The sequence below is a fragment of the Megalobrama amblycephala genome, linkage group LG24, assembly GCF_018812025.1.
Source record: "Megalobrama amblycephala isolate DHTTF-2021 linkage group LG24, ASM1881202v1, whole genome shotgun sequence".
Lineage (NCBI taxonomy): Eukaryota > Metazoa > Chordata > Actinopteri > Cypriniformes > Xenocyprididae > Megalobrama > Megalobrama amblycephala.
Window position 1 is genome coordinate 4,105,282 of NC_063067.1, and position 72,089 is coordinate 4,177,370.

The 72,089-nt window shown below is 37.2% G+C and overlaps 4 protein-coding genes across 8 annotated transcripts; 2 read left to right on the top strand and 2 right to left on the bottom strand.

Annotated features, from left to right (window-relative positions):
- Positions 1–27,269: 27,269 nt before the first annotated feature.
- LOC125260581 (putative nuclease HARBI1) lies at positions 27,270–28,988 on the bottom strand. Its single transcript, XM_048179018.1, has 4 exons — positions 28,517–28,988; positions 28,332–28,447; positions 28,124–28,235; positions 27,270–28,029 (listed from the first exon to the last, which is right to left on the bottom strand). The coding sequence occupies exons 1-4, from the start codon at positions 28,986–28,988 to the stop codon at positions 27,659–27,661; spliced, it is 1,071 nt and encodes a 356-aa protein (XP_048034975.1). The 3' UTR covers positions 27,270–27,658.
- Positions 28,551–31,627, bottom strand: LOC125260582. Of its 3 annotated transcripts, none has more exons than XR_007183077.1 (9): positions 31,251–31,627; positions 30,241–30,311; positions 29,977–30,153; positions 29,825–29,886; positions 29,656–29,742; positions 29,527–29,568; positions 29,285–29,458; positions 29,091–29,205; positions 28,551–28,686 (listed from the first exon to the last, which is right to left on the bottom strand). XR_007183077.1 is itself a non-coding variant. In XM_048179020.1 (9 exons), the coding sequence occupies exons 1-8, from the start codon at positions 31,406–31,408 to the stop codon at positions 29,170–29,172; spliced, it is 807 nt and encodes a 268-aa protein (XP_048034977.1). In that variant the 5' UTR covers positions 31,409–31,627; the 3' UTR covers positions 28,930–29,071. The 3 variants fall into 3 exon arrangements, 2 of the variants coding, with proteins under 2 accessions (XP_048034977.1, XP_048034976.1); XM_048179020.1 differs by lacking the exon at positions 28,551–28,686 and adding an exon at positions 28,930–29,071 and having other exon boundaries at positions 29,170–29,205; XM_048179019.1 differs by lacking the exon at positions 28,551–28,686 and having other exon boundaries at positions 29,180–29,458.
- A 9,343-nt stretch (positions 31,628–40,970) lies between these two features.
- Positions 40,971–43,797, top strand: LOC125260212. 2 transcript variants are annotated; one of them, XM_048178451.1, is made up of 5 exons: positions 40,971–41,120; positions 41,600–41,923; positions 42,009–42,074; positions 42,194–42,259; positions 42,373–43,797. In XM_048178451.1, the coding sequence occupies exons 1-5, from the start codon at positions 41,084–41,086 to the stop codon at positions 42,507–42,509; spliced, it is 630 nt and encodes a 209-aa protein (XP_048034408.1). In that variant the 5' UTR covers positions 40,971–41,083; the 3' UTR covers positions 42,510–43,797. The 2 variants fall into 2 exon arrangements, with proteins under 2 accessions (XP_048034408.1, XP_048034409.1); XM_048178452.1 differs by lacking the exon at positions 42,009–42,074.
- An 8,139-nt stretch (positions 43,798–51,936) lies between these two features.
- On the top strand, positions 51,937–59,739 carry LOC125260266. Of its 2 annotated transcripts, XR_007182997.1 has the most exons (7): positions 51,937–52,168; positions 53,128–53,448; positions 54,544–54,597; positions 55,556–55,816; positions 55,924–56,052; positions 56,742–56,816; positions 58,931–59,739. XR_007182997.1 is itself a non-coding variant. In XM_048178546.1 (6 exons), the coding sequence occupies exons 2-5, from the start codon at positions 53,166–53,168 to the stop codon at positions 56,007–56,009; spliced, it is 684 nt and encodes a 227-aa protein (XP_048034503.1). In that variant the 5' UTR covers positions 51,937–52,168; positions 53,128–53,165; the 3' UTR covers positions 56,010–56,052; positions 56,742–57,781. The 2 variants fall into 2 exon arrangements, 1 of the variants encoding a protein (XP_048034503.1); XM_048178546.1 differs by lacking the exon at positions 58,931–59,739 and having other exon boundaries at positions 56,742–57,781.
- Positions 59,740–72,089: the final 12,350 nt, after the last annotated feature.

Here is a 72,089-nt window from a genome sequence, read left to right on the forward strand (position 1 = left end):
TGGGACGGGAATTCACCCTCTGTTCGGACCACGCTCCCCTGCAGTGGCTCCACCGCATGAAGGATACCAACGCGCGGATCACTCGTTGGTATCTAGCTTTACAGCCTTTTAAGTTCAAGGTGGTCCACAGGCCGGGTGTTCAGATGGCTGTGGCCGATTTCCTCTCCAGAAATGGGGGGATAGCTCCCTGGCCTGAGTCGGGCGGTGGGGGTATGTGGCAAGGGGGGCGTGGTTTAGCGAACCCTGCAGCGGGGGAGAGCGTCAGGAGAGGCGCGGTGAGTGAGTGGGTTAAGTGCAAATAACAAACACCTGTCTCTTGTTGCAGTAATTGGCATGGAGAGAGTATAAAACGCCAGGAGAAACAGGAGCGAGTGAGAGAGAGAAGGACTGCTGGCTGCCACACTCCAGGATTCCTGTGTTTATTTTAGTTGGAGTGATTTTCTTGATTTATGACCGTTTTGTGCCTGTCTGCACACTTTTGTTTTTGTGTTGAGAATAAAGAGCAGTCAGCAGACGAAAGCCGACCCTGTTGTCTTCCCTCCTACAAACTCGAACATTGTTACACTAACATGATGCGTGATCTCTCGTCTCCCTCTGAACGAACTCCAATCTGATAGTTCTCAGAAAATTAACTGTAACTTAGTGAATACTAATGACAAAAAAATTAGACTTATGTCTAAAAAAAACATTGAAATGTCAGGTTTTAAATCGTGTAAGTCAAATCGAAAACAAACCTTCTGTGTTTATGTAATCTGTATGAAAAGAGAGCCATGTCAGAAGTCCGTGATTCAGCTCATTATCCACTAATGCGGCCACGCCCACGGAGTCAGCGCTATTCAGACGCAAATTCAGTCAATACATGCATTCATCGTCTCAATCGTGTATTTATTGTCTTGAAAAGTGTTTGAATAGCCATAGTTAGCGATCTCTGGCCTCTGTTAGTTCAGTTATTTCCTGGATTGCCTATTCTTCTTTAGTGCTCAGGCATTTGTGGACTAAAGGTGTACAGAGTGCGCTCCGGCTGCGAGTATGAATTCAAAACACAGTATCCAGCACTCATAGTAATGACAATAAATCCTGAATAAATATTACTCCTCTGTATAGAAAATTGACAAATATATGAGAATCCATCAGTATTTCTCCAAATGTGCATGCTTTTAAGCTAAAAGCCTATATGAAATGCCATAGAGGTAACATAATTGTTCAGACACTTTGCATCACAGAAATACATTATATTTTAAAGAATATAATAGAATACCATTATTTTAAATTGTAATAATATTTCACAGTATTGCTATTTTTTCTGTATGTTTGATTTACATTATTATGAGATTTGAGACATGATCAACAGAGGGTTTTTTCACAGCCTACCTGACTGAAAGAGCTCATTATTTATGCAGCTCATTAGAGCTCTTTATGCAATTCTTTTGTCTTCTCAGGTGAGAATCACCCATTATACATGAGGATTCACACCTCCACGCATGCTGTGTTTCTTGACCAAAGATGTTTTAGAAAATTTAAATCTCTCTATTGTTTTATATGAACAAGCAGGCAGCATAATTTTTACCTCATTTTGAAGCAAAAACTCTAGTCTACAACCTCAAATACCCAGAAGTCTTGTGAACAAAGATTTAATATATATTTTTTGGCCTTATTTCAGTGACTTAAGTTTTTTGTTTTTTCAATAACCACACATAAACGTTATTCCTTCAAAAACACAAACATGTACATACATGTTCCTCACATATTATTGTAGCCTAGTTTGTGCTGAATACAGTGTAATGACACTTTTTCCATTAATATGTTTATGAACAACTGAAAAAAGCACAAATGTCAGGGCATGTCAAAACTTCTCCAAGGCCCCAAAAATCCTCAGACCCCTGAGGGTTAAGGTGAAGGATGGCTAACTTTAGCCGTCGCTAAAAGTGAGATGTACTGTTAATTGTGCACGTTCAGCCTCACTGGTGTTTATATTGCCACCAGCAGCTTGTTGGTTTTGTTTGTTTCTTTGTTTGTTTTGATCTGCGCTCTTCCTAGGGACGGCGTAGCAAAATCGGGAATATCTCGTACCTGGAAGATGTATGTGTTTTGTTTTGTTTGATTTGTGCTTGTACTGAAGCCCTTCTAGTTTTGTTTTTGTTCTTTATTAAATTGTTTTTTTTGTGTCTTCCATGTGATTTAATTTGAAGTTGGATTATTTGCTGTTTTTTTTTTTCAATTGTATTGTGTGCTTTATTTTTTTTCCTTTTTGGTTCTGTTTGTTTCTCTTTACCTGCTTACTGCTTCATGGCATGTCCAGGTTCATGAGCCTTTGGTGCTAACCTAGTGAATATTTACAACTCCCTGTCTGACTCCTGTGGCCAGTAAATTGTCCATTGGTCTCCTTCATGGTTTGAACTTATTCCAATGCAAGTTGCGGGATTGAATGTGGGTTGGATTTATTGTGCTGTTATTTACTTTCTTTTTTTGTTATTTCAGGAGCTGAAGGCCCCCAGTGAGGGAAGCTAGCTGTCTTGGCCCTGTGGTGGTGGTGTTTCTCTCACAGAGTGTTTTTGCCATTTGACAACTGCATCTCCCTCACTTAGTGTGTGTGGTGCGAGTGTGAGTGTGAGTGTTTGTGTGGAGCATATTTGGGTGCGTGGTGTGTCTTAGGAAAATCACTGTTCAGCTAGCTGCCCTACTGGTAAGCCTCAGCCAGAAAGTTTGTTTTCTTTTTGTTTTTTACATTTGAATAATTATTGGAAATAAAAACATTTTGTATTTATATCCACGTCTCCTGTGTTGAGTGGTAACGAACCTATGTGTCCTATTTTGGGTATAAATTTCCCCGTTCATAGACACGGGGTGGCGTAGTCTGCTTTATCTTATTCGAGTTGTGCACTAGTGTCAATTCTTGCCATTCACGGCCTTGCCACACATTGATAAAAAGATGTGTTTTGAGTCTGGATTTGAATGTGGCTACTGTTGGAGCACATCTGATCTCTTCTGGAAGCTGGTTCCAGCTGCGGCTGGCGTAACAGCTAAAAGCAGACTCTCCTTGCTTTGAGTGAACCCTTGGTATTTCTAAATAACTTGATCCTGATGATCTGAGTGATCTGTTAGGTTTATATTGTATGAGCATATCTGCAATGTATTGAGGTCCTAGGCCATTGATTTCTAAACAAGTAACAGTACTTTAAAATCAATTCTAAATGCAACTGGAAGCCAGTGCAAGGACCTGAGGACTGGTGTGATGTGTTCATGTTTACTGGTTCTGCTCAGAATCCTGGCAGCAGCGTTCTGTACGAGCTACAGCTGTCTTAGTGAGGAGCCCATTACAATAATCCACCCTGCTGGTGATGAAAGCATGAACAAGTTTCTCTAAGTCTTGACTGGAGACAAAGCATCTAATTCTTGCAATATTTTTGAGATGATAATATGCTGATTTAGTTATTGTCTTTACATGGCTACTGAAACTCAGGTCTGACTCCAAAATCACACCAAGATTCCTGACTTGATTTTTAGTTGTTTGACCCCTAGAGTGAAGGTATGTGTTCACTTTGAGAACTTCATCTTTGTTTCCAAATGCAATGACTTCAGTTTTGTCTTTGTTTAACTGAAGGAAGTTTAGGCACATCCAATTTTTAATTTCATCAATGCATTGGCACAGAGAGTCAATGGGGCTGTAATTGTTAGGTGATAGGGCTAGGTAAATCTGGGTGTCATCTGCATAGCTGTGATATGCAATTTGGTTCTTTCTCATGATTTGGCTCAGAGGCAGCATATATAGGTTGAACACGACGGGTGCAAGTATTGAACCTTGAGGGACTCCGCATGTCATGGATGTCCACTCAGACTTATGGTCACCGATACTCACATAATAACCTCTCCCTTCTAAGTATGACATGAACGTTTTCAATGATCTTGCCTATGATTCCTATCCAGATTGCTCTTTTTCAGGAGGGGCTTAACAACTGCAGTTTTCAGGGATTTTGGAAAAGTCCCAGAGAGAAGTGAGGCATTTACCACTTCTAGGAGATCTGCTTCTAAACAGTTAAACACACTTTTGAAAAAAGATGTGGGAAGTGTGTCAAGGGCGCAGGTTGATGTTTTAAGGTGCTGCACTGTTTCTTCCAAAATTTTACCATCAATTGCTTCGAAAACAGACATAATAGCTGCTTTCTGAGGTTGCGATCTGATCTGTTTTACCCCATTGCAGCTCAAGGATGTGCTGATCGCCTTTCTGATATTATTCATTTTCTCAGAGAAGAAAGAAGCAAACTCACAGCATTTGCTGTCTGAGAGCATTTCACTGGGAATCTGACTTGGGGGTTAGTTAGTCTCTCTACAGTAGCAAAAAGAGTGCGGGTGTTGTTTAGGTTTCTGTTTATAATATTTGAGAAGAAGGTCTGTCTAGCTTTGCCTAGTTCCACATTGAAAGCATGAAGGATATCTTTATAGATTTTATAATAGATTTCAAGTTTTGTCTTTCGCCACATGCGCTCAGCTTTTCTGCATTGTCTTTTCATATTTTGCACTGCTGATGAGTTTCTCAACGGTGCTTTTTGTCTGCCACTTTTCTTCCTGACTTTCACAGGAGCAATGTTATCAATAACATTCTGTACTTTTGAGTTAAAAGAATCAAGGAGAAAATCAACAGAGTCTGCAGATATGCTTGGTGTTAAAGATATAGCCTTCATAAACAGTGCACTAGTATTCTCATTTAAGCATCGCTTTTTGACCGAGACAGATCTAGCTTCAATAGTCGGAGAGATCAATATATCAAAGAAAATACAGAAATGATCAGATAGCGCTACATCCTTAATGACAATGGATGAAATGATTCATAACGAAGCGTTATGAGTACACTGATTCATAACGCATCAAAGCTTCAGGAAGCAGTGTTTTGAAATCGGCCCATCACTATATAAGTCGTTATTTCGTTGTTTTTTTTTGCGCACAAAAACTATTCTCATCGCTTCATAAAATGATTGTAGAACCACTGTAGTGAGATGGACTTTGTAACGACGTCTTTAGTACCTTTTATGGGTCTTGAGAGAGGAAATTACATTGCTGGTTATGAAGGCCTTTCTGAGCCATCGGATTTCAACAGAAATATCTTAATTTGTGTTCCGAAGATGAACAAAGGTCTTACTGGTGTCAAACGACATGAGGGTAAGTAATTAATGACAGAATTTTCATTTTTGGGTGAACTAACCATTTAAATGATTTAAAAGCATTTGCATGAATAAAAGCGTGATAATATATTGTAATGCTAGCGAAAGGATGACATAAAAAACGGATGCTGCGTTTGCGTTTTTTGACACGTTAAACTGGAAAACGTTGACAGCACTGATTTACACAATTTTCTGTTTAATGAACACAAAACCAATTCAAAGTCAACTGTTAACATGTCCAAAATGTTTTTTTTTTTTTTTTTACTTAATTATTCTTGGTGTAGCCCCTTCCATGTTCAGTAACAACTGCATGCTCTGTCCATGAGAGAGAGCTCACGATAGCTCTCTCTGCTTGCCTGCTGCGTCACGTAGTTAGGTTGAGTTGCATTCAAAAACATATTTATTAAACAAAAGACAAGTTATTTAAGTCCGAGTCACTCTCAAGTCATGAATGTCAAGTCAAAGTCAAGTCAAGTCTTTTATTAAAATTTGTCAAGCAAGTCTCAAGTCTTACAATGTGCGACTTAAGTCTGACTTGAGTCAAGTCATGTGACTCGAGTCCCCCACCTCTGATACATGATGTTAGCTAACTGTATGATTTGTATTATCTTGAACTGTACATTTCATAAATTTGGACATTACTTGGACAGAGACAGCTCTAATAACAGATTGTGATGTAGAAACATGCATTTTCTGTAAAGCTGCTTTGAAAGGATATGTATTGTGAAAAGCGTTATACAAATGAATGTGAATTGCATTAAATTGTTTTGCAGTGTCCTTTTATTTTATATCTTTAACCCTATTATTTGGGTAGAATATGGACAGTCAGATCTACAGGATAAAGTTCTTCAGGAGCATCTCACAGGCAGTTGCAACAGTCAAACACTTCTTTTATAACAAGCAGTAAAAATGACAATGCAAAAACTGTCATGGAAAGCAGAGGACCCAGAAGCGAATGGGCAGTTCTGATGCAGTTTATTAATAGCAACAGAAACAAAACTCAGGCAGACTGCCGAGCGAATGGGTGCCTCCTTCGCCGGGTCCGTGGTGGCCAGATTATTATTCTGTTGTGGAAAGCAGAGGACCCAGAAGTGAATGGGCAGTTTAGATGCAGTTTTTATAAATGGCAACAGAAACAAAACTCAGGCAGACTGCCGAGCACCAGTCTCTTGGGTGCTTGCAGCTGGAATACAGTTCAAAACAAAAGTGTTCCTGCACTTGGCGGAGGGCTCGCAGAAACACTAATGCTCTGTCCCGGAATTGGAGTGACTGTACCATAGGTGGCAGGTGATCCACTTGATCTCTGGGACTTGGACAGAGACTAAGACTAAGACGAACAAACAAAGAACATTCAAAGGCGCACTTCTCAGCTTTTACAAATAGACGATTCTCCAAGAGATACTGTAATACACAACGGATGTGTTGGACATGCACCTGGAGAGACGGAGAAAAAAATCAGGATATCGTCCAGGTAAATGAAAACGAAAATATTAAGCATGTCTCTCAAAACATAGTTAACAAGGGCTTAAAAAAACAGCCGGTGCGTTCACCAGCCGGAACAGTAAAACCCAATATTCAAAGTGCCCTAAGGCAGTGAATCTCAACCTTTTTTGAGTAATGGACCCCTGTCGTATTTAGAACTGTCCTCAAGGACCCCAGAATAATATTGGCTCATCAGTATCATAATGTCTTTTGTGACTACCAATTGTATAATTTTATACTACATTAGTTGACTTGTTCCCATAAAAGAAAATCATTTAATATAACTGACAATATGACTGAATATTGGACATGTCAAATGTCAAAATATACAAATATTCATATTCACATATTTTTTAAGGACCAGCTGGCATTACGTCAAGGTCCACTAGGGGTCCACGGACCCCTGGTTGAGAAACACTGCCCTAAGTGAGTATTGAACGCGGTCTTCCATTCATCGCCCTCCTTAATGCACACTAAATGATAAGCATTAGCTAGGTCTAAGTTTGTTATGCTCTTTCAGCCCACAATAATCTATGCAGGAACGCAAGGAACCGTCCTTCTTTTTCACAAAGAAGAACCCGCACCGACGGGCGAGGATGACAGAACAATGGTACCAGCGGCAAGACACTCTGCTAGATACTTCTCTAGGGCTTCGCGTTCGGGAGCAGATAAAGAATACAAACGCCCCCAAGGAGGGGTGGTACTGGGATGAAGCTCTATGCTACAGTAATACGGTCGATGGGGAGGGAAAGAAGCAGCCCGGGAATGACTGAACACAGCTTGCAAATAGTGGTACTCCTCCGGTACTCCAGACAAATCACCGGGTTCCTCTTGAAACACAGACACAGAACTAGCCAGTCTTCTAAAACTATAGACATGACAGAGGAATGAAGGGTCCTTTAGGTCATACAAGGGAATGTCTCTCTCTAGTGCCAATGCCTCATCAATTAAATTTCCCTCCACTCTCGAAGCAAGAGCAAAGCAGGAGACAGAAGAGCTGGGCCAGCGGAGAACGACAGGGGACGTGGTATGAGACTTTCCAGAAGGGGAGAGCGACGTTGCGCTCACCAGTACTCCCCATCCTACTGGCGAGCATTCCCTTTTAACGGACAAACAGCGACGAGATGGCCTGGGTGGCCGCAGTACATGCAAAGCCTGTGAAGGACACAATGCTGGCGTTCGGCAGGTGAAATCCGAATCCCTCCCACCTGCATGGGCTTAGGAAATTGTGCAACTGTGTCAAACAAGACAACAGGTGCAGTCGGGGGAGCGGGTGGCTCAGTTGCCATGCCCTGTGCACGGCGGCGTAACTCAAATCATTTGTCCAGATGGATTGCCAGCTCCACCAGTTGATCCAGGCCAGAGGGAAAATCACAAGCATAAATCTCATCTTTGAGATCGGAGTTCAAATCCTCCAAAAATGTGCCATCAAGACAGGTTCATTCCACTCATAATTCAATGACGTAGTCAGGCACAGAGCGCCTGATGCAGCACAGCCAGCAGACGTGAAGCCTCGCGTCCGTAGACTGATCGATCGAATACCCTGGTCTGAACGAGATGAACCTCTCACAGCATGCTGCGTCTGACTCCCAGATGGCCATAGCCCAGTCACGCACTTGCCCAGACAACAGAAAGATGACAAAACCGACCTTGGCACGGTCCTCAGCATAAGTGGAGGGCTATAGGGAGAACATAACCTCACACTGGGTTAGAAACGCTCTGCATTCAGTGGGCTCACCCGAATAACGCAGGGGATTGTTTACTCTCGGCTCGGAGGCACAGCTGGAAGTCAGAGTGTTTGGTTGATCCCGGTGAAGTCCGTTACCTGATCAGCGAGATTCTCTATGGCGTGTATGGCCGCAGAGAGCTACTCCTTGTGTCTGCCCAACATAGCTCCCTGCAGCTTGACAGCCGAGCGAATGGGTGCCTCCTTCGCCGGGTCCATTGTGGACAGATTATTATTCTGTTGTGGAAAGCAGAGGACCCAGAAGTGAATGGGCAGTTTAGATGGAGTTTTTATAAATGGCAACAGAAACAAAACTCAGGCAGACTGCCGAGCACCAGCCTCTTGGGTGCTCGCAGCTGGAATACAGTTCAAAACAAAAGTGTTCCTGGGCTTGGTGGAGGGCTCGCAGCAACACTGAGGCTCTGTCCCAGACTTGGAGTGACTGTATCGCAGGTGGCAGGTGATCCACTCGATCTCTGGCTGCAGGGAAACTGGGCAGAGAACAGGTATATCGAACACGGCGGTGCCAAAAAAAAGTCAGGGACTTGGACAGAGACTAAGACTAAGACAAACAAACAAAGAACATTCAAAGGGGATCCAGTTAGTATGAAGAGCTGAGTAACACATAGGAAAACACGTATACTAATCTGGCAAAGAGGTGCAAAGGAAATCAGAGCCGAGAAGGAACAGGTGTGGAAATGATCAGCGCTGATTGTAATGACATACAGCAGAGTCTAAGTAGCAATAATGATAGGGAAAAAAAGAAACAGGAAGAATATCAAACCCGACTCATGACAAAAACAAAATCAATTAAACAAAAAGCTAAATAAACTAGCTAAAACCAGCAGCAATGAATATATACAATTTTCAGCTTTGCATGCTTTTGGTCATGTTAATATAATGAAATGCATTTTCTCATAGCTGCATGTCTTTAAATAAATTACATTTAGAGCAGTCTCCATTGCACATCTCCATTCTCCATTCATCCGGAATCTTTCCACTCCCCTGAAAGGTTTTTTCATAGTGCTTCTGCACACAAACCACTTCCAGTAAGGCAGCTCAGAGAGATCCGGGGTGATACTCCATGAAGCAAATTTAGGACCTCCTTTTCTGTATTCCTTCCAGAGTACTGTATCACCTGAGCTATTTGGATAGAAAGATCGATCACTGGCTACTGCTGATGTACAGATGCTGGTAGATGGGTTTAATTACAGAGGAACAACAAACCTTTTTACTCCAGTAACATGATGGAAAGGAACACTGTGATCTCCAGTATGGCCTTCAATTGTGTTTGTGCAGATGGCTGCACAGAAAGGACACTGAACCCAACAGCAATCACAGAAGTGATCAATCAGAAGCTCATCTGGTCTGTCTGTGTGTTTTAGCTTTACTGGGAAAGTTTTTGTACTGAATGTACTGTGTATGTCAGACACTATAGAAGGAAGTTTTTTCTTTATCACATCTTCTAGGAAGCTAGCTTCAACATCATCTTGATTCACTCCGGTGAGGTCATTTAGGGAAAATACAAGCACATCTGAGAGCTGTTGTGTGAAATGAAGCAACCATGAATTATGTTTGGTGGATTCATGTGCTGCATTTGTGATCTTCTGCTCCAGCAGTTTAATGCTGTTTTCCATCTTGTGTACAACATTGTCTTTGAATCTTTCAGTGATGTACTGATTGACTTCATCTCTGATGAATTCTTGAAGTGTTCTCTGGGATAATGAATGTAGGTCAAGTGCATTTTGAAATCCTGTTTTTCTGCCAGTCTCCTCAGGATGTGTTTCTCCAGTTTTGATCGGTTCCCATTTAGTGATTCACAGTTTGTCATAATTTCATCTGCTAAATTTCTGGCAGTTTTTTTGTAGACATTCTGCTGAATGGACTCTTTAATTTTATTACAAACAAATTCACCAAGAACAGCAGTTGATGTTGCTCCTTGACAGTGTTTCTGGAAAATGCTGTAGTACTCTTTACTCTTTCTCTCAAAATAAAGAACAGGATCATTGGCTTCTATTGGTCAGTGAATGTCTTTTTTGCTCTGTGACATATGCAAAGTACCAGATCCATGAAGAATTCACTCTTGAACACATATTTCACTTTTGGTTCTTCCTGATGCTCTTTTAATTTTGCTTTTATGTAATCTATGAGTTGTTGAAAGTAGCTGATGTTGTAGCCCATCTTTGCAATGTTATATGACTGAATCATTTTATCTGTGTGTTCAGCAATGTCTGTGATTAATGATCTTATTTGGACTTCATCCTCTTTAGATAAAACAAGACCAATCATCTCTTTACCTCGTTTGTACATATTTTTCAGAGCTCCTGTAATTCCACTGGATTTCTTTAACAGCACATATTCTGAATAGCTTGGCAAACAGATCATATCTTTGTGCTCACTGCTCTCTTTCATACGGTCTAAAGGGAGACTCGCATAGGTCTGAATGAGGATGTTTTTCATCTTTTTTTCTTCAGGTGACGCTGCTGAAGAACCTCATTTAATTTCCTCTTAGTTTCTGTCACAATGTTTTCTTGAAGTTGTTGGATCTTTATCTCAAAGAAACCTTTCCACTGATTCAGTACAGCTGCATCTCTATCTTTCTTAAAGAAAGCAGACATTGTCTTTTTCACTTCTTCACTTTTTGCATTCATTTCTCTTTCAAGATAAATTCTTCAATGTCATGAATTGCTTCATTTTCTATTTTGTTGTGGAGCTTGTTTTCAATTTCCAGCATGGTGCTCCGAAGGCTCCAGGCCCACTTGCTGTATTCAGTCTGTAGTTTCTTGTATGTTGCGATTTCCAGGGAATTCTTGAAGCTGAACACAAATTGTTCATTAAGCAAAGCCTCCCAGAGATCTTGAATACGGTCTCTCAGGTGTGTCAGCATTATGCCATCTGATTTTGAAGCATGTGTTCGGATAGTTTGCTTCAGTTCTTGAATGTTCTCGCAGTAGTTTGGGTTTGGTGGTGCCATGGGTGGGCTGCCCTCCCAGAGCTGAGCAAAATACTTCACATCTTTCTGTACATCAAACCCAATGACATCACTGAATCCTTCTGCACCACAGACTTCCTCTTTAGCAGCGAGTTTTGTCATTTCATCCAGTTTCTCCTGCAGTCGTCTCCTTCCCTCCATGTTTTTCTCTCCAGCTGTGATATCTGAGACATTCTGATGCACAAACATGCAGCTAGGGTTCAATTTGACTTTTTTTTCTGAACAACAATCTGAAGAATGTCCTGCATCTCAGATGGGTTTTCTCCAAAGATGTTGATCAGGGTCATATTTCCAAGACCAACAACAAATGTGGCCATTACAATGTCATGATGTGTTGTTGACCTTCCTGCCAGTTCTGGTGCTCGAAGTCCTTCAGTATCAACAACCAGAATGTAGTCAACCTTCAGCTCTGTTTTCATCTCTTCTGACACTTTGACCAGCTGCATGAAAGCTCCTCTGGTGCATCTGCCAGCACTGACGGCAAACTGCAGTCCAAACATGGCATTCAACATGGTGGATTTCCCAGGGCTCTGAATCCCTAAAACTGACAGTACAAAGACTTTCTGGTCTCCCAGTTTCTCAACAAGTTCATCTAGAACAGCAGTGACCCAGGTCAGAAGAACATGAGCAGCATCTCCATCCATCAGCTCCAGTGGAAATCCAGAGATCATCATCTCTGCTGCAAGACTTGAGAGAGAACAGAAGTCAAACTGCAGAATGTCTTTCTTCTTCATCACATATGACCATGATTCATAGATCTGACCAAACTCTCTCAGGATGTGCTCCAAGCCAAAGGTTGTCCTATTGATTTGCTTTGATATGTTTTCCAGGTTTGTCTGTTCAATCTGTAGTTGATCAACACTATCAGGCATCTTTTTCAGTGATAAAACTTCATGCCATTTTACATCATAATCTTTAAGTCCACAGAGCTTCTCAGAAGTGAAGTCATCTAAAAGGTTCATCATCCATCTGAGGAAAAAGTTTTTTTCATTGCCTCTCTGTGATTTCATTGCTTCAATAAATGTCCTCATAAACTCACTCAATCCTTGTTCCATCTGCTTTTCTCTTATTTCTCTCATGTTCTTTAGTTTGGTACTTGCATTGCATTGCTCTAAATTTTCTCCTTCTAGATGACGCAGCTCTTTGTTGATTTTACACCAGTCATGCCACAGTTTCCCCTGACAGGGCAGGTTTGTTTCCTTCACTGTTGATGGATCTTTTCCTCTCAGTAATCCCATGATCTGAACCGCTGCCTCTTTCCCTCTCCGGCACTCTGGATCCTCCTCATCTACTCTGAGTCCTGTGTTTTTGGCCACATCTTCAAGTTTGAAGGTCATTTTCTGCTCAGTCAAACTCACTCTGATCATCTCCCTTATTTGATTAGAAACATCAGATTGTTTTTTGTCCAAAAGATGAATTTTTCATTCCCCAGTTCAGTTTTATCACAGTCACTGTCAGTGAGCAGACATATGAGAGGTTGAGGAGATCTGAAGAGTTGTCTCACCAAACCCTTGTATTGGTTCTTCTGTCCAAAGTCAGGTAAGAGAAGGACGTTTACTGAAGACATACTGGTCAAAATCTCATATTGTTTCTCACTGGCTCCCAGAGGTGTGGACTCGAGTCATGTGACTTGGATTCGAGTCAGACTCGAGTCATGAATTTGATGACTTCAGACTCGACTCGACAAAATGTACAAAGACTTGCAACTCGACTTGGACTTTAACATCAATGACTCGTGACTTCACTTGGACTTGCACCTTTTGACTCGAGAAGACTTGCTACTTCCCATGAAAACCTGTGGAAAAAAAAATGTTCACACGGCCGCGCCGCTCTCAGTGTATCTGCATCTGTGAAAAAAATGTGCACCACCTGTATGCATGCAGAGAGCACACGCGCTGCCTGCACCACATCCAATCACTGTAGTCCCACGTTAGTTTGATTCGACAGCATCTAAGCAGGCACACTGAGCAGTCCCCGGAAATGTCCCCGTTTTATAGCTCGTTCAAAATAATCCGCAAATACATTGCAAAAAAGCCCGACCAACACACAGCAGCCTGTTGGTTATCGGAGCAATCGTGTAGTAATTATATTCACCAACAGAGGGGGCTGTGCAGCTACACTGTCACTGCTACACTTGGTCGCGCGCGCGCCGCTACTTCATGAAGAACGTAACCTGGACCAGAGCAGAGCGCCATTATCATCAATTATCAAAAGAAACATCGTTATTGGTTTCAACTTTTAAGGTAGTAACATACTAACTATTCATGTTAAATTAAAGTAATACGGTTTTGTGTTTTATAACAGGGCTTCAACAGGGTGCTGGATTGTTTTGGACAATTTAAACGTCCTCAGTCACAAAGCAGCAATTTCCACACACGTCTTAACTGTATCACGAGGTGAAGGTACACTCAGATATGAATAAATAAAACAATTATAATAAAATAATAATACACTTGCAACTTACTTAGTGTTTAAAATGAGTCTAAAATGCAAAATAATAGTTAAACATTTAAAAAGTTGTAATTTCTGTACAGCTCATGAAAATGAAAATATTACATTCAATAATAAATGTTAAAAATATTTGTTAAATGCCATTTTATTTATCTTATCTCATATTTATGTTGTTTTAATTTTGTAATGTGATTTTTCAAAATAGTGTAATACTTTTTTTAGTTAGGCCTGGTTAGTAGTGTAATAGTTTTTTGGTGAATTGTATTAAAACCAGACCAAAAATCCTAATAATAAAATTAATTCATAATTATTATTAATGTAATGATATAGGGAACCCATATTTACCTTTCAAGTTATCTGTACTTAACTATTTAAGTTAATTCAGTGAAAAGACCACATTACCCCATTACTCAATTGAACTGAGGGAATCACTTTCCTCAAATCATTTGAGTAGTCTCAACTTATTAGGGTTTACAGTGAACAATTAAAAAACAAAAACCTTCCAAAATGTATTGTCCCCGTTTTTTATTAATAGTTAATAACAAATGAGATTTTGGTGATATTTTGACCACTCAAATAGGAAATGTCCCCGGTTTCCATTTCAGAAATCTGGTCACCTTATTTTATTGATGACATGTTTAAGTTAGCCCTAAGTGTAGGCTAAAAGGACCCATGTCTATTTGAAAGTTAAACTGTTTTTCAATATGAGGTCAATACAATACAGGACTGAAGCTGCTGTGCATTGTTCTAGTGCAATATGCTGTTGAAATACAAGCATTTTTTGTGAAAATTAAAATTTTCTGTTTTTTACTGTATTTGATTAATGTCATTGTATAAAAAGAGGTTTAAATAAATACAAATCTTACAGACATACATGATTTGTATAAATTTTATTTCTGTGGTAAGAGGACTTGAAATGACTCAAAACTAAAATGGTAGGACTTTGGACTCGACTTGAGACTTGTTGGCTTTGACTTTTGACTCGACTCGGGACTTGCCTCATCTTTGACTCGACTTGACTCGGGACTCGAGGGCAAAGACTTGAGACTTACTTGTGACTTGCATAACAATGACTTTGTCCCACCTCTGGTGTGTGTGTGTGTTCACAGTGTGTGTGTGTGTTCACAATGTGTGTGTGTGTTCACAGTGTGTGTGTGTGTTCACAGTGTGTGTGTTCGTGTATATGTGCACTTGTATTGGTGAAATGCAGAGCACAAATTATATGATACTTGGCTACATATTTCATTTTCACTGTTTAAAAGAAGATCCATTTCCTCATTGGTATTTTAAATGTCCTCTTCCCACAGTACCCTTCAAAACTGGCCCTAAATTTACATGAATCTGAATTTGAACTGAATGGCTAGTTTAAGGTCAACATGTTACAGTTCCACAAAATCACTGGCCAAACAAATCATTTAATCAGAGGGAAAATGGTTATTACCACAGTTCTGCACATAAACAGTTAATATGTGTAAATGTTTTATGACAAACATCTCGAGATTAAAAATGTGTCTTGAGATGGTAACTGTGGTACGAACTGTGGTCTTTGTTTTCAATAAATCAGCAGTCATGAAACATGAAACTACAATTAAAGTCCAGTTTAACGAAGTATGTGATGTGCAATATATAATTTATATACAATGACAATCAATCACATTTTTAATCACAAATTAAACACTGAAAGAGGTATAAAAAAAAAAGAAAAAAAAAAAAGGATGCTTGTGTATTTTCACAAAATACACAAGCATCCATTCCCATGAACATTGTTGGGAAGGGGAGGAGCAACTAAAAATCGCAATGTGTCAAAAAAACGGATTTAATTTGCATATGTTAATACTTACATTGTTACGCTGTTGACGACTGAAAAAGCCACAAACGGCTTTCCTGAAGCACTCCACCTGCAAGGACAAACATGTTGTTAAATGATTACTAAAGATCTGATTTATTTGTTCATCTCTTGGATAGTCACAAATGTTCTCAAGTGTCTCAATACACTTGCAGTTCTTCTCTTTTCAGTGCTTTGGACAAGAAACATTTAGTGACTTTTAATTATTATTATGTATAGATTACCCAAAAATGAAATTTCTGTCATTTACTTGGACTCGTCATTCCAAACATATGGAATCGAACACAAAAGAAGATGTTAGGAAGAATGCTAAATCCAGGCTGCTCTTTCCCAAATAATGCCACTGTCGTGACCAATCCACCATGCTTGAATGTGCCTACATGTAAATGAAATTTGGGAGCTACAGCAATGGGGAAATTTTTCATGGAATATCAAATCAAAATTTCATCTATTTCTTCATGTGAAGAAGATTTATGATTTCTGGAGACTTGGAATGAAGCATGTGGTTGTCTGGATATTTTTTAAGGTGTATTAATTGTACTTTTGTTGTTATTTTTAAGCCTGGAAGTTGGGCTCCTGATCCACATTAGTTGTATGGAAAAAGCAACCTAGACATTCATGATTGTTTGTTTTGTTGTTCACAGAAAAAAGTCATACAGGTTTGGAACGACATGAGAGTGAGTAAGAGATGACAATAGGCCTATTAATTTTTGAGCAAACTATTGCTTTATTAAAGATTAAAAGGAACACCAACACAGATTTGATTTGCTTCTGAATGTACTTGCCTGCTTGTAAAGGATGAAAAAGATCACACAGATGATCAGCAAACAGATGATCGGCACACTGACCCCAGCTGCAATAGGCCCTGAATGTGACTCATTATAGCCAGTACTGTATGAAGTGCTGGGAGCTTCTTTAAAGAACAACAGGAACAAAAAAAGTGTTCAAAAATGAATGCATGAAAATCAGTCAGCTTGGTCTGGTAGTTTATTAGTTCTGCTGGTATTTAAAATATAATGGCAACATATGGACATGCCAGACGGCAGACCTGATCAAGAGAACACCACAGATAAGCAGGAAGTAATCAAATGTGTACCTTATAATACTAATTATAATATAGTACTAATATAATACTAAATAATACTAATATTAATAATACTACCCTGTAGAATCAATCATCTTTCATTTTTGCTGAACATTAAAGTATTATTTTACTTTCAAATGAAAATTAGCCCAAACTTTACTCACTCTCAAGCTATCCTAGGTGTATATGACTTTGTTCTTTATTAATAAATATTAATATTAATAAATATCCTGATGCATGCAAGCTTTATAATGGCAGTGAATGGGAAACAAGTATGAGCTGAAGAAAGTGCTTCCATCCATCATAAACATACTCCACACAGCTCCGGGGGTTAATAAAGGCCTTATGAAGCAAAGCGATGCCGTTTGGGTAAAAAAAATAAAATAAATAAATAAATCCATATTTAAAAAGTTATAAAATAAACTAGATTAAAAAAAGTTTGTCAAGACAAACTTTAAGTTGGCTTGAAAAAGCCAGTCCAGAAAGTTTGAAGAAGTTTTGATAGATAAAAACTACTAAACTAAAAATGAAAACTATCTATCCATCTAACTATCTATCTCTCTCTAAGGTATTCTGGGTCGTTGTTAAGGTGTTGCTATGCCTTGTGTAATGCCTTTCATAAAGTTGGGAACATGGCCTGGCATATGCAAATATTGGGGCGTACACCCCGGCTGTTACGTAACAGTCGGTGTTATGTTGAGATTCGCCTGTTCTTCGGAGGTCTTTTAAACAAATGAGATTTATATGAGTTTCCATGTACTGAACTCTTGTTATTTGACTATGCCAATATAAATACAATTTTTCATTCGAGGGCACCTTTTAAAAAGTTAAAAATAATTCAAAATTGTTGTAAATAAAACTTTCAGGAAAATATATAAAGTTTTGTAGACTAATGTGTATGTTTCAGATGTGTTAATTATGAGTAATACAGGTGCTGGTCATATAATTAGAATATCATCAAAAAGTTGATTTATTTCACCAGTTCCATTCAAAAAGTGAAACTTGTATATTACATTCATTCATTACACACAGACTGATATATTTCAAATGTGTATTTCTTTTAATTTTTATGATTATAACTGACAACTAAGGAAAATCCCAAATTCAGTATCTCAGAAAATTAGAATATTACTTAAGACCAATACAAAGAAAGGATTTTTAGAAATCTTGGCCAACTGAAAAGTATGAACATGAAAAGTTTGAGCATGTACAGCACTCAATACTTAGTTGGGGCTCCTTTTGCCTGAATTACTGCAGCAATGCGGCGTGGCATGGAGTGGATCAGTCTGTGGCACTGCTCAGGTGTCATGAGAGCCCAGGTTGCTCTGATAGTGGCCTTCAGCTCTTCTGCATTGTTGGGTCTGGCATATGGCATCTTCCTCTTCACAATACCCCATAGATTTTCGATGGGGTTAAGGTCAGGCGAGTTTGCTGGCCAATTAAGAACAGGGATACCATGGTCCTTAAACCAGGTACTGGTAGCTTTGGCACTGTGTGCAGGTGCCAAGTCCTGTTGGAAAATTAAATCTGCATCTCCATAAAGTTGGTCAGCAGCAGGAAGCATGAAGTGCTCTAAAACTTCCTGGTATATGGCTGCGTTGACCTTTGACCTCAGAAAACACAGTGGACCGACACCAGCAGATGACACCCCAAACCATCACTGACTGTGGAAACTTTATACTGGACCTCAAGCAACGTGGATTGTGTGCCTCTCCTCTCTTCCTCCAGACTCTGGGACCCTGATTTCTAAAGGAAATGCAAAATTTACTTTCATCAGAGAACATAACTTCGGACCACTCAGCAGCAGTCCAGTCCTTTTTGTCTTTAGCCCAGGCGAGACACTTCTGACGCTGTCTGTTGTTCAAGAGAGGCTTGACACAAGGAATGCGACAGCTGAAACCCATGTCTTGCATACGTCTGTGCGTAGTGGTTCTTGAAGCACTGACTCCAGCTGCAGTCCACTCTTTGTGAATCTCCCCCACATTTTTGAATGGGTTTTGTTTCACAATCCTCTCCAGGGTGCGGTTATCCCTATTGCTTGTACACTTTTTTCTACCACATCTTTTCCTTCCCTTCACCTCTTTATTAATGTGCCTGGACACAGAGCACTGTGAACAGCCAGCCTCTTTTACAATGACCTTTTGTGTCTTGCCCTCCTTGTGCAAGGTGTTAATGGTCATCTTTTGGACAACTGTCAAGTCACCAGTCTTCCCCATGATTGTGTAGCCTACAAAACTAGACTGAGAGACCATTTAAAGGCCTTTGCAGGTGTTTTGAGTTAATTAGCTGATTAGAGTGTGGCACCAGGTATCTTCAATATTGAACATTTTCACAATATTCTAATTTTCTGAGATACTGAATTTGGGATTTTCCTTAGTTGTCAGTTATAATCATCAAAATTAAAAGAAATACACATTTGAAATATATCAGTCTGTGTGTAATGAATGAATATAATATACAAGTTTCACTTTTTGAATGGAATTAGTGAAATAAATCAACTTTTTGATGATATTCTAATTATATGACCAGCACCTGTACACTTGTTGTAGGTTTGAAATTCTACATATGGCACATTTATGTTTGCCAACAACAACAGCAAATATTTTAGCAAAATGTATATTTTAGTCAGAATTATTGCACCCCTATAATATTTGACGCGAATGCGTGTGACGGCGCTCTTTCACGGAAGTTTGTGCTTGCAGAAGGCTCGTCCAATCCTGACGGCAAAATGGAAATATTTTCTGGAATTTCTAACATTTACAGATGGAGAATATGCCTGTGAAATGTAAATTATGCACTGAGGAAATTATTGGATGTCATGATGACGAGGGCATGTTAGTGCTAACCCTCCCGGAAACCATAGAGATTGATTCAAATTCTTTGAATGGAAGTCTATGAGAGCACTCTGGGCGATTCTCAGCCAGAGTGAAATAGCCCAAAAAGAGGCAGAACTCCACAGAACGTGACTTGACGCTGATTGGACTATAGCTTATTTGGTTGTTAAGTCTGACGTCACGTGGCAGCGCTTCCGGGTCCTAACGCTCTATCTCATACCACAAGAAAACAACAAATGGTGCTAATATACACACACAATGTGGTGTAATACTACAAAAAAAAATATAATCATAACCTTTATCTCCATACCAAAATTCCAGATGGCCAAACAATGATTCATCTTTTATAAATCGTTAAAATATTAATGTCTGTGACGCTGTGAGCACGGAGACTGTTGTGTAGACTGTAAGTATTTAAAATGTTTAACTTTTTAAAACGATTGATGTTTAATATGAATATGAATAAATAGCGCTCATAAACGGCCGATGGCGGCATTCTCAAGTGAAACGAGTTGAGGCTTGGACCCGAAAACGACGTTCATCATGACTTAACAAGCGGATATCAAGGCAGAACAAACAGTCTAGAGCAGTGACCGCTAGCGTAACTCTGTGGTTGAATGTGACTGAAAAAAATCCATCCCTTTCGCACTTTGGTGGTGCATCGCCTTATCGCCCTAATGAAAAAACTGCCCCTGAACCAATTATAAATCAGTAATGCTGAAACACTTGATGTGGTATGGTGTGATGAGCCACAGACAGTAATATTTCTATTCCTGCGCTACTTCTGATAACAGAAAAAAAAAAATTTTTAACATTAATTTTGTCTAGTGTACACAGCCTCAATCTGCTGCAGTTAATGTGGACATGGGGTAAAAAATGTGAAATTATCAGGATCTGAAATATCAGTGATAAAAGACCAGCTGCTGTGTTTAAGCATAAAGTACCTGTTGGTTTGATGCTTGGGATGGGTGTTTCATCTGGCACAGCAGTTGTTGTTGAGGTTGAGGGAACATCTGAACCAAGAACACAGGCAAGTTAGACAGATTGATTCATTAAAACATTATTTACATTGCTAAGGATGTCAAAAGTACCAGTACTTCAAGTCAGTACTAAAAACAAACAAACAGGTAATTTCTGCACTTCTTCCCCATTTCTGAATTTAGTAGTTTACAACTACTGAATATTTTTAGCATTGTTTATTTCAATTAGACTGTTTATTTGAATTACTTAAGAAACCTGAAGCTGTTGTTTCAATTTGTTCATTATCTATTAATATGCATCTTTTTAAATGAGTGTTTTGATAGCATATTACTGTTTGCTAGTTTCAATGGTAGTAGTACTGACAGGTACTGTCTGTGACTCTTATAATCTATCTAACATAAGCTTTTGGTTGCAATCAAATCAGTCAGATTTTCAAAATGCTCACCTTCATCGAGAGTGAAATTCGGGAGAAAAGGCGTTTTTTCACGGTTTAGGAATGCATCAAACCGATCCGAGTGACTGATGTTGTGCATGATCAGAACCAAATATCCTGACTGAATTTTAAAGCATTCATCACAATAACTAAATGTGCAGCTGCTTTTATGACAGAAGTATTGTGCAACCATCTCAATTTTATCTGTTCCTTGTCTTTGCACCATCACTTGATCATTCTCTCCCAGTCGATCCATTTTGAGGAGTTTCTTGCTGTAGGTTTTGCCCTCACTGACCATCTCAGCACCAGTCAAGCAGAGCCACAGCAGCAGCAGCAGCCCTGTAAACAAACAGATTGTTTAGCGGGGTCCCAGGGCACGTTTCAACAGGTAAAAAGGACTGGATGAGCTCTAGTTTTCAAATATAACAACCATAATTGAAATCAAGTCATTTTGAGGCAGAAACAGCATGTTACAAAATATTTCACCTGGTAAAAAGGACTGGATTGTTTGGCACAAAGCAAGTCTTGCACTGTAGCATAATAAAATGATTCTGACAGTCCAGTTTTACTTCTGTGAATTGAATTAATCTTGAACTTGTTCATAGTTTATGTATTATGCCTGAATTTATTTTATTATGCCTGAATTTATTCAGTTGAATTGTGCCTGCTACAACAAATGAGCTTATGTCTATGTCCAAACTTGATGTCTCATATTACTGCCTTTTTATTTTTTACCATTATTATTATTGCAAAAATAGAGAGATGACATGTTTATGATATACAAATTCAGTATACAAAATGTATTAACAATGTTCACTGTTTCCAAAGTACACATGATAAAATTTGAGTTCCTCAAATTGTCACAAGGGAAACAGATATTATGTTATATTTTGCATATGAAATAAAAATTAAGAAATAAATAAATATGGATAAAACTATATGTTGTCATTATTGCCTTCTTTAATATTTTTCACATGCAAGATGCAAGGGTGCAATATAACATTCAAAATTAACATATAATTTCAAAGGGCACTAATGAAATCAATCAATTACCTCGCCCACTTCAGAGGGACGCTATTTCATGTGGCGTGTTCGCTTTGAAGGTGTGATATAGCATTATATAAAAATATAAAATGTTCATTAAAATGGTACAATACTTTAAAGTTAATTTGTCTTATTATTACTTCAGTTTGCAGAACACATTCTGCAAAATTCTACAATTAACTTCTCCAGTGAGCCACAAGACGTAACTTGGTTCAGAATGGAGATTGCTTTAATGCTGCAATGCCAATCTGGCATGGCTTTAAACTCATGAATGCCATTGATGTGCTTTTTGGTGTGCATCACCTTCATTAGTGGTGTACCTTAACCTCATAGATGACCTAAGTGAACCGTGCCACTTTTGTGGATAGACAGAAACATTTGAAGACTCTGAAGAAGAGGCAGAAACATTAAAAGACACTGGATGAGAGGCAGAAACATTAGACTTTTTGGTTTGTAGCATACATCAAGTAATAATGAATGCACCATTGCTTTAAAACTGTTTATTGTTACTCTTATTTTTACAGATTGCCTGTGATTACTGCGGGCGATGGTTCCACTCAAAATGTGTGGGAAATCCATCCACAGAGAATGAATACAAATGTGTTTCATGCAATAAATGACTCAATTATGAAGCCTTTGTTTTTGGAGTTTGAGTTTTATTTTCCCCTTAATTTTCACTTCGGGTAAACTGTTATACCTACTCAAATCAGTCTCTGAAAATCATTTTTCTTATAAAATGTGGCATTAAATCACCCCTGACCTCACTGTGGTTCAAATAGGCCTGCAATAGAGGCTTATCTGTACTAACCAAAGCCTTAATAAACATGACATTGAAATAGGTAATACGTTTTAAATTGGAAAAGGAATAAAGATTGAATTGACAGATGGGAAAATCTTGCTTCTAAAAAAAAAGGAAGGAAAAAAAAAAAAAAAACACCACCTTCAAGTTGAGGAAAAAAGACATAATTTTTGAACCTTTTGGGTTCCCGTACATCCAGTTGTGCTTGTGTAAAGGGGAACACAGATTCCGAAGGGAACAAAATCAAATTATGCAATAGCCTAATAATAATGCTAAAAAATAAAAAGGCAGTAATATGAGGCGAGTTTAAGACATCGACTTGACATTAGGGTTGTGCCGATGGACGATATCATCGTACATCGTGATGGCTTACCGACATCACGATGGAGAGACCATAGACTGTAAAAAAAAAAAAAAAAAAAACATCGTGATGCCACGCCCCCGCCCCACTCAAAGCCCGGATGAGTCATTAGTTGGGAAATAAAATAACCCTTTCGCACGTAAATTTAAAATATTCTGGCTGACCCCCTCAGCGTGAGTTTTTCAAGGCGACCGTTATTTAGAACGTATCACTTTATTGTTTCCATGGTGACGCGTCATTGCTTGTCATGTCACACACCGCAGCGCTGTAGCCTATGACTGATGATCTGCTTTTATTTCAGTTTTCCTTTTTTATTCAAAATATTCACTTATTTGTTAACTATAACATGAAATATCTGATATTCCGATTGTCAAATATGTGAAAGTGGATGTGTTTTGCTGTTTAAACAACTTTATAATGATTGCATTAGTTGAGCTATACACGTTATGGGCGTCGCCATGTTAGTTTGTGCCGCAGGTTCTGTTGGATTCAAAACATCTTATATGTATTTAAACATCCGAAACCTAAAATAAACATTATGTGGTTGCAAACACTGCATATTTGTGATATATGAAAAGTGCTGGCGTGTCCATCTCTGGTTTAGCGCCAGCCAAAGCGCACACGCACATTTGAATTTGGCAATTGATCACGTGATGCACTGCACTGAACGTTCTAATCACACCGGTGTGATCGTACGTGTCAAAGGGATAAATAAAGTAATAAAGTAAAATAATGAATAATAATGATATAATAACGAAAAATTAAAATACACAGCCCCACCCCCGACGATATCATCGTCCATCGCGATGTTTTACTGTAAACATCATCAACTGCCAATTTAGGGGACATCGCCCAACCCTACTTGACATTATCAAGTTTAGACATCAGCATGAACATAAGTTAATTTGTGTAGCAGGCACAATTCAACTGAATAAATTCAGGCATAATAAACTAAATTCAGGCATAATACATAAACTATAAACAAGTTCAAGATTAATTAAATTCACAGAAGTAAAACTGGACTGTGAGAATCATTTTATTATGCTACTGTGCAAGACATTTAAATGTAGCGGCAATATTTTTGGCCTTCTTCCCTTTCCGTTCATCCAGCGGTGTTTCATGCGCAGTCGGCTGCTACAACAGCAATCAGTTGTCGTGCCGAATGGACTATATGCACGGGTTACTTCCTGGTTGTCGTTAAGCCAGCTCGGGCACTTCCGGTGAACTGTTAGCTGTTCATTCTGTAGTCGTTGTACATCGACACAGAACCATCTATGGTTGACTTTTTAATGTTGTATTTATATTTTAATGCAGTTATTACATTTACCTAATTTGCCAATAAACCAGTTTTATTGATTGCAATAAAGACAAAGCTATTGGGACTGTTTAAAAATGCCGTGTCTGTAATTAGACACACACACACACATTTTTCCCCAGCACTTCAAATGTTATTTTTAATGCGATGACCACAAACATAATTTGTTCATCCTTCTGAGATTGTCCCCATTGTAAAACCGAACGTTTAAAAATGTAGGAAATTTAACATTTGATTAAAAACACTTATTTAAAAATAAAAAAGACAGTAATTAGCACTTTAACCAGCAGGTGGCGGCAAAGTAGCCTTTATTTGCGCACATATCAGCCATTTCCTCTAAACGTTTTTACGGAGCCCCTAAAGGGACATGGTGGTAGAAAAAAAAATGGGAAGGAAGGAAATTTTACATGGTGGTGGAAAAAAAATTTGGGATGGGAGGAATTTTTTTTTTTTTAAATCTTTTGCGTTCCCTCGCAAAGATTGCGTTCCCTCGCAAAGATGTTTTGCGTTCCCTCGCAAAGATTGCGTTCCCTCGCAAAGATGTTTTGCGTTCCCTCGCTCTCCTGCTGGTTATAGGTACTACAACACTTAGTTTGGCAAGTAGCACTTAAAGGCCTTCTTTACACAAATGATGTTGGTACACAGCTTACATACAACAGCTTTTGCATGATAATGGCTTACTGGATTTGATGGCATTACAATTTATTTAATATTTTTACTAATAACAGTTAAGTTATTATTATATTATTTTATTTAATAATTAATAATCATAAACGTTATGCATTTTTTTTTTTTTTATCAAACTAAGTGTTGGGTTTTGCACTTTTCAGACGGTCCCTTCAGGCGTGTATCTCCGCCGCCTGCTCATAGAGATCAATTTATTATAAAACACATTTGAGGAAAATTGGGTTGTTGTAGCTTGTTGTCTAGGTTACTATGATTGGAAGTAGCTTTTTAACAACGTTTAGCTCACGAGTTACTAATCCGGGAAGCTCGAATCTGTGAATATATTGCTGAACTGCTTGACATAAGCACTGACTGCATTTCTTCATTTTTGAGTCCAACAAGTTCAAACTCTATAAGCCGCGCATTATTTGTGTGCATTATTAACGTATGTTACTAACTGAAACACTACTGTCAGCCAGCGGGACATTAAAGAGGAAGTGTTTGTCCGAGTTCACAGCAAGGGAACGATTATAACTTTGCGAGGGAACACAAACATCTTTGCGTGGGAACGCAAAACATCTTTGCGAGGGAACGCAATCTTTGCGAGGGAACGCAAAACATCTTTGCGAGGGAACGCAAAAGATTTGAAAAAAAAAATTCCTCCCATCCCAAATTTTTTTCCACCACCACGTAAAATTTCCTTCCTTCCCTTTTTTTTTTCTACCACCATGTCCCTTTAGGGGCTCCGTACGTTTTTCACTTCGTTTTTGACTAAATATTAAACATTATAAAATAACTAGGTTTGAAAAAACATTCTGTCAATGTGAAGTATGAAATACTCACAACATCTTATGAAAAACAATAACTTTTATTGTGAATTAATTACACAGAAAGCGAGCACCGCGCTCTCCCTTTGCAATCACAGCAGATGTCAGTCAGTGCAGCGCAAGATCAATGATTTCAGCACACTTGTGAAAACACACATTTTATTAAATTAATCTAACTAAAGTGCACAATAAATATTTAATTTTTTAAGCTTTTTTTCACATAAAAGTGTGAAAACTAATGGTCGAATTGAATTTAGTCGAGGAGGAACATTGAGGTACGTCTTTATTTATTTATTTTCTAAGCTGTCTTACGTTTGAATAACTAAATTAATCCTATGCCTGAATATTAAGTGACTATATTCTGATATAAACTAAGTATTACAACTGATGCTCAACACCAGCAATGACATCTCACAGGAAGTTATCGAGTGGCTTATATAGACCTTTTCACACTTCCGGGTTTTGGCTTCCGGAATGGCCCCGCCGTGTAAAGTTTTTCGGTTGTTGATAGTAGCCTTGTTCAGAACCTGGGGCCTGTTGCACAAAAGTAGGATAAGGGATTAAGCCAGGATATCTTGGTGATCCTGGCTCAATTGATCCCTAATCCGGTTGCACTAAAGTTGGATAGGGGGCAGGAGGATATGTTATGGTATAAATTACCATGGAGATTTATTCTGTGGAGCTAGCCTGCTCCAGACCAGGCTAAATTCCAGGATCTATTTAATCTCATCCCTAATGTCAGTCAGCAGTCGCCACAAATGGAAACCAATAGTTATTTCACTGCTCACTATACATTGTTATCACATATAACTAGACCCACTGTCATTATTTAAACGTTTGTGATCATTAATTTCAATCATTTTGGATAAATAATGATTTTTAGATGATGTTGCTATCATTAGATAATTTACAGTTTCCAATAGACTATAAGGCTATATATAAAATGATAGAATATTAGGGCCACAGAGGGAAAAAAAAAAGACAAGTCATAATATTGTAACCAGTTGTTTTAAAGGAGGACAGTTGTTAAAATGACAGATGTGGGGCATTTCGTGAAATTGTACTTCAGTATGGTTTCATAAACAAAGACATGCTGATGTGCCAGAATATGAAGTATCACATTGTCATAACTATCAAAACTGTAAAAAGAATATGTTGCTTTTCTGCAGAAAGAACCAGCCTCATAAATTTATGACTTTATCCTTTTTCCTCAGTGGGGCCCTAGTACTCTGTCATATAAACAAATACACATTCCATATGAATATAAAAAACACAATGTGTAACATTATGTTCCTTTATTGAATAAGGACAAAACAAAGCAGGTAAACTATCAGCTCCTTTCGAAACTGAAGTCACAGTGACTCTACAAGATGGAAAGCACAGAATCAAAGCATATTATACAAAATGATACATACACATTCAAAGGTCTGTATATAACACACCCTGCATGTCTGCACACTAAAATAAATGCAGGACAAATCCATACACATCAACTGAACAGACAAATGAATGGATGCAGTAGCCTCCCTGCAGCCTTGTATTACACACAGTATACCGCACAAACATCATAAGAGGCCAAATTCGTAAAAAAACCAACCCAAAAAAACCCTATTTCCTCTGCCACAGCAGGACATTTTTTACCTAAATTGAAAGCACACATACTAACTAAAATAATTCAACACATATTGGTCCCTCAGCAGCCGACCACTGTCGTCATCAGGGAAGATTGCCGGATTGTCCCAGTCCATGGCTGGTGGCACTCTGGGGGCCCTCTCCTTCCTCAGGCAGGCCACATTGTGGAGGACAGCACAAGCCACAGTAATATCACATGCCCTAACAGGGTTGACCCTTAATTTGTGAAGGCAGTGAAAGCGTGCCTTCAGGAGGCCAAAGGTCATTTCAACTCTGGCCCTGGTCCTGGCATGGGCATGGTTGTAGGCCTGCTGTGCTTCCTGGGGGTCTGTGAAAGGTGTCAGGAGAAAAGGCTGGCAGCCATACCCCCTGTCTCCCAGCAACACACCAGAGAATTCACCTGTCAACACAAAATCTCATCATTACTACCTCATAAACACAGTGATATTCTTGACACAGCCATGATGGTTATAAATAGGGGTTGTGTGGCTTACCTTGTGATAGGCACTGATAGATTTCAGAGGCCCGAAAGATTCTGGAGTCATGGACTGAGCCAGGCCATTTTGCCACAACATTGCTGATCACACAGTCAGCATTGCAGACCATCTGAAATCATAAGATGAGGAATATTACACCAATCAATGCACATCATTGGCAATGCAGAGTGTTCGTCAATGGACAATATCAAAAAGTTATGTTCACCTGAACATTAATGCTGTGAAAGGATTTCCTATTCACAAAATCGGCCTCATGGGCACCTGAGGGGGCTTTTATCCTTATGTGTGTGCAGTCCACTGCACCAATGACATTGGGGAAACCTGTCACACAAAGTAATGAGTATCCTACTATGTGTTAACAGTTGTCCTGTAATTTGTAGATCCTCTTACCTGCAATCCTATAGAACTCCTCTTTCATGTCACAGAGTCTTCTGTGGCCAGGGAAGGAGATGAAGACATCTGCTAATGCTTTGATAGCCAGACACACACTCCTTATTGTGCGGCAAATTGTGGCCTTGTTCAGCTGTTCTGCATCCCCCACTGAGTACAGGAAGGCTCCACTAGCAAAAAAGCGCAAGGCCACACAAACCATTTGCTCCACACTCAGTGCATGGCTCCGTGCAGTGCGGTGCTTAATCCTGGGACCCAGTAGTCTGCATAGATACCTGATGCCATCTGCAGAAAACCTGTATCTTTCATATAGATGGTCATCAGGGAAGGCCAGTGGGTCCAACCGGTCCCTGAAGACCCTTTCTCGCCTGAAGGCTCTCCTCAGCACAAGTGCTTCTTCATCCACCACATCTCGCAAGAATGGGCATGCCATTGTCAGAGCAGAAAGGAACACACAATTTTGGGCCTTCATATAGGCTAGTGGCCACACCTGGTGCTGGGGGGGTGGGCAAAAGAGGCCGGTGCCTTATAACGATGACTTGGTTGTACTGATTGCTGTGAAAATAAAAAATACCTTAGAAAGATGCCACCGTCCTGTGTGCTCACAATAAGAGCTCATATGTCATGGCTCACTTGACTTTACGAGAATATACCTAATTTTTATTTTGAGCTGTGTCATCTTCTTGGAGCTGGGGGAGGAAAGAAAAATAATGATTAATACATTTGTGTTACAGTTAGCATACAGTGTACATTGAAGGCATATCTCACCTCCCTCTCAAGTTTTTTTATTTCAAGGTCCAGTTTCCTAATTGTCCTCTTTTTTATTTCGGACTCCAGTGCAAGATTTTCTATCTTTTTCTTCTTGTACTGAATGTCTATGTCTGCCAGTTCTATTTGGCGCCGGAGGTGGTTGCCATACAACTTTCTGATAGCTTGTGAGCTCTGTGAACACAATACAATTAGCGCAGCTGGAATTTGGCAGGATGTGGTGTCCTTTTATTAATACGCACTATGTTGCCAGGCTGGTTTTCCCACTGTATAGCATCTGGGTCCTGTAAAAGAAATTAGATTTTTTGATTTTGATGAGGACTCCTCACCATTGTAGAGTAAATAGTACTTTCACAGTCTTAACATGATACCTCATGCCTTCTGGAATCCACAGAGATGGTCTCCTCCTCATCATCGTCTCCATCATGTGCTGTTGCTGCTGCACTGGGGCTTTCACCCTATCACATTTAATCGGATTCATATTGAAGCTAGTAGACAAGACATGCCAGGCCTACAGTATGCCTTTGATGGAGTACTCACTGGATCAGCATCGTCTGGTGCTTGTGCTGGTGGCTCTAACAGGAACACAGTGCTGCCAGACACTGCAAGGCAATAGGTAAACCAAAGTCAGACAGTCCAAATTGATTCAATATGAATGTGGTTGTATTCCATGTAGAGATGGAAGGACATACCTTGAATGAAGCGGGTGGCATCTTGGGAGGAACCTATGCTCGTCTCTTTCCCCCCAGGGATCCCCTCTAAGACGGGCCTGCCTTTATTTAGCTCCAAGGCCATGTCCTCTGCTGGGGTAAGGTCAGCCTTTGGTGACCCACCACCCGTGCCTTGTCTGTGGGTATTCTTTTTCACTGCTAAAACAGTACAGACAATGTGTGAGCAGGCACCTTCTGGGTACAATATATGCTTGTGCTTTGTTAAATATTAGTCAGGGACCATACCATTCTGCAGAATGTTCTTGTATTTGATTTTGACCTGCTGCCATGTCCGTTTTGGCCCGTTCATGTTTAATCTACATCACACGCACACACACACACACACACACACACACACACACACACACATTCTTTATCACAAGAACATTTAATGGAGTCACACTGACAAAAATGACTTGGTATTTTTGTATTGTTTTCAGTAAAAAAAAAAACAAAAAAAAAAAAAAACACTAAAGATGTATTTTCTTGATTTTCTAAATGACCTAGCAAAATAAGTATAGGTTTAGACCAAAAATATAAACTTCAAGTAAATGTGTGCTTAAAACAAGCAAAAAATTTAAATATCTGTCAATATAATAAGAAAAATTCTCTTGAAATAAGTTTACTTTTTCCATAAACACTTACTTTTAGAAAAGTTCTCTTGTTTCACTGGCAGAGTTTTTTGCTTATTTTCCTAGGTTATTTTGCTCTAGAAAATATTTAAGATTTTTTTTAGATATTTTTTTTTGACTGAAAACAAGACAAAAATACTAAGTAAGAAAGACATTTTTGCAGTGCAGTGAGCAACCAACCTTGGGTCCTTTGAAAGGCGCTATATAAATTAAAGTGATTATTATTATAGCTCATCTATGTATTCAAGAAAATTTTATTTATATAGCACTTTTCACAATTGTTTCATTCTGTCAAAGCTGCTTTACATTAATAAAAGCAGGGGAAACACAAAAAAAACCGGTGGACAACATAATAAGCAGAGTACAACGGCTAAGATTAAACCGTACTGAGCGTAGTAACGTAAAATAATAATGTAAGGCTTTAATAATAATATATCATAGCTTTATACAGTGTGATGGAGTTACGTTACACAATTTCACTCATATATGCAGTGCATTTCAATAAAAAATTTAACCGTTTCATAATTACAGTACAACTGCGTTTTTGGAGATGTGAATTAAATATTTGATTTGTAATTGTGATGTTTCAGCGGAGCGGTGAGTGTGTAATTGTGCACTACTTACGCATTCAGGCGGTCTGCAATACTTTGCCACGCTTTTTCTCTTTGCTTTATCACTGTGGCGGTGTTGCCTTTCTTCTTAATTATATCTTTTACCTCCTCGTATGCCTCCATGAGGATTTGTGCTTCCGACGGGGAAAAGTACGCGGCTCTAGTTGCCATGGTAAATCAGTTAATCTGTGATCTGTGGCGGGGTCTATTTGAGTGAGCCGTGAGCGCGCACCTATCCAGGATTGGTTTCACCTGGCTTAATGAATCCGTGTCTGCTCATCCTGGCTTGGTCTTTGTGCAACCAATTAAGCCTGGACGCACATGTTTTGGCTTTATTGAGCTCAGCTGAGTCATTTATCCCGGATGTCTTAATTCTACTTTTGTGCAACAGGCCCCAGCTCAGGAATCAAAGTCGTTTTACGAATTAAATGCCATGAAAATGTTTGAACGTTCTTGGTGAATTATTGGTGAGACTACAGAGCTCTCATTAAAAGAGACATTTAATAAATAATTAAAAGTGATGGCGGTTAAACTGGTTAAATTATTCGTGTCTGTTTGGCGCGGCTGTGCATTATCGCGCTCCATGTGCTGTAAAGACAGTGCCTGCTTCTCAACGTGCATACTATCCATCCTTAATAGTAGTCTATGTGACATTAGTAATATTCAGTACTGTTTAGGTTGGATATGCACATTGGGATGTAGGCTATATAGATTGTTTTTAGCGACGTCCGTGCTGGGGAAATGATCAGCTGGCAGCTCCCTTATCACACAAGCCTGATCCTCTGATTCATGAAACAGGACCGCTCGCACCCTGATATTTCTGGATATAAACACTTCAGTCTCTCACTCGTATTTTCCTGTCGTCATCATCATAACGTGTGTATTATGCACAGTATTGTGTTGTTGCAACATTAATGCAAAGACTGATAGTTGTGTACAGTGTGGTGTTGGAAATTAATTATGTCTTAGTTTAATCATTTTAATCGATCAGAGGGCTGTTTCATAAAAGATGCTAAGAAAAGCGAGGATTAAACTCCAAAACCTGACTTGAATTAACCTAACAAATGAGTCTGGGCTAAAACGGTTTCATAAAACATAATTGAAGTTCACGCAGTCCCGCTAATTCGATCCAGGTTTACCTAGTCAAGATAATTTAGCGTGCACGCTTTTCTTAAGCAGCCCTAGAGGTCGATCATGGATCAAATCGATCCACCATAGGAAACAGCATACATTTTGTGCTATTTTATACGTTTGAGACATGGTGTTTTCCTTAGTGCATAACTTACTTTTCACAAGTTTATTCTCCATCTGTAAATGTTAGAAAGTAATGCAAATATTTCCATTTTGAGGCTAAACTTCACATTGAACGAGCGCTGCTGCGCGCATGCGCGCTAAACAGACGGGACGCAAAAGAAGCGCAATAATTCTAAAATATACATTTCGCTAAAATATTTGATGTTGGACATTAAATGTGCCTTATGTACACTTTCAAACCTACAAGTAAGTGTATTTTTATGATAGTAACTGTAAATGGACTATTGTAATGGGGTAAATCAATATACTTTGGGACAATTACTGAGTTTAGATTCATCTGACCAATTAAAATTTAGTCTGTGCATATTAATTTAAATTTTTAATTTTGTGATTTTAATTTCTGCTCTTCTACTAACCATAAAGAGTACTACTGCCAAACAAAACCAGAGAGAAATGTATTCATATATTTAAAAAAAAAATCTAATTAAATATTGGGCACAAAACATTTAGCCAGTAAGAAAGGAAAATATATATATATATATATATATATATATATATATATATATATATATATATATATATATATATATATATATATATATATATATATATATATATATATATATATATACAAAACATTATATAATATATATAACATTATATATATATATATATAAAATTCAGGTTGATTAGGACACTTTTTCCCAGTCATTTCAATAGCAAAAAGTGTCCTAATCAACCTGAATTCCATATATATATATATATATATATATATATATATATATATGAGACCAGAGTATAGATTAAATATGGGCCTTGGAAAAGGCTAGCTGACTTTATTGTGCTTTGACTACAGTGGGTAGTTTCAGTGTGGACAACAACCATGCCACTTCAGCAGGCTGCATCTTACTCTGTCACTCTTTTCATAGCTTTTGCTGGCTCTGAAACACTCACTTGGTATTTCTCCTGCTCTTTGTCTAGCAAAAAATCACTCATCACTTAATGAAAGCTTACAAATGAAGGCCTGATTGTTTCAGGGGCCTTGTCACAGGTTTATTGATTTTGAATTTCTGTGTTACTTTTGCTATATTTTCACACTTAAAACAATGATTTGGTAATCCTCTTGTATTCTTCTGTGCTAAGAAATAAGTCTCCTGACAGTTCTCTCCCAAGTGCTTCCATTGTTGTCAGCATTAAGTCTGAGAATGATTCAGTGGGCTATATAACACTTAATTTTTAAGAAATTACTTCTCTTTAAATGTTTTGTTTCTCATCATAATACTTACCTTTTAATAAAATATTAAAATAATAAAAATGTCTTAAACTTACACCAATATATATTTTTATTTAGCACAATTTAGTAAATGTATATATATATATATATATATATATATATATATATATATATATATATATATAATATACACACATAATAATATACACATAATATACACACACTATATATATATATATATATATATATATATATATATATATATATATAGGCCTATGTATATGTTAATAAAGTCAAATAATTGTATGTGAGAGAGTCAGTTGTAATATCATTGCGTTCCTATTGGTCAGTGTTAGAGGAGCTCAGCTTAGCCTGACAGTTAGCCTGCTCCGGAGCAGGCTAGCTGCAAAGTGTAAATCTCCATAGTAACTTAATGTAGATTAATTTAGCCTCCTTCATGCAACCGAGTCAGGGCTAAATTCAGCCAGGATAACTGGAAAATCCCAGCTTAATCCCTTATCTTGCTTTTGTGCAATACCCCCCAGGATTAATTATAACATATGCTTGAATGTGGGATGTGATGCCATATGAGATTACATGCTATATATTTTTAAAACGTATTAAACGACAATATTATGTATCTCACGACATTATATCCCCCACTGAAGTATAGCCTATTGGGAATTTTTTATTATTTTTTTTAATTAATAAATTATATAAATAATGTTCGTCGTACGTGATACGATCGGGGAAATTGCTGAATGACCAGAACTGGGCCCTGGCAGTAAACCTCAAGAAAACCAACGTTATGGTCTTCCAGAAAAAGCCCAGATGTCAGGAACACAGATACCAGTTCAGTCTAGGCAGCACCGCCCTAGAACACACGATGCAGTACACTTACCTCGGTCTGATCATCACTGCATCGGGGAGTTTCAGTATGGCAGTGAATGCTCTCAAAGATAAAGCTCGAAGAGCTCTATACGCCATCAAGAAAAGATTCCAAAACATTGATTTACCAATTCCAATCTGGTGTAAAATCTTCGATAGTGTGATTCAGCCCATTGCGCTGTATGGAAGTGAGGTTTGGGGTCCACTCAGTGATCAGAGCTACACTAGATGGGACAGACATCCAACAGAAGCCCTACACACAGAATTCTGCAAAATTATCCTAAAATTACAAAGAAGAACACCCAATAATGCATGTAGGGCAGAATTAGGCCGATTCCCATTGATTATTAATATACAAAAAAGATCCCTCAAATTCTGGATGCATCTAAAATCAAGTCCCACAGAATCGCTACATTTTAAAGCATTACAAACCCAAGAACTGAACCCCGAAAAGAGTCCCCTCAGTCAGCTGGTCCTGAGACTTACTAACCTGACTAACTCTACTAACACTAACCAGTCTCAGACCAGCACTGCTTCTCCAAACATCAAAATAAACCAAATTTTCAAACAATCTAAAAATACATATCTGGAACATTGGGATGAGGAAACTAAAACACAAAGTAAATTACAATTCTATCGAACTCTGAAATCAAATTATGAATTAGAAGAATATCTCCAAAGTGTCAAAGACACAAAGCAGAGACGGATCCTGACCAAGTACAGGCTCAGTGAGCACAGTCTCGCCATCGAGACCGCAGACACAGAAAGAGCTGGTTACCCAGAGAGCAAAGGGTGTGTGTTCACTGCAGGACAGGAGAGATCGAGACAGAGATGCACTTCCTCCTTCACTGCCACAAATACATATCAATTAGAGATCTCTACTTCACTAAATTTAGTAATGTAATAAAGAACTTTACAACCATGAGTGAAGTAGAACAAATGAAGGTAATATTAGGAGAGGGACCGACAGCAGCACTGGCTGCGAGATACGTGTGGACCTGCCACAGCCTGAGAGACAGCAGGTGAATGTGTGTGTGTGTGTGTCTGACCTCAGTGTGTTTCCCTACCGTCCACCACAGTGACCCTCAGTATGTGTGTGTGTGTATATATTTGTTTAAACACTGTGGTACCAAATGTTCAGACATGTTCTATTGTGTTACACTGTTAATTTAAGTTTAAGTTATGTTGTAATATTTGATAGCATTATAATATTTGATATTATTTTCTTCTATTATACAGATGTTTTTATTATTATTTTATGTATGCTTTGGCAATATTGTATTATTTACAGTCATGCCAATAAAGCAATTTTGAATTTGAATTTGAATTTGAGAGAGAGAGAGAGAGAGAGAGAGAGAGGCGACTTCTTCTTCTGTAGTTTTTATTGGCAGTTTGCAAACAGCGTGCATTACCGCCATCTTCTGGACTGAGGTGTGAACTGATTTGGATAACAATTATATTACGCTACCATATGTGAGAAAAAAAACAAACAAAAAAAAAAACCTTTTTATATACACTAAGTGGGGTTATGATTTCTACCTATACTATATCCTATTTGCAAGTTGAGTTTCTTTCAGATATATGATTACAGCTTTAATTAAAGATTGTTCACCTGACATACCCAATATTTTTTTTAAACACATTATTTTTTCATTATTTGTTATTCTTTCTAGTTCTTTCCTTTTTTCAGAGTATTTTCTACATCTCAGGAGAATATGTTCAACATTCTCTACCTCTCCACAGTGTGTACATAGTCCAGTTTGGTGTTTGCCTATTATTCTTAAACAGCCATTTAAACTTGTGTGTCCTATTCTCAATCTTGTGATCATATTTTCTTCCTGCCTACTCAGCCCACTATATTTTTTACCTATTACTTCTTTTTGAATGCTGTACAAATGTCTTCCTTTCTTCTCCTGATCCCATGTATCCTGCCACCTTCTATTTATACTATCTTTAATAATAACTTTAATTTCTGACTTGCTTAATGGTACTTTTATTTCTATTTGATCTGCCTTCAGAGCATCTTTTGCTAATTTATCTACTTTTTCATTTCCTTTAATACCTACATGTGCTGGAATCCAAGTAAACTCTCTATAAATGTTTTGCTGACCTAATCTAAAAATTAATTGATTTATTTCATCTAGAAGATCTTGTCTACATATAGACTTCCCACTTTGAATACTTGACAAGGAGGACATGGAATCGAAACTGTCCTATGTGGTTATACTTCCTCCACCCATTGCAGTGCTATGATAATGGCCATTATTTCTGCTGAGAAGACAGAGAGGTGATCTATAATTCTTTTTTGAATCATAATATTATATTTATAATACTGCTGCACCTGTTTTCCCAGTAACTGGGTCTTTAGACGCATCATCTGTACTGCATCATTATACCAGGTTTCTATATATTGTTGGATATTTTGATATCCGCCTTCATTTTGTATAATATTTTTCACTTCCATGTTTACTATAGGGTAACAAAATAGCCATGGAGGGATGGCAGTAATACTCATTGTTTTACAACTTTCAATAGTGTCTATCCCCATTTCTTTTGCCTCTTTTCCCCCACTCCATACAAAACTACTGACATTAGTCCGACCATACTCCCAGCACTCTTCAAGTAGCCTACCTTTTTTGAAGGATGTGATTTTCCATGTCCCTGCAGACTTATCCAATAAGACATTTTAAGTTTCAGTCGTCTAATATTCAATGGCATCTCTCCTACTTCTACTTGTATTGATGCTACTGGCGATGTTTTAAAAGCTCCACAACACAAGCGGAGGGCCTTAGATTGCATCTTATCCAAGACTGTCAATAAGGATTTAGCTGCAGAATTATACACTATGCAGTGCTTTAAGTGGGCCGGTACGCACCGGTACTCAGTACCGCCACTTCCAAATATAGCTCTTGAGCGTACCGCCACCTCTCCGTGCACCCAGAACGTGCTTTTAGCGTACCGGTACGCTCATTTGGACATCTGTTTTAATAGAGGTTTTAATCCTTTGCCTGTGCTGCCACTTTTCAGAGCGCCCTTCACAATGCACGCTTCCTAATTCGTCCCACCGAGAGCAGAGACACCCTTGAGTTTTACAAGTGAAAAGCGCATGCGTCGCTTTTGCCTCTGTCAATGTCAACAACTTAACGTGGCCGGAGAGGGTGTGTGAAACGCGCACACTCGGCTCGGTAAAAATACAAATACAGTGAACAACACTTAAAGGTGCTAAAGAGGATCTTTTCGTCGACTGAGAAACCAAAGTCTGTTACTGAGTTTTTGAAATGAGCGCATGCGTAAGAACAACCTCCCTCCTTCGAAGGAACGCCTCCCAAAACTCGTAAACACGAGTATTGGAACACGAGTGTTTACCACCGGCATTCGCTGTGTCGTGTTAGTGGATTCATTATGTCGGACTCGCCTCAGGTAACTCATAATCTGCAGTTGTTACTCCTGTCTCCGGACAAAAACATTGCATGCGGCGCCTGTGGAGTGTGGAAAGTTACTGGAGCGCGCAGCCGGGCTCTCTCACAAGGAACGTCACAGCAGTGATTGACAAGCCAGAGGGCCAATCATTGACGCGATGATCGCGTAAACGATTGGCTGATGTTTTTAAGGCCCTACCTCGTGCACAGATGATGTATATTAATATTATTCCTTTCAGTGCACCTAATAAATAGTCTTTTATCAGTTAGTAAAGACAGTTTCAAGTAATATTGCAAAAATGTATAAAACAAAACATCTTCTTTAGCACCTTTAATATGCTCTCCTGGCTTCAAACTCTGAGTACTAAAAGAACACGGTCAGAATCAGATGACTCGCTGGCTGACACCCCACCAAGCCAGAATGATATGGAGCCCAAAACGTGCTGGAGCCTTTTCTAGGTAAAATTATTTGTACAGTTCTTCTTATTTTTCATTTGATATACTGTGATTGTATTTTGCTGAATCTGCTTTTGTTTATTTTTCAGGGGTAAAGAAATGAACCATCTTCAAGACTTCAAGACAATGTTTATGTTCTACTGTTCTATGGTTATGTTATGTTTTATAATTTATTTTATGTACATTTTGTTAAAAAAATTTCAATACCCTTTTGCACATTTTATTTATGTTCAGTATCCCTTTCTAGCTCAAGCAAATCCACAAACTAATAAAAGGATTTATTATTTTTTATAAGCTTGTCTGTTGACTGCTGTATATAAAACCCCTTCAATATAGTTGTTGTAACCTCAGGGGATGAGGGGAGTCATTGGAGAAAAAAAAAAAAAAATATATATATATATATATATATATATATATATATATATATATATATATATATAATAATAGAGTACCAGCACCTCTTTTGGGCCACTTAAAGCACTGAATGAGACCCATTGACTTTTGCACTGATTTAGTGCAATGGATTTATACATTTCTAATGTCAAGCATTTAGTCTGTCCTTTCCTACATGTTCTTGTAGTCTCCGCTATGGTTTGCAGTGCTGCATGAGGATGATCCAGTCGCTCAGAGAAAGCAGTATGAATGCATGTTTTACTGACACAGAAAGGAGAAAATATGTTCTTGTCAGCAGGTGCAATTTAAATAGAACTAAAATGTGTGGTAAATTGTGTGTTAATCATATATAGGTATATCTGCCCTTTTTCACAAAAACCAACACTGTTTATTAAAGGTTTATTAAAAATAAGGAGCAAGGAAAAGCTTGCAAAATCCAAGGAGCAGAGACTGGCGGTGAGGGTAAAGCATCATTGCATGGATATTATTTCAGTAAAACATAATCATGTTTTGTTTTAGAATTGAATATATTGTGTATGAATTTATATAGTAATAAGTGCATAAGAATTGTAAACATTCAGTTTCATTAAATTTCACATTTCACTTTGCAGTGAGGTTTTTTAAGGCAATCACCTGTCACCTGCAGGTCTCCTGTCCCTGTGAAACCATAGTGAACATGACGCAATTGCCCTTAACTAACATACACTCTGGGCATATCAGAGACTTATTTTACACCTTGTAAAATGGGGCATAATAGGTCCCCTTTAAAATAAAGAAAATGTGTTAACCTGAAATGATGACAAAGACTTTAAACTTTATAATCATTTTATTGACCACAGATACTAGCCTAAACCTGATGGCAAAAAAAAAAAAAAAAAAAAAAAAAAATCAAGTGACCAACAGATTCATCAAATATAATAGCGAATGTTGGCTAATAATAGTTATTATCGCTAGAAGTGAGTGGAAGTAGATTGCTTGGAGCTTTTTACAGCAAGCTAGCTAGCAAAAAAACGTTAAACAACTTAAACAATACACTTACATTCATATACAAGACATATCTCATTGTTTTTCCGGAAATCTCCCACTCGATTTGAGCAAATCAGGTAAAAGGTTGAAAAACACCTATTCCAGTGTGACAACACCCCAAAATTGGTAACCGCCCCTTTTTGTTTTGCAGAGACCTCCTTCTCGCCTAGCCTACCTGTTTGCCGAAAGTGATTTTATAACTAGCATTTTCTCTTTTTTTCCCCCTGAATGATTGATACGAAACCAACTCGTCTATTGACTCTGGGCTGGCTTCAGTGCTCAGCATTGTCTCAGTAGTGATCAACAGCATAAACAGAAATGTTTTCCTCATATCTTCAAATTATAGCCCTAAGAAATTGTCATTTTGGAGTTTGGCCACTTTATATTTTATAGAGCTTCACACAGCATCATTTACTCATCCCTCTGTTAATACAACAATCCATTCATATTAAATCTCAAGAATTCACTCATATCAGAATGCATTTTGTTAAATGTGTTTGGTCATATTTAATGAGAGACACTGTAAACATACAGTGACTAGAGAAGAAAATGGGATCACACTGTATTCTTTTGACAAATATCAGCACATCTGTTGAGTTTTACCTGCAAAATAATCATTTGAAGAAAAACAGATCAAGTTTGTAACCAAAATATATCAGTTTATGATGAGCATGAGTTTCCTAATTAATTTCTCTTGATATCATGAACTCAGTCTACAGGTGTTTAAAATTGAATCCTCATGTTTAGTCTCTTCCAAAACCAAAATGAAGCAAAACTGTACTTGGAGCAATAAAACTAAAACCCTACAGCAAAAAAGGGTTGCTTTCCACAGCAAAGTCACACCAAAACAAAATCTCCACACTTTGAGTCCGATCTAACGACGGATGGACTGGTGGGTTTGATCTCTGTGAGGTTTGGGAACCTTGTTGGCTGGTATGAGAACTACTGAAATACAAAAGTGGGCGAAATACCTCTCCAGCAAGAGAAAAGCTGTGATTGATTGTTGAGAGGTTTTGGTGCCATCTAATGGATTCAGTAGATTCATTGCCACTGTGTCATTTCCTGGTGACAGAGAGTTTATAGATGTTCATCAGATGAGCTCGAGCTCCAGAGGCATCATCAAGATTAACAACATCACTTATTAATATCTGATACCTGTTCAAAATTTTCATCAATATGTGGGTTTTCATCGTGTTTTTCACCAGTGTGGAAGGTAAGGCGTTTCAGTTTTTTATTATTATTCTTCTTTTGGGTTGTGGTCTCTGTGTAACTTGCTGAAACACTCGACAGGACAAACTGTCACAGGTTTGTGACACAACTAAGGATTTTCACTGCATTACATTTGTCTAACATGAAATAGTTTACAAAATCTCAGAAGTTTCTTGTAAACTCAACTGCTGTGCTCCAAAAACAAACACAAACTTATTTTTATCAGTTACACAAACACTTGAAATTGCATACCATAAACTTTTTTAGTAAATTTTAGATGGATGGATGGATGGATGGATGGATAGAATGATAGAAACAACAAGATTAGATAGATAAATAGAGCGAGCCACATCCTGCCTCAGGTATTTCCATTGTGGTTTCTGCATAATGTACTGCTCTTAAAACAAATCTATTGTTATGGTTTGGATGACATTAAAATTTTTATATGTAACTCAAATCAAACCTGTTGTCATGTTGTTTCAGTGTGTGGACAGGCTGATGTTATCACAACAGTTCGAGTGAAGGAGGGAGGTGTCCTAAATCTACATCCAGGAGTTGATCTGAAGGGAGACTTTCAAATACTGTGGTCTTATGAAGGTGGCAATCAAAGCAATCGGGTCGCACAGATATATCAAGGGAGAATTTACACCCATTATGATGAGAGATTCGCCGGCAGAGTGCAGATAGACCAAACGACTGGAGTTCTGACCATCTCAAACATCAGGAGCAACGAAACTGGACTTTTTGAAGCATTCATTGTTATTAACAGACTGATCTCAACGCGGCAGTTCAACATTGATGTATATGGTAAGTTTTAGTTTTAATAAATAAACAACGCTAATGTAAGAAGTGTCATACTGGCATATTAAATGTGTTTCCTCTTGTCCTAAAGCACCAGTCTCGTCAGTTACTGTGCAACAATCTACACTAATATACTCGGCTAATGGTTCAGAGCAGGGTGAGACCTACTTCATGTATTTTGTATAGTCTGAGACCAATAGACAGTTTTGAGCACATAAGTTGAGTCTATAAATTCAAGACTAAATAAAGGCTGTTTTGCCTGTGAACTGTCAACAGGTGCACCTCAGACGAGCAACACCAGCAGCACCAACCAGACCAGAGAGCTTTACCCTCCAATACAAGGTTTAAAAAAATACCAAGAAGCTTCCTGCCACAATAACCTCTGTGCAGCTTCAGTCTCTACAAACAAAGACATGAGATGACAGATGTTTCTAAATAAGTCTCTTCTGTTTCAGACTGTGCAGAGCGTTGTGGCGTCACTGAGGCTCTGATTCGACTGGTTTTGTCTGGTCTGGTGGGAATCGCCACGGTTTTCTTTCTGGTCGAGAGTCTGATGATCTGTTCATCTCAGAGAATAGATTCCTCTGTGTGATCAGGATACGTTCATTAAATGTCACACAGTACATTTGTTTTAACATTTCCATGAGGATATTGCCAATTGATATAAGCACCCTGCATCTTGAAAAAAAAAAATGCTGATTTGGGAAAAAAAGGCCTAATATTACTTAATTTGATGAGTTTTGAGTTCAAAAATATCAATCCACCACACATACATTTTAATTTTAATGATAAAAAGATGTATTCAAAATGCATGATTTACCTTACAATCTGCAAAGAATTGGAAAAATATGTTTAACTACTTAAAGTAGTTTATAAACTATATTTATAAAAAATAAGCTTTTTCACAATATGTGTATTTTTTGCTGTTATCAGAAAACAACAGGATCATGTTTACATTTCCTTCTGTCACTTCCCATACTTCTAACTTTAAAATCATATAATTTCATGCATGTGAAAGTCAACTGAGAATTGAACAGACAGTTTTAACCTGGCTCAGAGGAAGAGAGAATCGTGTTTTTTTTTTTTTTTTTTTGCTGATTAAGGGATAATACAAGACTTCTTTACATTACAAATGGTTGTCAAAAGCAAAAATTATATGAAATGCACAACATATTTTGTGAGAAAGTGATGTGTTGGAGCAAATTTTAGATTCAGCACACCAAAATAAGTAAAAAACAAGTATTGGATTTGATTCAGCAAATATGACGCAGGGCAGTGTAATATATTATTGAAAGCACAGAGCCACAATAGAGTAACAATTAATATGAAATCACACTTTATATAAGATGTTGTTTCAGTGAAAGGTGTAGGCCTATTTTTGTTTTTTTTTTTGCAGTATACACACTCTCAGAAAAAGGTTGTCACTGGGGCAGTACTCTTTCAACAGGTACACCTTTGTTCCTAAAGAGTGCATATTAGTACCTCAAAAGGTACATATTTTTACCAAAAGTGTTTATTAGAACATTTTTAATGGGTAGCATCCCAGTGACAGCTTTTGTTCTTTTTTTCCCCTATAGTGTACTTCAGTTAAAATTATCTGAATTTTATTGTCACAAAAAAACACTGATTCTGATCTTCTCTCCCTTTCTCTCAGGAAACCTCAGATTGTAGCCTGCTATTCTAAGTAGTAAACACAGTAAAACAGTAAAAAATGAAACAAAATAAAGGTAAAAAGGCACAGGTTTATTGAATAATCTTAGTCGTATATTTTTCCCAGTCATCTCTCTGACCAGCACATATTAAACAGCAATACCAAAGCAATAGCAATGAAAATTCTGCTTCACAACACAAAACGATTTCCAGGTCCCAAGACAAACTTAGGAAGATGATACAACACACAACATAAGATTAAACAAGAAAAAAAAGGGGGGGGAAAGTAATGTGTCCAATTTTGATTCACCTTCCCTGCATGTACACTTAAAAAAAAAAGAATTTGAAATAAATTAAAATATGTAGGATTATTCAATTCGATTGAATTTTACTATTAAAGGCGCTCTAAGCAATCCTGAGCGGAGTAACTTCCTGTTGACGTTCGAAGTGTTGTCAAACAAAACAGAGGCTAGCTAGACCCTCCCTCCCCTCCGTGCTTCCTGAAACAGTCATGAACGCGCATTTAAAATGTAAGTAGCTTGCGTATTGACGCTGCTTGTCGGTTATTGGCTGAGGCACTGTTTATTGTTTTGTGGTCCAGGCTGCACCAGTTTGTTTTTGTGTCCGTTTTGAGCGCTTGTGGCGACTACAGAGACCACGTTTTTTTACAGTGTGTTCAGGGGACAGGCAGCTAGCGGATAGTGAGGAGATGTTTGCTGTATGTGACAAAAAAATGTTTTTGGCCTAAAAACGCATGAGATCGCTTAGAGCACCTTTAATCGAAATGTGTAAAACTTAAACTTGGATTGTGGGGAAAACCGGAGAACCCGGAGGAAACCCACGCAGACACGGGGAGAACATGCAAACTCCATTGAACCACTGTGCTGCTCAAATGAATTTAGAGATAAGAAACTAACAAGAGATAAAGTAGGAACATAAATGAGGTAAATTTGCTCTGATACAATGACTTTCACATTTTCCAAACATCTTTAAAATAATCCATGTAACTACAGTGGTTTAACCTTAATACAAAAACAAAACAAAATAATGACTTTATCAAAAATGTATTTGTTCTTCTGCGTCAGTCTCCTATATTCAGTTGATTGCAATTCAGCATTTCCATATTTACATCAGAACAGCAACTCATTACTGGCCGGCTCCTGCGTCAGCATCATACACATGCATCATGCTGCTCAGCTGAACGGTGTCGGTCTGAGACAGTGTTCTGATGTAAACACGGAAGCGCTGCACTGTATTTTCAACAAACTGTGTAAGGGACTGACTCAAAGAGAAGATATTGTTGAATGAAGTCATTTTTGTTTTGTTTTTGTGCACAAAAAGTATTCTTGTTGCTTCATAAAATGAGTCATATTCCTCTTGGATTTCATCAAAAACATGTTAGTGTTCTGAACATGAACACTAATTAAGGTTAATAAGGGTTCGTTTTTGGGTGAACTAACCTTTTAAAGTGACAGTTTCAAAATGTAACCATTAAAATGTGCAAATATTAAGTTTACAAAAATGATTATACTATTTATTCTTAAAAATCTGATATTTACAACACACACAAGAGTATCAAACTGTAATGAACTGTCAAGTAAATAACCCTGATGGCACAATATCCACAGATCTGCATGTAAACTGTATCACTGTATAAAATTGACAATAATAATAAAGAACTGGCTACTGCTGCAACACTTGAAAGTTTAAAAAAATAAATAGAATAGAATTCAAGTTCAAATCATTTATGTTTCTAACATAAATGCACTAGAAACTTCATCTTAGAAACACTTATTTTGTCTGTACACTCTGGCCCCAATTTACTAAAAGTTTGTGGTTATAAAAACTTGTGCAATCTAGCACCCACAAAATAGTTTGAGCTGATTTAAGATGGTCTATTGAGGATTTCATGTGTGCAAAATAGCTCTTGACATTTTTTTTTTTGCAGGTTTCCATTAATGAATATGTAATTTTGATGTTCCTCTGTTCACACACATAGAAAAAACAGGGTGTGTCAATGCAAAAACAGTAATTTACTCTTGAAAATTGATTAAGAAGCCTGATTAGTACAATTTAGTAGCCTAAATTACAATTTAGTACAATGTACACTTTAGTAGATCTTAGCATATCAGGGCCTAAGAGTGATAAAACAGACTGTACTGTAACTTGCATCCTTCATTAGAAAAATTAACATGATAAATGAAATAAATATTTTATAAACAAGTTTGAATAATATAATCCTCACGCATTAGCTATGTGAGCTGTAAACTTAATTGCACATGATTGTAGGACCAAACGCCAGTGTTATTCTTCATTTCATGGTGTGGTCCTCGATAAATGCATTACACTTGGTCTAAAATGGAAAAAAAAAAATGGCAAAGACTGTCAAACAATTAAAATGTTAACAGTCATGCTGTTAGTGCAGTCAGCTATTTTTATGTAAGTAAACAAAAATGTGTAGTTGTGTTCAGCAATGAGTGTCAAGTGTAGAGTTGTAAACCCATTATACTACAGTGTTTCCCCAAATAACACTTCTTTGACAAGAAAATGTCACAATACATTAAAACCTCTGATAAAATTGTAATACACAACTGCTTAAATGTGCATACCTGACAGGAAAGTGTCCAACTCCACACCCTGTCCCTGCTGCTTCTTGGGCACTGGTTTATAAATCTTTTGCCAAAAAAAAATAACAACAACAAAAAAAAGCTTTAAATGGATATTAAGTTGTATTTAATATTGTGCACAAATCTAAATGATTGAAAAAATAAAATAATATTCATGCTGCACCATAGTTAGCTAGCATAACTTCAAACTGAAGTGTGTACTTCTTTCTCCTATCCTGACCGACAACACAGAGAAAACTTTAATTCTTGGGTTGACTGAATTAGCCCCATCCAGATGGTAATTGTTTCTCTGGAGGACGTAAGGTATTTTCAACATTTACAGGAGCTAGTTGGTGATCCGAATCCATAATGTTTTTCTCCCACCACCCACGTAAAAATCCCTGGCCGAATTACCTACTGTTTTTCTGACAAACACAAAGGTTGTGTGGTAATTTAATTAACCCACATCTCTGAATTTTCAAGAAGAGATCAATTAAAATTCACTGTTTAAATCATTTTTGACCACTACTGAGCACCGTACGATAACTGTTGTGCTTTGCTGTAATTTGCATGCATTTTAAATATGCTTAAACTTATTTCAGAAATGCTGGAAAGTATTTACAATAACAATATTTCATCAACGCTCAACCTCAGCGAGTGGGAGCTGTTAAGAACAAAAGGAGAAAGAGCAGAAAAATGGGTTTCCATTCTAGAGAGCATTTGATTGGACAAAAATTCTGTGCATGTTGAGTCATCAATATTTTTGGTCCATTTTCCTAAACTAGACCTTCATTTTACATTTGTATATCTGCTTAGATTAAATTTTTGTGCAGTTAGGATTAAAATGGCCTCGAATCGCAGCCACAAAACACGGCAAGCCAGTTCAAATGAGAAATTACATTAATGAACAGCACTCAAACTATTTTCCTGTGCTAATACTTACCCGGAATATAAAGATGATGATGATGATGGCAGCAGCAGCAGTTATTGCAAGTATTATTCCATTTATTTTAACTATGTTGACTATTTCAGGTATTCCAGTGAATACAGCGAAGAATACATCGACTATTACAGCTATTTCAGAGAGGATCTCAAGTAATGTTCTAACGTGGGGTGGCTCTGTAAGACACAACGGGAACAAAAACTATTAGTGGAACTCAAACTGTAATTAATATAGCCCCTCAAAAACCTTTCTGAATAGTTACTGTATGATTTTTTTTTTAGTTTCTGAACATTTATTACTAATAGACCTGAATATTTTAGCACTGTTTACTTCATTTAGACTGTTTGCTTGAATAATTACTTGAGAAACTTTTTGCTATGATATCAAAATTATCAAGAATAGTAAAATTTCACTGGTAATTTATTGACAGGCATTGTGACAAACTTTATCTGTAACATACATTTTTGGTTGCAATAAAATCGATCAGATTTTCACAATTCTTACCTTCATCAAGAGTGAAGTTTTCTAGGATAGTTTTTTTCCCACTTTTGCCAAATTTGAAAGCATCAAACCTATCAGACTTACTGATGCTGTGCATGTACAGAACCAAATCTTCTGACTGAACTTCAAACCATCCCACTGTTGATGTGTCACTTCCACAGCTCACATTACAAAAGTATTGTGCCACCACTTCATTTTGTCTTTGCACAACCACCTGATCCTCCTTTTCCAGTTCAGACATTTTGATGATTTTCCTGGTGAATGTTTTGACCTCACTGCTGATCTCAGCAGCAGTCAAGTTGAATAGGAGCCCTGAAACACACAGATTGAAAGATTTTTGTTAGTTTTTCTAGTACAGTTTTCATTACGCACGCACAAAATTGCTCTCTGTTCTGCTATCATTGTTTGAGCATGAGGTGAAGCTTTGAATTCAAGTGAAGCTGCACTTCAGTGGACTGCATGTCAGCACCATCATGAAAGGCCTGTTTCTATTAGTCACTTTCGCATGGTGCAATATTTTGGCCAAGCCCACTATGCGAATTCCCAACAGACTGACAGTAAGTATTTCTGTATAGTATTTTTCTAGATGTTATCCATGTTATGTCTCAATGACATGTAAGAAAACAACCAAATAAATGATTTCAAGCACAAAACCAAAAAAAAAAAAGGTATTCTCTTCCTTCCTGTCACATGAGGCGGTCAACTTCCTACCCCTACTTCCATGAAGCATGGCAAAGGCAAACCCTCCCAGAGATAATTTGATAATCTCCATTCAGTTCACACAATATTAGTTGTTTTCATGCCTTTTGCACAACATTGCACCATTCCATGCTTTTCATCTTCAGAAAGTTCAGAAAGATCTTTCTTCCTCCCAGATTGCATGAGAACTGTGACTTGCTTAATAATGTGGAACAACCTCTAAGTAGGGTTTCCATAGACCTGGCAAATTATTTTGTCTGAGATTGATACCAGTCATCTAAAAAGACATGGATAAATAAACAAAAACATTTTCTTAGAAAAACTAAAATCTGAATGTTTATTCTACTGAAATCTTACTGATTTGTCACTTGCATAATAATTTGGGACACGGTGTATAGTTTCCGGTGGGCAAATGACTTGCAAGAACATAAATCATGGGGAAATGGGGTATACTGTGTTAATAGCTTAATAAATCAAGGTTATTGGTCTTGTTTAGTGCTTTTTGCTTTCATTATATGTAATATTGTTATTTGTTTATTTATTTTATTTTTTGTTATGTGACCCTGGACCACAACATTTTTTGAAATTGAGATTTATACACCATCTAAAAGCTGAATAAATAAGCTTTCCATCGATATATGTTTTTTTGTTTTGTTTTTTGTTTTTAAGATGGGACAACATTTGGCTGAGATACAACTATTTGAAAATCTGGAATCTGAGGGTGCAAAAAAATCTAAATATTGAGAAAATAACCTTTAAAGTCCTTAATGTATATCTACTCACAAAAAGAGATTTTTTATATGCCTACGGTAGAAAATTTACAAAATATCTTCATTGATCTTTACTTAATATCCTAATGATTTTTGGCATAAAAGAAAAAATAATAATAATTTTGACCCATACAATGTATTGTTGGCTATTGCTACAAATATACCCGTGCGACTTATGACTGGTTTTGTGGTCCAAGGTCACAAATAGATGTAATTTAACTTTTTGATTCACAATGTTCAATGTCCTATTCAAATTCGACACTGAAAGGAAGCATACAACATATTTGCCCACCGGCAAGGCAACTATAGTTCACATTCAAATACGATTTTTAAGAAAAGGAACAAAAACCTGGAGAAAATAAAAGCAGAACATGTTCACATAAGACACAATTAACAGGACTATATGCATGAAACCATTCAGAAAAATTTGTGAACAAATGGGTTAAGAGCAACACGTGAGTCCGTACATAAGCAGACAGAAACGTTTGTACAGATGAAATATTAAGCTAATAAATATACGATCACAAAAATATATTGTATTATGATTTGCGTTTTTATGAGATTTAGGGTATTTGTATGATAATAAAAGGCTATTTAAGCTATATGAGAAATGCTAAAGTTAAAGGTAAATTATGCGCTGGGGAGGCCCACAGTTAACTCTTCTTAAAACTCTCTTAAGCTTTGAACATTAGACAGATCATGAGCATTTCCCCTCTGCGGTCATTATTAAAATGTTTTTTTTTTTTCTTTTAAATTCTTACCTGTAGCGAAAAGAGGCAGAAAATAAAAAACTCCCATTCTGATGTTGGTATCACCTCGTGCTTCGTTCGCGCGAAAAAAAGCAAAATACCAGGAACAGGAAGAATATGACACAGGTGTACGACTGTCGCGATACTTTGATGCGAAACGGGACACCTGACCGGCAGGTGACGGCTAAAGCATATTTTTGGGTAAAATAAATAAATAAATAAAAATTACTAAAACATTTATTTGATTTGTGCTTTACGAAACACGATTACGTTTTTATACAACAATCTGTTGTATAAAGCATATTGTTATCATTACATTATCATTTGAGTCATTGACGAGAATAACAACACCTGTTCTCAAAAAGTGACAGCTCACATAATTTTAAAAAGCAAATCAACACTATAACTTGAGCCTTATTGTCCTACTGTGTTTGTTGTTTTGTCTTAGTGGTGATGAACAGCATAAACATTTGTTTCACTCATCTGTGAATTAAAAATAAGAAATGGTAATTCTGGACAGAGTTTGGCCAATTAATATTTCATAGATGCTTCACACAGCATCATTTACACATCCCTCTGTTAATACAGCAATCCATTCATATTAAATCTCAATAATTCACTCATATCAGAATGCATTTTGTTGTTGAATGTGTTCGGTCATATTTAATGAGAGACACTGTAAACATACTGTCACGATCACCTGTGAGAGTGCCCTTCAGCCACTAGAGGGCACTCCTTCCCAGACTCTCTGTTTCACCCATTTCATGGACTACATTTCCCATACACACTCCCCGGACTAATCACTATTCATCATTGCACCCAGCTGTTGTTTATTTTGTCATTAGTGTCTGTGTATTTAGTCTGAGTTGTTTCTGTCTGTTCTTGTGGTTCATTGTTTGATGTAACCCTCGTGTCTGGTCCCTGGTTTTCATGGTCTCCTGTTTTGGTTTGTAGTTTTATGTTTGGACTGCTGTTTATGGATTCTGACCTTTGCCTGTACCCTGGATTACGCCTTTTGGATTTGCCCTTAATAAACACCTTCTGCTGCAATTGGATCTTTACATCTTGTTCTTGTGCGCCCGTGACAGAATGAACCACCAACACAGATCCAGCAGCATGAGGATTCTTCAACCAGCCACTTGCGGGGAGCGTGTGACATTGCTTTGGGCAGTGATGGCTCTACGCCAGGGAGAAGTACGGTGCTTCTCTCAGAGGTTTTGGACGGTGGCAGTGGCACTAGAATATAATGGGGGGGCAAGTTTTTTTGGTTGTTGCTTTTTTTTTTTTTTTTTATGGATGAGAGAAATTGGTCTTTTTATTGAAAGGAATTGAATGAAATGATTTTAAGGGTTAGTTCAGCCAAAAATGAAAATTCAGTCATTACTTTTTTGTAGTTCCACACCCATAGAACATTCGTTCATATTTGGAGCACAAATTAAGATATTTTTGATGAAGTCAGAGGTTTCTGTCTCTCCATAGAGATCCAACCAACCTGGGGTGAGTTTCCCGAAAGCATAGTTGGTGAACCATGGTCGCAAGTCCCATTGAACTCTATTGGTAACAACGGAACTTGCGACCATAGTTCGCTTTGGGAAACGCACCCCTGGTCTCATAGGAAATACGTACCTCTGAGCACTTTTTTGCAGCGCCACAAATATGTACCACCAGGTACGTATTGCTATAGTTCTGAAACAAAAACGTCCACTGGGGTCGCTAAAGAGGACATGTTACATTTCAATTAACAGTCAGAGGTATGTACACTACAGCATATCCAATTATCCTAAAACTGAAACATGTTTAATCTGATGGTAAATGTGGTAAATGATCCAACGCAACAACTCCAAGGTCCAGAAAGGATAGGAAAAACATCATTAAAATACTCAATGTGACTCCAGTGGCTTATGGCTAATTATGGCTAATCATTTGAAACTTAGCAAAATTGCTGCTCCAGTAGGACTAGTAATTAAAATATGTAGGCCTATCTTAAACTCTGTTATGGAAACTAGCATGTATAAACCTCAATTAAACAATTTAATAATCAATTAAAAAGTAATTTTAAGGTATAAATACCTTAATGTAGCCGCATTAGCGGTTTGGAAAATGAACGGATGATGGATGGATTTATCCGCGGGCGCCATCTTCTGGTCAGAACCGGGAGTTCATTCAGCACGACCATCACAGTGCATTATGAACTTCTTGAGTGTACATCAGTTGTTGCAGTACCTTATGATTGAATAAGTGCGACACCACTACAAATTGCTGTCCTCAAAAATCACCATAGAGCGATTTCAGACACAGCTCTTACCTGGCATATACTAGAAACTTCCAGGCAGGTGGGTTTTTTGTTTTTGTTTTGTTTTTTTGCAAGTAAAAGGCCTTTTAGTATAAGTGTATAAACTACCTTCAACTCATGGTTCACTTGTCTTTTTGCTGTGAAATCTTTACTGACTAAGTAAACATAATAGTAACTTTTAAATTATTAGTAGGCCTAATATCTCAAACTCTACTGGGCTGTGTTTCCCAAAAGCATCGTAAGCTTAAGTTGATCGTAGCTCCATTGAAACTAATGGAGCTACGATCATCTTAGGCTTACGATGCTTTTGGGAAACGCTACCCTGGGGTGCGTTTCCCGAAGCGAACTATGGTCGCAAGTTCGGTCGTTACCAATAGAGTTCAATGGGACTTACGACCATGGTTCACCAACGATGCTTTCGGGAAACTCACCCCTGGACTGCAGCAATACTGTGGGTTTTCTTGATTATTCACACACACACACACACACACACACACACACACACACACACACACACACACACAGGTAAGATTTTTAATGTATTTAAAAGAAGTTTTGTCTGCTCACCAAGGCATTTATTTAATGAAAAATACAGTAAAAACAAGAATATTGTGAACTATTATTACAATTTAAAATAACTCTTTTCTGTTTGAAAATATTTGAAGATGTAATTTATTCAAAAACCTTTTAGTTTAGGTTAGTTTGTGTTTTTCTTCACTCTGTGAATATCATTTTTAGTGGGGTTCAGTGTTCTGTTTTATCTTTTTTTTTAGCATATTTTGTTTAGTTTTAGAATTCTAAGTTACATTACAAGTTCATGGATATTATTTAATAGTAGTAACAGGTAACAAGTAACAGCCATTCCACATTTTTTGGGTAGTTGAGGTTTGTAGGCCTATATTTTTAACATATTTTATAGCACTAAACCATATGTCCGGTATCTAACTAGTTTTTGATTTTCTATTACAATAATTCTCAAAATCTCAGTAATTCTTTCAGATTTAGTGACTGGCGAGTGGGATGAGTTGAAGGCTGTGATGGAGGGAGATGTTCTCACTCTACGAACAGGAGAAACTGAGCTTGAGAGAATCAGTGAAGCAACATGGCTTTTAAAAAGGGGTGATCGAACTGTCCGTATCGCACAGATGTATCAGGGTTTTGAACCCTTTTATGAGGAGGGACCAGTCGGCAGAATGAAAATGGACACAAAGACTAGAGCGCTGACCATCAGGAACATCAGCTCTGGTGACTCTGGACTGTATGAAGTTTCTCTCCACAGTGGATCCATCTATGAGAGGAGATTCAAGGTTGACATTTATGGTACGTTTTAGCTGCAATCAGTGCATAACAAATAGCAAAAATTTTTAGGTAGGGCAGATTCTGGATCTTAGCGCTAGTTTGTGATAAATTTGTAAACTTTATTTCCTAATCACTGAACACAGACACTTTTGGCAGAATTCTAATGTTCTTGTGTTATTCAGTCTGAGGGTGGCGCTCTAATTATGAATGAATTGCCTTAAAGGGTTAGTTCACCCAAAAATGAAAATTCTGTCATTTATTACTCACCCTCATGTCGTTCCACACCCATAAGTCCTTCGTTCATCTTCAGAACACAAATTAAGATATTTTTGTTGAAATCCGATGGCTCAGTGAGGCCTGCATAGCCAGCAATGACATTTCCTCTCTCAAGATCCATTAATATACTAAAAACATATTTAAATCAGTTCATGTGAGTACAGTGGTTCAATATTAATATTATAAAGTGACGAGAATATTTTTGGTGCGCCAAAAAAACTAAATAACGACTTACATAGTGATGGCCGATTTCAAAACACTGCTTCAGGAAGCTTCGGAGCACAGATGAATCAGTGTCAAATCAGCCGTTCGGAGCGTCAAAGTCACGTGATTTCAGCAGTTTGACACGCGATACGAATCATGATGAATTATGATGAACACTTATGATGAACACATGCCTGCTGAATTCATGCGCTATATTTAAATATATCCTGTTCACTTTACGACTTAAAATAGTCTAGAAAATATGAAAAATATTTGTTGCAGAATGCTGAGCACATTTATAATTTACTATTAATTTAGTGAATATAGAGGTCTATGTTTGGATGATTTTTATTTTGCTGTGCACCTGCCCATACAGATGAGCTGCGGCTGACTGTGACTATAAATTTATAATTGTGTCTTCAAATTTCTCTTTATTTCTCTTGTATTTTCATAATTGCAACTTTATCTCGCTGAAAGATGTAATTTATGCTTTGACAGATGCTACATAGGCTAGTATCTTAACTTTGATTTAATGATATTTCTCATAGTGCATACATTAAATAATAATTTTAGCTTCTGTCTTTGGTTTCCCTGCAAATTCCCATCTTAAAGATGATGTTTCTTCTTTTCTTAAAGGACCTGTTTCTGTACCTGTCATCATGTCTCTAGATAGTGTAAACCAAGCTAACGGTGAGTCCCCCAAACTTCACTTCAGCAGACTTTTCAATTTACAAGTACAGAGTAATACACAACTAGCAATTTAACATATGGACATAACATCCAGACTGCTGTCAACATCCCCGTTTTTTTCTTGCGCACAGATAACCCAGATAAGAAATGCGCTTTCTGTCTTCTTTCCCATAGGAATCAGTTTGTTTGGTTCACCGATTCATATTATGTATCATTGAGAATTCAGATTCAAATCAGTGAATAATTAGTTTGGACTCACTGAAACTCAGTTCCTTGTGTGACATTTATGTGTTTTGTGGCAAAAAAATTAAATCCTGCTGTTCTTGATTATGTAGTCAACTCTCATATAATTCAGTTTGTTAAATAGATTAGTTTATTAGAAAGTTAATTCATTAGGAATGGTGTAATGTCACGCTAATAGTTGTGCTCTGCTTTGATGGAGAAAATAAATCTTCATTTGCTTCATAATGTTACAACCCTGGGTACAACAAACTGGAACAGACAACAAAAATATTTGTACACTTTTATTTAAGGCTAAAACAACAAATATCAAACCAATAAAATTCCAAGATACATATAAAATTCCATATTAAAAAAATGATGCTCCGTTTCCATGGCTCTCGGCCCTGCCCTGTTTGCCCAAAGATTTAATGATTCAGCCTATACCTTCCAGTCTAATGAAAAACAAAAGAAGTCATTGTTTATAAAAGAAATGACACCCAAGTCTATACAGTGTAGATACAAATTACAATCCACAAAGAAAAGAAACTGACAGTAAAGAATCAACATTAAAAACAAGATAAGACTCTATTTGTCATCATAGTCATTTCAATACAGATTTCTTATCATCTGATAGTGTCAGAGTAGTCAAATAATATATTGAATATCTGAAATATACTGAAATATACAGTGGCAGAGGAACCCAAACTCCAGTTTGTTTTCTCAAAATGTCCACCAGGTACATCAATGTGGCCACAGAAGACAGAGGAAATATGCTCTGTGTTCTGCTCTGTGAGAAATGATCGAGACGTGTTCATCTCGTGGTATAAAGGGAGTGAAATGGTGAATCAGACCAACAATCCTGATCTCAGCATCAAGCTCAGTTTACCATTAGAGCTTCATTATAATGATCCAGAGATCTACAGCTGCACGGCTGCAAATCCAGTGAGCAACAAAAGCATCAGTCTTCACATGAACAAGATCTGCCCAAGACATGAAGGTACGAGAACTACATTTAACACAAAACACTCTTCCTGCCACAATGACTTCCGTGCAGCTCCTGTCCTCCAGACAAACACATTTGATAACACATTTAATCTCTTTCAGATTGTCTGGATCATTGTGGCGTCACTGAAGCTCTGATTCGACTGGTCTGGTCTGGTGGGAATCGCCACTGTTTTCCTTCTGGTTGATCATGTGAGGATCTCCTCATCTCAGAGAAGAGCTGCTGCTGCTGTATGATTATGATACTTTCATGAGACGACACCCTTGCGGGTCTCTTCATTATGTATGAGATGGTGATGAAATGAATTAACATTAACAGAATTTTTAAAAAGTTTCAGGGGTTAATTTAAGTCTTTGTTCACCCAAAAATGACAATTCTGTCACCATTTACCCTAAATAACCTGAATTACTTTCTTTCTTCTGGGGAACACAAAACGAAGATATTTTGAGAAACATTTTTTTCTGCCCATACAATGGAAGTCAATGAGCACCAATGTTGTTTGGTTACCAATGCTCTTATAAAATATCTTGTTGAATTACCATTTTTGGCTGAACTATACCTTTATAGTAAACAGTTCATTCCTTGCCAACTCATTGGATAATGAACATACAATTACATTTTTTACACATTGTCACAGTACAGTTACAGTGAATTTTAGTGTTTAGTTATTTATTATTTATAGTATTTTTCTTTACAAATACTTATATAACAGTATGTGGTTTATTATTATAATCATCATCATCACCATCACCACCACTATTAGCATCATCATCATCATCACTATTAGTAATATTTCTACTATCATCATTACTATAATAATTACTATCTTCAATACTGTCTTCATAATCAAATTTATAATTTTTTCTATTACAATAATTCTCAAAATCTCTATAGTTATTATGCTGCACATGCTGTCCAGGTCTTCCACTTTCTTGTCTCGTCGATGCATCATGTATCAGGACCTCATTTAGACTGTCCTCATCTGCCGAACAAGGTATCCCGTCCTCCTCCATCCTGAAAGATTCACCTGTAGCCTGTTCACCTGCTAACTGTAAGAAAATGAGAGTTTTGCATCATTAGTAACTGTGCCAGTAAACTGACCCTCATTTGTTATGCAAAGCTATTAGGTTCAATAATATGGAAGTAAACTATACTTACACTTTAATAGTCTTTTTAATGATTTACCTGTCTATGCCAATTGTGTAATATCTATTTAATATCTTTTTCGATTGGTAATTGATTTCATTGAGCATAATTTAAGCATTCATTATAACATGGTATTAGCTCAATTTAAAAATTACATTGACAGACCTATCAAAAGTATATAAAAATGTAAACCATGTAGACAATACTCTGAATACATTTCTTCTATAAGGATGATGTTTTCTATTTCTGAATTAGAAATGATTTTGACACTTTTGGGGGGCTTAAAATCATGGCAGATTGTGGTTATCATCGTAAGACTAATGAAGATCAACAATGATTCCCTGATTACAGCAACAGACTGTTAAGTCCACAACAGCATGATGGTTTCTCATGCAGTGTCATCTGAGGGCTCAAAGGTCATGCACATTCAACAGAAGACATACACGGACTGAGATTTCCCTGAATTTTTTTTTACAATATTATGTATGTTAAATGTGAAAGATTCAAATTCCTTAAAATCTTGTACTGAGAAATGTGATTTTTGAATTGTTTGACGATTCTCTCATGACATTTGGCACAAAGTGGTGAGCCATGACCCATCTTTGCTCACAAAGACTGAGAAGCTCTTTTACACCCAATCACAACACCCTCACCTATTACCAATTCACCTGCTCATTGTGTGCTGTTTAAAAACAGTTTAACTTGGATATTCTATAGTCTTTTCACTTTTATTTTGCCTCTGTCCAAACTTTTTTGGAGTGTGTTGCAGTCATCAAAATCAAAATTTGTTTATATGTACAAAATACAATTAATTTGGCCAGTGAAAACATTGGATGTTTTTCTTTGTATTTTTGTCAGTTAGGTTAAAGGTTAAATAGAATTAACAAATTCTACAGATTGTTGATTTTATTACATTTTACAAAATATCCTAACTTTTCTGGATTTGTGTTTTTTGGGGAAAATGTCAAATCCCTAAAAAACTTTGGGCCACATTTACTAAACAGGGCAAATTAGCGTAAGAGCGCAATCCCATAAAAGCTCTGATAGGAGGAGAAAGTTCTGTCTGTGATCTACTGACGATGCATAGACACAACCAGATAATTTCAAAATTGACCAACACAATATACAAAGAGCAGCACAAATTAGCGTCTGGTTTAAGACATGCTTTTTTGGGTGAAAAAAAAGGCACAAATACCAGTAAATTGACTAGTGCAAACATTAGTAAATAACTTTGCGTGATCCCTTAATCCTACCCAATACCTAAACTTAACCACTACCTTACTAACTATTAATAAGCAGTAAATTAGGAGTTTATTGAGGGAAAAGTCGTAATTAATAGTAAATATGTGTTCCCTATACTAAAATGTTACCGAATACACTCCACCCATAAATTTTGTGTCTGAAAGCGAAACTCCTACAAATGCATATGCAATAAGGTCAGCAGCAAAAGCAACTGTGTCCACGCCTTTTCAGTGCTAATTTTTCACTGCATGTCTTTATTAAATCCTGACAGTACTATTTGCGCTGGCACAAGCTGTTAGTAAATCTGTCCCTTAATGATATGTGTTCATGGTACAAAACTCATGTAAGTGAACTCACCTCCATTGATGCTTTCACTGTACTGATGCTGCAAGAATTGTTATCCTCTGAATCCTTTGATCCCTGAGACAAGAATGTTTAAATCACAACCAATTAATACCAAGTGTAATACAGTTTCTTAAACCAGTCAATGTAAATAATGAATGACATTTTAATGATCTACTTTAAATTTCCTTTTCTGTGCAAAATATCTCAAGGAACTTTACAAGTCATTCACAAATACTTGTACAAATTCCTGAACAAACAAAAGTGCACTGTTGAATATATGGTCTTCTGTGAAGACTGCTGTTAATTTGTGTTACAATATTAATACAAAAACAGAAGTGTTGCTTAATTTTCCTATCATAATACTTGCCTTTTTAGACCTGCAGTGAATTAAAATGACCCCTGTGATGACCAATATGATGACCACTGCAATGACCAATATGATGACCACTGCAATAACCGCTTTGATAACCCATGGCATGCCATCTGTCTCGGGTGTGTCTGTGCCTTTGGTGGAATAGGATTCAGTAGGCTCCCATGATGGAGGATCTGATTCTGGGCTGGGGGTACTGAGCAGTTGACCTAAATAGAACAAAATGAATAAAAACAACTAGAGATTTATTCAAGAAGTTGCTAGAGAGTTTTGAGAAGATGCTAGACAGCTAAAAGGGTGTTTAAGGGGGCCTAAGTGCAAGGACAGGGCTGGATGGAGACTGAGCAGTGAGAAAATACTGTATAAAGTTAGTTTCTCATGTCTGCAAGTTGAGATGTATCACATACTATATGTACTGTATACGAGTTATATTTTTTTATAGCAGAATTTATATTACTGAAAATGTCCAGTTCAAAAAAAGGTCAACCTTTTAATAGCAGATCAATAACGTGTGAGATTAGAAAATTAATAATGGGAGCTGTTGTGTTTACTTCCACAGCTGTTTTCACTTTATGGGGTTATCTGTGGTGACAGAACCCACAGCAAATGATAATGGATGATTGTGGTCCATCACGAATGTGCAAAAACAAACAACTTGCTAGACACTACTAAAGATTGTGGGCTTTGGGATCTGTGTTAGGCCCTCTGCTATTTTCAATCTACATGCTGCCACTCGGGAATATTATAAGAAAACATGGAATTAGTTTCCACTGCTATGCCAATGATACTCAGTTATATATTTCAACACAACCAGATGAAATCTCTAAATTATCCAATCTGACAGAGTGTGTTAAAGAAGTAAAACATTGGATGACTAGTAATTTTCTTCTATTAAATTCAGATAAGACTGAAGTATTACTTATTGGGCCAAAAACCTGTACACAGAATCTCTCAGACTACAATCTGCATTTAGAAGGATGTACTGTTACTCCATCCTCGACAGTTAAAGACCTGGGTGTTATATTAGACAGCAACTTGTCCTTTGAAAATCATATTTCATATGTTACAAAAACAGCCTTCTTCCACCTCAGAAACATTGCTAAGATACAGAATATGTTATCTATTTCTGATGCAGAAAAGTTAGTTCATGCTTTCATGACGTCTCGACTAGATTACTGTAATGCATTATTAGCTGGTTGTCCTGCTTCCTCAATAAACAAGCTACAATTAGTACAAAATGCAGTTGCTAGAGTTCTTACCAGGTCAAGAAAGTATGATCATATAACACCAATCTTATCATCTCTACACTGGTTACCTATTAAGTTCCGTATTGATTATAAAGTATTGCTAATGACCTATAAGGCTCTAAATGGTTTAGCTCCTGTGTACTTAACCGATCTTCTATCGCCCTACAATCCTTCACGCTCTTTAAGATCACAAAACTCTGGACTTCTGGTTGTACCTAGGATAGCTAAGTCCACTAAAGGAGGGAGAGCGTTTTCACATTTGGCTCCGAAACTCTGGAATAGCCTTCCTGATAATGTTAGGGGCTCAGACTCGCTCACCCAGTTTAAATCTAGATTAAAGACGCATCTCTTTAGCCAAGCATTCACATAATGCATCTCATACCAGATCAACTGCACATGACTATCTTTGCTTAAAGTTATGAACAGCAGCTACGCTAATTATTCTCCTTTTGCTTTTCTGTTTTATCTTAAGAAGACCTCGGATGACCATCACCTGTGAAGAGACGGGGCCAACTCCTGCGAGGACTTCAGAAGATGCAATTATCTGGATCAACATGCACATTCCCAAATTTCTATATATCCTAATTATTGTTAATATGTAATTCATTTTTCCAGGAGCTCATTGCTACCTTCAGTTAAACTGCAAACAGTGATTGTAAATTAATTGTTACATTATTACATTATTATCTGCATTCGCTGCTTTGAAACAATATGTATCGTGAAAAGCGCTATACAAATAAATGTGAATTGAACTGAACTCCTACAACTACAATTTTACAGGAAGTGCACTGTTTTGTTTCCATGGTTTGTATTGACAAGTAGTAAAATATCTAGCTTCTGCCAGACCACCTTCCGTATTCAACTTACAAAAAAGTGCAGTGCCTCTCATGAAAAAAGCATAACTGACGCAATATCAGTTAAATTTTTTTGGGCGGGAAGCTAGATATTTTACTTCATGACTTGTTAAATATGGATTTTTTTTTTACACAAACTCATCGCTTCGCTTCAGAAGGACTTTATCAACCCCCCGGAGCCGTGTGGAGTACGTTTATGATGGATGGATGTGGATGGAGGCACTTTCTTCAGCTCATACTGATGAACCCTGTTCACTGCCATTATACAGCTCGGATGTGTCAGGATATTTATTAAAGGTGCCCTCGAATGAAAAATTGAATTTATCTTGGCATAGTTGAATAACAAGAGTTCAGTACATGGAAATGACATACAGTGAGTCTCAAACTCCATTGTTTCCTCCTTCTTATATAAATCTCATTTGTTTAAAAGACCTCCGAAGAACAGGCAAATCTCAACATAACACAGACTGTTATGTAACAGTCGGGATCATTAATATGTACGCCCCCAATATTTGCATATGTCAGCCCATGTTCAAGGCATTACACAAGCCAGTATTAACATCTGGATCTGTGCACAGCTGAATCATCAGACTAGGTAAGCAAGCAAGAACAATAGTGGAAAATGGCAGATGGAGCAATAATAACTGACATGATCCATGATAACATGATATTTTTAGTGATATTTGTAAACTGTCTTTCTAAATGTTTCGTTAGCATGTTGCTAATGTACTGTTAAATGTGGTTAAAGTTACCATCGTTTATTACTGTATTCACGGAGACAAGAGCCGTCGCTATTTTCATTTTTAAACACTTGCAGTCTGTATAATTCATAAACACATCTTCATTCTTTATAAATCTCTCCAACAGTGTAGCATTAGCCGTTAGCCACTGAGCACTATCAAACTCATTCAAAATCAAATATAAACATCAAAATAAATACAGCATGCATGACGAACATCTTGTAAAGATCCATTTGAGGGTTATATTAGCTGTGTGAACTTTGTAAATGTGCTGTAATATAATCGAGAGCTCGTGTGGCAGGGAGCATGCGAATTAAAGGGGCGGCGCGCTGAAAAAAATCAGTGTATAGTTAATGATGCCCCAAAATAGGCAGTTAAAAAAATTAATTTAAAAAAATCTATGGGGCATTTTGAGCTGAAACTTCACAGACACATTCAGGGGACACCTTAGACTTATATTACATCTTGTGAAAAAGCATTCTTGGGCACCTTTAATATTTCTCAGATTGTGTTCATCAGAAAGAAGTAAGTCATATACACCTAGGATGTATTGAGGGTGAGTAAAGCTTTGGCTAATTTTAATTTGAAAGTGAACTAAATCTTTTAAGCAAAAACTATTTGAAAATCGGACACCATTTTCTTTAAGAGCTGCTGTGCAGCCAAAATTATGTACCAGTTATCACTGTAAAGCTGCTTTGACACAATCTGCATTGTAAAAAGTGCTATATAAATAAACGTAACTTGACTTGGCTTGACAAAAACACAAAGGCTGTGTACAAGATGACAGAGTATTTTATCTATCTTATAGAAAACAATTGTAGAACTAGTTTGCTTACTATAAAGCTAGAAGTGTTTTGAGGAATCTTGACTTCTCAGTTTAATATTCCCAAAAAACATTTTTTTCAGATATTTACAAATACGTGATTTTGTAAGGGAAAAAATGGTTAACTTTCCAAATGCGCCTCTCCCTTCAGATTTGGACACCATTCTGGGTGTGGATCCTTGTACTAAAGGGTTAATTTGTAAATGAGTGAATATAATTTTTCATTTGCAATCTTCCTCTGATAATTTACGCTTTGTCTGGTCCCAGGACATCAGTACTGAGATTACCGAGGAGACATGGAGGGCAGTCCTAAACAGGGTTTACTCCTCATCTCTCTGCGCACGTCGCAGGCTCATACAGTGCAAGGTGGTTCATAGAGCCCACTGGTCTAAGACCAGGTTAGCATGCATTAACCCTTCTATTGACTCGGAATGTGACAGGTGTCATTCTGGTTCAGCCACTTTAATTCACGTGTTCTGGTCCTGCCCTGCCCTGTCTTCCTTTCGGAGGCAAATTTTTGTCTCATTGTCAGCCATTACCTCTGCGGATATTTCACTCTGTCCAGTCACAGCTTTATTTGGGGTTCTCCTGCCTGGCCATTCTTTGCCTTCTCACTTTTCAGATTTTGTAGCCTTTCTGACTCTTTTAGCTAGGCGTTTAATTCTATTAAATTGGAAATGCCCTCACCCTCCATCTTACACTCGCTGGATAAGAGATGTTCTTTATTTTACGAAACTAGAGAAAATTAGGTATTCTCTTCACCGACCTAGCACCATTTTCATTAAGCTTTGGCAGCCCCTTCGTGAACATATATAAACTCTCCAGCTTGACCCTGCTCTTTGTGTGTGATCCCCTTTTCTCCCCCCGCATCTATTACCAGTCTAGATGTTGATACTAATCTTGTATTGCCTGGCTACTACTTTGCTGTACTTCCTGTACGCATGATTGTATGGTATGTTTTTTTTTTTGAGGGGAAAAGAATCTGTGTATCTTCTTACTGTAATGTTTTATTGTGTATTATCCCGTTTCTGTTCATTTTTATTTATTTATTTATTTATTATGTTTGTATGTTTCTGTAATGTTTAAAGTGTATAAATAAATCATAAAAAAAAAAGAAGTGTTTTGAGGCCTCTTGGCCTACGTGACTGTGATTACAAGGGTCAGATGTATCTGAGAAGTTAGCTTGGCCACTAAGCATATTTTGCTGTTAATTTTCCACCAGACAACAGGTGGCTGTGAAATTAATAAGATCATTATTAAGGGTGTCACGTGAAGGCTTCTTGCCTCCGGGAAGTGTTGATTGTTTTTGATACAAGGTTTCATTGTATTCATTGATGTAGACTAGTTGGCAGTTGGCCACCCTTACAAAGTGTTTTATGAATATGGCCCTAATTGTCTGCTTTACATGCAGGTGCAGAACACACGTGCTAGCTGACATTTTTCTGTAGTTGCCTCAGTGTGTTCAAGTGCTGCTTACGGTGAGTGTCCACTGGTGTGCAGCCAGCAGAGCACAGCGGGTGTTTTCAATTCATTTCAATGGAAGATAAGCTTCACGCTAGTGTGGTGCATTATGGGATTGACAGAAGACAGGAGAAAGCTTTGAGAGTGGTCTACAGTGTCAAAAATGTTGGGCAGTTCTTGACTTTATGTAAATAGCGAGCGGAAAACACGGGCGGCAGCCAATTTCTGTGAGGTTCAAGTCGGTATGGAATGCCAAATCTGCCAAAATTAAAAATAAATAAATACATAAATAAATATACAAAGAAATGTAAAAAAGCAAAAAATAATAATAAATATATAAATAAATATTCAAAGAAAAGCGAAAAAAAAAAATCATGTTTTATACATTTATTTCCTTATTTATCTATATACAGCTATGGAAAAAATTAAGAGACCACTCCAAGTTCAGAAATCAATGTTAAGTGGTCTCTTAATTTTTTCCATAGCTGTATATTTTTTCCCACATTTATTTATTTCTGCTTTTATTTCCACATTTATTCATGTATTTATTTACATATTTGTTCATTGGTGTGTTTCACCAGCTCTGTTTTCATGGGCACATTTTGATTTATCTAATTCTGGATATTTCCAGTTGATAACTTAGCCTAAGATGTGTGATTAATAATAAGACCAGACCAAGAGAACCCATCAGTGATGCTGTGACTGTCCACACGGGAAGTCATATGACAAAATGTTCTACTGTAACTGACGCCTCCTTCTATTTTGGATCTTTGAAATATGCTTTGCATTTTAAGCATTTGTCACATCATGTGGTACATGTAAAAGTAGGAAACATGAATGTTAAGTAAATTTGTGGTCTTGTGTGCATTGATTAATATGCTTGCGTCAATCTTCACTGTAGCCTACACCACATTCCAAATTATTATGCATGATCCAAAAATGGTAGAATCACCAAAAGGCATGAGAACAACTAATATTGTGTGAAAGCTGAATGGAGATTATCAAATTATCATAAGATTTGTGAGTGATTTAGAGCACAGCAGAACTCTGTCAGATAAAGGCTTATTAATGAAAGTTCCTGTCAAAAAATGAATTGTACACTCTAAAAAATGCTGGGTTAAAAACAACCCAAGTTGGGTTGAAAATGGACAAACCCAGCGGTTGGGTTAAATGTTTGCCAAACCTGCTGGGTAGTTTTGTTGAACCCAAAAATTGTTTAAAAATTACTGTATTTCTTGCTTAAAATGAACCCATAATATGTTGGAAATTAATATTTATTAATATGTTTAATAAACAAACATTTGAATAATACTTAAACAATAAAAATTTATTAAATTGCTTATTAATAAATGCTCGTCTTTTGATTATTATTGTTGCCTCTAGTAATTATGTGTCTGATTTTTAATTTCCAACCTATTTTGGGTTCATTTTAAGCCAGCCGTACAGTAATTTTTAAACAATATTTGGGTTAAATAAAACAACCCAGCACATTGGGCAAACATTTAACCCAACCGCTGGGTTTGTCCATTTTCAACCCAACTTGGGTTGTTTTTAACCCAGCATTTTTTAGAGTGTATTAAAAGGGCAGCTATAAAAAAGCCAGTGTTGAGCAGCAAACAGGTCTTTGAAGCTTCTGGTGTCTCTGGAGTCTTGAGAAGCTCTCCATGCAGGCTGGCAGTTGCCATTTCAGCCACCACTAACCAAAGCTCACAAAGAGAAACATTTACAGTGGGTTTAGAAATACATGAAGACTCATTTTTAAATAGTTTTATTCACTGACTAATGCCGCACTACAACGGATGGTCTAAATGGATGGATTTCTGGATGGTTGGTGAATGGCCACCACGTTCCAACAAGACTGTGACGTCAGCAGGGAGCTGGTGGGTGATGATTTGGGCTGGAATATTGGGAAGTGAGATGGAAGGGCCCTTTAGGGTCTCTGAGGGTATTAAAATGACTTTTGCAAGATATGTAGAGTTTATAACTGGCCATTTTCAACTATGGTATAAAAAGGAGGATAGTGCCTTCTGAAATACAATGTACTATACACTATCCCATGCTGCAAAAAACACCACAGCAATAAAACTGTTTGAAAATGTATTTCTACACCCACTGTAAATGTTTCTCTTTGTGAGGTTTGGTCAGTGGTGGCTGAAATGCATCTTTACGCACAACTGTCAGCCAGCATGGAGAGCTTCTTGAGACTCCAGAGACACCAGCAGCTTCAAATACCTGTTTGCTGCTCAACACTGGCTTTTTTATAGCTGCCCTTTTAATACAGTTATTTTTTTGACAGGAATTTTCATTAATAAGCCTTTATCTGACTGAGTTCTGCTGTGCTCTAAATCACTCACAAATCTTATGATAATTTGATAATCTCCATTCAGTTTTCACACAATATTAGTTGTTTTCACACCTTTTGCACAACATTGTACCATTTCATGCTTTTCATCTTCAGAAAGATCTTTCTTCCTCCCCATATTGCATGAGAACTGTGACTTGCTTAAAGGTGCCCAAAAATGCTTTTTCACAAGATGTAATATACATCTAAGGTGTCTCCTGAACGTGTCTGTGAAGTTTCAGCTCAAAATATCCCATAGATTTTTTTTTATTAATTTTTTTAACTGCCTATTTTGGGGCATAATTAACTATGCACTGATTTACACTCAGCGCCGCCCCCTTAAATCACATGTTCCCTGCCACATGAGTTGTTGACTATATTACAGCACATTTACAAAGTTCACACAACTAATATAACCCTCAAATAGATCTTTACAAGATGTTTGTCATGCATGCTGTATGCATGCTTCGAATTATGTGAGTAAAGTATTTATTTGGATGTTAATGTTTGATTCTCTATGAGTTTGAGGCTGTGCTCCGTGGCTAACGGCTAATGCTACACTGTTGGAGAGATTTATAAAGAATGAAGTTGTGTTTATGAATTATACAGACTGCAAGTTTTTAAAAATTAAAATAATGACGGCTCTTGTCTCCGTGAATTCAGTAAGAAACGATGGTAACTTTAACCACATTTAACAGTACATTAGCAACATGCTAACGAAACATTTAGAAAGACAATTTACAAATATCACTAAAAATATCATGTTATCATCATGGGTCATATCATGTTATTCTTGCTTGCTTACCTAGTCTGATGATTCAGCTGTGCACATCCAGACGTTCTGCCTGCCCTTGTCTAATGCCTTTCATAATGTTGGGAACATGGGCTGGCATTATGCAAATATTGGGGGCGTACATATTAATGATCCCGACTGTTACGTAACAGTCGGTGTTATGTTGAGATTCGCCTGTTCTTCGGAGGTCTTTTAAACAAATGAGATTTATATAAGGAGGAAACAATGGGGTTTGAGACTCACTGTATGTCATTTCCATGTACTGAACTCTTGTTATTCAACTATGCCGAGGTAAATTCAATTTTTGAATCTAGGGCACCTTTAATAATGTGGAACAACCTCTAAGTAGGGTTTCCACAGACCTGGCAAATTATTTTGTCTGAGATTGATACCAGTTATCTAAAAAGACATGGATAAATAAACATTTTCTTAGAAAAACTAAAATCTGATTGTTTATTGTACTGAAATCTTACTGATATGTCAATTGTATAATAATTTGGAGCGCGGTGTATGTGTGTGCTGGTTTCTTTCCATATTCTGACCGGTAATGGAAAATAACAAGCGCTTCCATTTCAGTCCTTGTTATCAGACCTGTTGAAGATGTTGCTATTCATGTTTGCCAGCCCAGGACATTTTAAAAATCCAGACCAGACAATGTTGGGAATAAAGAGTATATGTCACACAGTTAGGGTGATATTATGACTTAACATGTGATACAAGATTTTTCACCATATTGCCCATCCATGCAGTAACATAGGCCTACCGCACATTTGGAGGATAGTTTCTTGTGTAATTGTATTAGTATTAAACTTCTTAATTTGATCTTAATTTTTCTTTTTCTTTCTTTCTTTCTTTTTTTACTGAAACAGAAATTAAAATACTAGTTGCTCGCTTTAATATAGGCTATTCAAAATTTGTATAAGTTTTAGAATATTTTTTATGCTGCTACAAAGAGGACAAGCAGCCTGGTAAACACTGCTGACTTTCAGAAGAGGCAACCGCGTTTAATTGCGGGTCGGGACGGGTATGGGCTAAAACTAGTGTTTCTGTAGGATATTGGGTCAGGTGTGCTGTTAATAACGGCAGGTGCGAGACCCGTGCAGGACTCTGCTGCAACTAGTTCTGTAGCTGTAGGACTGTGTGTTTTCGTATATTATCACATCACGTCGTGAGTGTATATTAGCATGTTTGTAGTTTTCTTGAGGTAGGGATAGGGTTTGATTTTCTATTTATAATGTTCTCCAAACTGGTGCAGTAGTCCTTAGTCTCCTGAGGAAAAGGAATAAAATTTGGCTTGGATCCTGACCATTTCTTCTTGTGTATATGAAATTTCCCCAAAATAATAAACAGTTGTGTAATAAAACTAAAATTATTATTTTCATTGGAATAATACATATATATTATCAAAATTATATGTCATATATATAATATGATATAAAAATTATTTAATTTAAATATAACATTTGTTTTCCTTCTAATTAAATTTTCCACATCCACCCAAAAAAATCTTTAAAAAATAGAATAGACTAGAATAGATCTCTAATTTAAACCTCTTTAACACCCTTTTAGTTGGATATATAGCCTACCATGTAAAATTTTAAAAGTAACCTCTTTTAGTTAAACAGTATGTGTTACAAATACACCAACCTTTTATCCAGTTTATATTTCTAAATACTCTGGTCCACAATAAACTTTTATGAGTAGCTGTTTCACCTGTTATAATATCCCTAATATGTTTATTTACACCTGTGTTTTATAATATCAATGTCTCCTATAAGCATGCAATATTGCCGCCGAGGAATCACTTCCACAAGCTCTTACAAAATGTATAACTTGTCATCAAGAAAAAAAGACAAAAGCATACACTTTTGGCTTAACTGGAAACACAAATTTATTCTTTCTTGCTAGCATCTTTTTTTTTTCTTTTTTTCTTTTTTTTTTTTTCTTTCTTTTTCTTTTTTTTCTTTCTTTTTTTTCCTTTTTTTCTTTTTCTTTTTTCTTCTTTCTTTTTTTCTCTTTTTCTTTTTTTTCTTTTTTTTCCCTTTTTTGTTCTTTTTTCTTTTTTTTTCTTTTTTTTAAATTTCTTTTTTTATGAGAATAGAACAATTTACAAACAGAGCATAGCATAAATGAGACAGTACAATACAAAGTGTGATATTAATTAGTAATGGGGTATCTGAAAATAATATAGTTTAAACATGTTAATGACATTTTTTTTTAACAATTTCAGAGAAGACATTCCTAAAACAATTCTTGGGGCATCTGGTAGACCCAGAATAGGCGACACATGATGTCAGACTTAAAGGGATAGTTCACCCAAAAATGAAAATTTGATGTTTATCTGCTTACCCCCAGGGCATCCAAGATGTAGGGTGAATTTGTTTCTTCAGTAGAACACAAATGATGATTTTTAACTCCAACCGCTGCCGTCTGTCAGTCAAATAATAGGAGTGAATGGGAACTTCTACTATAAGAGTAAATAAAACTTGCTTAGACAAATCCAAATTAAACAGTATTTTTATCATTTTTTACTTCTAATACACCACTAAGTCCAACTGTGTTCAGCATTCGCTTAGTGAGGTCTGATCTCTGTGATCTCTGGCACTCATTGAAGTATAAGTGCAAGACATCACTTCTGTTGTCAGAGCGCGATCAGACCTCACTAAGCGAATGCTGAACACAGTTGAACATAGTGGTGTATTAGAGGTAAAAAATTATATAAATACTGTTCGGTTTCTCACACAAACCGATCGTTTCGTGTCTTAGGACATCAATGTGTCGTCACGAGCCGCAGGGTTTAATTTGGATTTGTCTAAGCAAGTTTTATTTACTCTTATAGCAGAAGTTCCCATTCACTCCCATTATTTGTCTGACAGACGGCAGCGGTTGCAGTTAAAAATCATCATTTGTGTTCGACTGAAGAAACAAAGACACCTACATCTTGGATGCGCTGGGGGTAAACAGATAAACATCAAATTTTCATTTTTGGGTGAACCATCCCTTTAACAAGCACTCGAAAATAATGCTGCGTTCCTGACAAGGTTAGACGTGGGAATATCCCACTTTAAATGTCCCACTTCAGACCTGTGTGTTCCAGTCAATCACACGTCACGTTCACAAGTTGACCATGTGAGGTCGCCACAAAACAAGAAGAGCATATCGCGTTTGTGTGCAAGTTATGGCAAAGACAGAAAAAAATAACATAGCTTTAAAAACAGCCGACGAAAGGCAAAAACGAATGTAGCCTATCATTACATAAACAATGTCTAACGTTTTTACGTTTATGATCATTACAACAGGACATGTCTCGCTGATGTCGGGGTTGATTGAAGTACCCCGACTTCAGAGGTCGAATGCCCCACTTTGAGTGTCATTCCAAGCGTTATAGGCCTAAGTAAAGGCAAAATATACTTCGGCCAACTATACTAATTTTCGTCATCTGGAGGGCTCGCGGACGGTCACACACCCCGTTCCAAGTGGCCCAAATTTTGAGCAACAGCGCATCCGCAAGCAGGACAGAAAGAGTCCACTAGGTTGCAATAGCACAGTGCGCAATTGTCAAAGAAGTGTGTGAAAAGAGCGATACAAAAACAAGACGAGTAAACTTAAAAGCATATCATTCTCCATCATTTATGATTGTTATTCTCTTGGTGCATCTTCTTAACTATGTTGCAATGGTGGATGGGTCATTCTACAGAAACGTCCACTTTTCTGTACCTAGACTTTACAGAAATATTACACTTGAAAAACACTTTAGGATTACAATTTTTTTATATTTTAATATGAATCAATATGTTATTTGAACAATTAAATCTTCTTGAGATGTGGCAATATTTGTTTTTTAATTAATTATAAAAATTCCAAGCGCCACAGAGGTGTTCGTCACCACAGTCATTTACAGATGTAAAGTGCTTTATTTTGAGCTCACAAACAGGGTTTTCTACCATTTCAAATACAATAATGTATGCATAACTATCAAATATAAAATGTAAATGTCATAAAAAATATCTTGTTTTGAAATAAAAAAAAAAATGACACAGACGACATCACTTGACTTCCTTCTTGATATTTCCTGAAGATCAATGAAGAAAGGCCAATGGAAAGTCCACTATCTCTTTTCAGTTATCAGAAATTTTAATTAGAAAATCATAATTTCATCTGAAGCTTTTAGTTGAAGTCACTGGTGTGACCTACTTTATTGCTAGGGAATTTAAAAAAAAACTAGAGTACAAATGGATTAAATTACTTGATTTAGTGAATATATCCTGATTGACAACATGTGGATTGATTCCTTGCAGCAGCCATTTTGTAAAATGCATTTTTCATGAAAAATGTCACTGGTGTTATCTGTTTATAGATAAACTTTAGTTAAAGCTATTAATTTAGTTCTTTTGCATAAAATAGCACTAAGATTACATGACTATAACTTTTCTTTCTCATTGTTAATCCTCCTTTGGGCAGATATGGCTAAATTAAATTTTTGGCTAAATTCAGTGCAGCGATTTTACAGACAGCGTATTTTACAGCCATTTTTAAAATGCTGTTTATGATCTTTTACTGACTGCCCGGGCCTTAACAACCGAACAAGCCTCGACATGCACGACATAACTTTTCAAAAGCAATTTAGACAGAACAATAAAATACTAACCATTGGCTCTAATGAGCAACGTTTTCTCTATCACATGATTGGCAAAAATTTTGGCACGGTAACATCCATCAATGGCACTAATGTATTATTTAAATTTGTATGACAACTGTCAATGCGTGAACATGTTTACATTTAGGCTATGTCAGAGTTCCTCGGCCAATCACGCGTCGGATCTCCATCTTTGCCGAGCGAATGGCGCTCTCGGGATTCATTGGCCAATCACGCGACGTGGAGGCGGGACCCTTTTTTATTCTCAG

Coding starts and splice junctions, on each gene's coding strand:
- LOC125260582 (XM_048179019.1), bottom strand. CDS start 31,408: ATGGCAACTAGAGCCGCGTACTTTTCCCCGTCGGAAGCACAAATCCTC. Junction 29,743..29,824: donor CACCAGACGATGCTGATCCA/GTGAGTACTCCA, acceptor TAAATGTGATAG/GGTGAAAGCCCCAGTGCAGC. Junction 29,569..29,655: donor TGGATTCCAGAAGGCATGAG/GTATCATGTTAA, acceptor TTTCTTTTACAG/GACCCAGATGCTATACAGTG.
- LOC125260581 (XM_048179018.1), bottom strand. CDS start 28,988: ATGAAGGCCCAAAATTGTGTGTTCCTTTCTGCTCTGACAATGGCATGC. Junction 28,448..28,516: donor GGAGTTCTATAGGATTGCAG/GTAAGAGGATCT, acceptor TTTGTGTGACAG/GTTTCCCCAATGTCATTGGT. Junction 28,030..28,123: donor CTATCAGTGCCTATCACAAG/GTAAGCCACACA, acceptor TTGTGTTGACAG/GTGAATTCTCTGGTGTGTTG.
- LOC125260212 (XM_048178451.1), top strand. CDS start 41,084: ATGTGGGTTTTCATCGTGTTTTTCACCAGTGTGGAAG. Junction 41,121..41,599: donor GTTTTTCACCAGTGTGGAAG/GTAAGGCGTTTC, acceptor ATGTTGTTTCAG/TGTGTGGACAGGCTGATGTT. Junction 41,924..42,008: donor GTTCAACATTGATGTATATG/GTAAGTTTTAGT, acceptor CTTGTCCTAAAG/CACCAGTCTCGTCAGTTACT.
- LOC125260266 (XM_048178546.1), top strand. CDS start 53,166: ATGGAGGGAGATGTTCTCACTCTACGAACAGGAGAAACTGAGCTTGAG. Junction 54,598..55,555: donor TAGTGTAAACCAAGCTAACG/GTGAGTCCCCCA, acceptor AATGTCCACCAG/GTACATCAATGTGGCCACAG. Junction 55,817..55,923: donor GATCTGCCCAAGACATGAAG/GTACGAGAACTA, acceptor AATCTCTTTCAG/ATTGTCTGGATCATTGTGGC.